This window comes from Passer domesticus, chromosome 4, assembly GCF_036417665.1.
Source record: "Passer domesticus isolate bPasDom1 chromosome 4, bPasDom1.hap1, whole genome shotgun sequence".
NCBI classification, from domain to species: Eukaryota; Metazoa; Chordata; class Aves; order Passeriformes; family Passeridae; genus Passer; species Passer domesticus.
Genome location: NC_087477.1, coordinates 57,291,770 through 57,342,387, shown reverse-complemented (window position 1 = coordinate 57,342,387; position 50,618 = coordinate 57,291,770). Strand labels below are relative to the sequence as shown.

At 42.8% G+C, this 50,618-nt stretch overlaps 1 protein-coding gene across 1 annotated transcript; it reads left to right on the top strand.

Moving 5' to 3' along the window:
• Positions 1-277: 277 nt before the first annotated feature.
• Positions 278-34,789, top strand: PDGFRA (platelet derived growth factor receptor alpha). Its single transcript, XM_064418146.1, has 23 exons — positions 278-486; positions 7,745-7,805; positions 9,116-9,430; positions 12,189-12,452; positions 13,146-13,276; positions 14,585-14,756; positions 14,844-15,033; positions 15,535-15,650; positions 16,128-16,254; positions 16,769-16,962; positions 17,432-17,526; positions 17,635-17,767; positions 21,794-21,898; positions 22,727-22,837; positions 23,591-23,744; positions 24,738-24,904; positions 26,062-26,177; positions 26,723-26,845; positions 27,427-27,538; positions 29,169-29,268; positions 29,388-29,493; positions 30,121-30,356; positions 31,402-34,789. The coding sequence occupies exons 2-23, from the start codon at positions 7,757-7,759 to the stop codon at positions 31,547-31,549; spliced, it is 3,264 nt and encodes a 1,087-aa protein (XP_064274216.1). The 5' UTR covers positions 278-486; positions 7,745-7,756; the 3' UTR covers positions 31,550-34,789.
• The last annotated feature ends 15,829 nt before the right edge of the window (positions 34,790-50,618 follow it).

The following is a 50,618-nucleotide window of genomic DNA, read 5'->3' as shown; positions in this document are numbered from 1 at the left end:
TTCTCCTTCTTTTTTTTTTTTATTTTTTTATTTTCTCCCCCTGCAGAGCAAAACTCCCCGCTTCCCCCTTTCCTCCCCCTCGCCCCTGCCATATGGCCAACCTCCCCCTCCCCTGCGAGGCTGCCGAAATCTGGAGGCAGAGGCTGGCCCCCCTGCCTGCGTAAGAGCCTCCCGCCGGCGCGCCCGCCTCCGGCCGCGGGGCTGGGGGCGCCGGGCGAGCCAGCAGCTCTTATTCTGAAGGGGCCTGAGGGGGGCTTCATTTCCTGACAGCTATTTACTTAAAGCAAATGATTAGTTTTGGAAGGATGGTCTATAACATTGAATCAATTACGGGACGCGGTTTGTGAGACCATTACAGTCGGATCGGGAGGGAGGGCGAGCGAGAGGGAAAGAGCGCGGCTGAGCAGGGAAAGTCACAAAAGACGTGGACATATTTTGGATGTTTTACAATCTGCAGGATTGGGGCTGCGGATTGTAAAGGAGAAGGTAAGAGGTGCGGGGCATTTTCCCCCACATTTTTTCCTTTTTTTACGCCTTTTCTCCCGCGGTTTTTTCTTCGTTTATTTTATCAGTTTATTTATTTGTTGAGGGGTTTCTTCTGTTTTTTTTTTCTTTTTTTTCTTCTTTTTTTTTTTTTTTTTCCTTTTTCTTCCCCCCGATGCTCTGAGCCGAGCGGAGGGCTTCTTCCCGCGGGGCGCAGGCGGCGGGCGCTGGTGACCCCGCGGCGGGAGTGGGGGTGCAGCGCTGCGCCGCGCCGGCCGTCGGGGTGCGGCGGCGAGCAGCGCGGGCAGCGCTAATGACAAACACATTGGGACGGCGGCGGCCACCGCGCCGCATTCCTGCCGCGGGGGCGGGAGCGACCCGCCGGGCTCCGCGGGCAGCGGCCGTGCCCGCCCCAGGGGGGAAAGCGGGGACGCGCACCGACCAAGTAAGCGGCTCCCTCTCTTCTCGCATCCCTCGCTCCCTTCACCGCGCTGCTCTCCCGTCCCTTCCCCCACCCTTTGTTTTTCACCACCTTCCCTCCTTTAGATCCCCTTTCTCACCTCGCTCCCCCTGACCCGGTAGCCTAAAATGCCCCGAGATCCCGAGCGGAGGCACGCACACAAGCCCCGAAGGGCGACCCGAGCTCCATCCCTGCGCGCCCCGTCTTTTCTTTTAAAGTGTCTCGGTGAAAGGGAAGATGCTGAATTTAGACAGGGCTGGTACCTGGAGCCTTTCCAGCCTGCAGCCCCTCTCTCAACGGGAATGCCAGCCCTGCCGTATGCCCTGCCGGACTGCTGGACCCCACTGCTTCCTACCCCGGGAAGGGAAAAGACTTCGCGGCCACCTTATGGATTTTGTCAAGCGGAGTTGCAAACTTGCCAGCCTCTGCCAGGCTGAAGTCCCCTGGAAAAGTCCTAGGAGCAAGTAGGAAATGGCTTTTTGGCTGTCCGCGGCATTGCTCAACATTTTTGGACGCGAATCCCATAGCTCAGGAACCGTTCCAGAGAACAGGACTTGGACAGCTTTTTCTGGAGCCAGCAGCGACAGATCTAGCAAGGCAGCAGCAACAGTCCCAGGGCACAGCCGGCAGCCCCCGGGGCTCGTCCGCATCCCGCCGGGGAGGCGGCTGCGGACCAGAGGCGGGAGCGATGCCCTGGCCCCCACCAGCGCCGGGGGCTGTTCCCAGCGCCCCTGGACGGGATTTTCGGCGCGCCTCTTGCCAATGCTCGAGCTCCCTAGCGCTCCTGCGGGGCCTAAGTCTGCACGCCCGGAGAAGGCAGCGCATCGCCTCGGCCCGATGGGACCCTACGAACCCGTTCCCGGGGCTGCGGGCGCATCGCTCCCTCTTGGACCCATAGCTCCCAGGGGGGCACAGCCTCTGTCCCCCGCCCCTCTCCAGACCCCGCGCCCCGGGGCTTCGTGCTTTTTCTGATGAAGAGGGCTGGAGAAGAAGCGTCGGGTCGTAGCACCGGCGCCGTAGGGAAACACGTCTGTGCTCTGCCCCTCTCCGTCTCCCCTATCCCGCTTTTTCTTTTCTCCGGCTGCCCCGCATTAAGGAAAAAAAAAAAAAAAAAGTCGTCTCTCCAGCTTGGCAAAGGGTTTCCTATTGTTTCCCAGACAAACAGTGAAGTGGGCTGGGAGCTGCCGTCTCTGCTAGGTTTGCTCGGTGTCCCGGGCAGCCTTTGATCTGCAGCGGCTCCAGCCGTCGGGCTGCGCCGAGGGTGGGCGGACCGAGGGCAGCCGCGGCAGCGCCGCTGTCCCGCTCCCCGGGGGCTGCCTCGGGCTCCCCACGGCCCGGCAGGGTCTGTCGAGCGCCTGATGGGGGCTGGAGGGTGTGAACGGAACTTCACCACCATCCACAGCCCAGTCCCGAGGGGCTGCAGGCGGCAGCTGCCTCCCCGACGGGACGCGCCGGGGGAAGCGGGATGGCTTGTTGCGCTCTCGGCATCTCCCAGGGCCGATGTAGAGCCCAGCTGGAGTCCCAGCTCGGCTGACTAAGCTCTGTGTCCTGAGATGGGACAAGACACAGGATCAAAGCAAAGAGACAGGAATCAAAGATTTCTCTGTCATCGTCTCATCAAAATCTGAACTGTGGAGATGCGACTTTTAACTGTGTGTGTAGAAACGCTAGGGAAGGATCTCCCAGCAAGGGACTTCGGGTTTAGCTTCCAGTTAACAATGAGTGTTTGAGCCCTCAGCTAAACAGTGGCTTAGCCAACCTTAAAGCTTGGGGAATAAAAGTTTGCAGAAAAATGAGACCTCACAAAACAGTGGGATTTAGGAGTCCACAAGCAAACCAGCTCTCTCAGCCTGCAGGCACTCTCCTGCTGCTTTTAAACGAGATCGCTTGTTCTGGTCCTCCTCTTCAGGCACTGAGGGGCAGGAGCTGTGCCAGTCCAGCTGCCATCGGGTACTGGGACCATCTTTGCTGTTACTAGTTTGTTGATGTATGGGGAATCTTCATGTGGCTCGGAGGGTAATACATAGGTATTAGGTTTCAAGAAAGCAGGAAGTAATAAATATTTTAATAAAATACCTCTCTGCTACAGCATTGGGCTAGGATTGAAGTAAAGTGTATATAGACAGAAAGTCTTGCATAGCACAGACCTCACAAATTATTTTCAGCTATACCAGTTGTCTAAAAAGGAGGCTGAAATGTATAACTTTATATAATCCTTGCCTTGCTTGCTTCTTTATTTCATCATGACTACAATCTTACCCACTTTTGTACGTGAGCTCTAAAATTTTTAATAGAAGATGTTTCCTTTTTCTGCCTTTGAAGGCTTAAAGACAAAGGAATGACTTCTGAGAGGTGATTTTTCCTGGTAGTGGTGAGAATTGCTGATAATTTAAAAAAAAAACAAACAAGAAAGCAAATGATCCTTTCTCTCCCTTATGCCTTGCTCTCCTGATTGACTCATCTCTTTTGAGCCTATGAAGCTTTGTGTGGGTACCCAAGGGAAAAGTTTGCAATAGCTAGGCTTCCTAGTTCTTGTGGTCAACAGACATGGATATTTTTTTCCGCACAAGCGCTTCTCAGCACTTGAGTTGGGATCTGAGCTGTTCTTTGATTTGATTCTGAGAACCTAAGGAAGATGTATTGCTTGGAAGTGCTAGCTGGTTTGGTTTTTTTTACTTCCCCCCCCTGTTTTCTGGGACAGTTTGGAAAACCCTCCTTGGATCAACTGAGAAAATCTAGGCTTTGCAATTCCCCCACCACCTTTAGCTCCTAGACTGAGAGACTCTGTCCTGCAGGGTTAGGCTGAAGAATTGGGACAGACTAGAAGGCTCCTTGGGAGGCAGCCTCACGGTGTCCTGCAGAGCACAAAGTACTCAGCAGGAGACCAGCAGTGGGCTCCTCTTGTTGCATGGCTATTCCTTGGGTTTTTCTTGATGCATAGTTTTTTCTATGCATGGATTCAAATATTTGTAAAGGGCCATGGAACAAGCCTCATTTTGGGAGAATATTTATGGCAGTCTTTTTCATTGAAGAGCTTTGAGCCTTTCCCCAGCAAAACCATCAGACCCACATGTTAGCGCTGCAGGGCAGCGCTGCTCTTGTGGAGAGTTGAGTTTGCAGTTTGGGAACTGAGGACTGAGAAATGTTTCAGAAGGTCCTGTCTGAACATTTACATTCAGCTGGTGACATGTACCACAAGAAAGAAATGTCTTTCCTTGGGCTGGCCTTAGCTCTTCCTGGAAAAGATCAGCTTTCCCAGAAGGACAGACTGCCACTCTGACAAAATCACGACTGAAATTACCCAGTCCTCTCATAACAACGATAATCATATCATTACGTGCCAAGATTTACAATCCAAATACTCTCCTATCACTTATGTAAATACAGAGAAAATGGGACCAGGGTTGGTGTGTTGTTGGGGTTTTTTTTTTTTTTGTTGTTTTTTTTTGGGGTTTTTTTTTGTTTGGTTGGGTTTTTTTTTTTTGTTTGTTGTTGATTTTGGTTTTTTGTTTTGTTGGTTTTGTTGTTGTTTTTGTTTTTGGGTTTTTTTTTTTGTTTATGTTTTAAATCACATGAAATTAAAAATGTAGGAATTTTGAATTTTAAGTTGATCCGGGAGACCCAGTTTAGGCTGCTAGGTTGGAGAGTAGCGCTGCCTTTTGCAGGACAAGAAATGTGGCTGCTTATTGTGGATCAACATTGCCATCCTGTGGCTGCGAGTGCGAACTCCAGCGACTGGGCGGCTGGCAGGAAATCAGCCCAGCAGCCTCCAGGGTTCGGGAGGTGGGCTGGTTTTCTGTCTTGACAGAGGTCTTCGGTTGATTCACACCAGTATGTAAACAACATATACCCTTGGCTCTTCTCGGTCCCCCGCCGCTCTTTAGGTCACATAGAACACTCACCTAGGAATGTCGTAATTTTCTAAGCATGTATTTCCGTTGAGTTTCTGAACATTGATTTTACCTTGTCTTTTGTGGCACGGTCAATGAAACCTTTCTTTATAGGAAGGCAATGCTTGGCAGTTAGTGTTTGGAAAATTGACTCCTGACAGATAACAGATCTTCAGAATTAGTTTTCTGATTTTTTTTTTTTAACAGTGAAAGTGCACCACACGATAAATACCAGAATTTCAGTCAGAACCTTTCAAATTCTATGTAAATTCAATGACTGTGCAACCTGGGGCAAGTCCCTGCAAAGAGTTTGGCAAATCTGTCAGTGCATTATGTTGCTTTTAATATATACACCCATGCTTCTATTTTAGCTAGCAATGTTCTGTGTATACAACAAAACAAGGTTTGCTCAAACTCACATCATATGTGTCATGCTGATACTGGGTTTCAGCTTGCATAAACCTGTGGGCTTCAGCAAGGCTACACCAAGTTATGGACTGATAGACCAGTGTCAGGAACTGAACCTGATGTGTTTATCCAGGGCTGAGATTTGGATAGCTGGGGACAAAGATGGCTGGTCTGCCATAAAGAAGGTAAAGCAGCTAAAAAGGTATATGTGATTGTAAATATAGAAAAACCAGGATAGGTGTACTTGCTTGGTGTTGTGGGAATGAGGAAACTCTCTTGCCCATAAGTGAGAAATGGCACCTGTGTTGAATCCTGAGTCGGGCATGGATGTGTGAGGATATGCTGGTGATGGCACCAGCATTCTTAAGTCAGATGTGTGATGTAACTGAATTTAAATAGGTTTGAGTAGGAGGGATGGTGAATCCTTACTACATTATTCTGTCTTTCACAGTGAAGAAGTGTTGCTCTGGGTCTTGATGAGATTAAGGGGTCATTGAGGAAAGATCAAAGCTCTGGGTTGCGAAAGAAGAGCCAGATGGAGAAAGCAAATTTAGTTAAGTCCTTGCGTTTTAAACTGCAATGCTACATTGAGACACTCATTGATTTCAGTGTCAGCCCAACCAAGACAGCAAGCTCAAAGCAGCACTTTGGAAATGCCATCACCTGTATTTGCATCATTGGGCTTCAGTCCTCACACACACAGCTCTGCAACAAGTCCACTTCAGCAGAGCTTCTGGTATGCAAGAGATGAACTAGCTCTGTTTTTTCCTCTCCTTTGCTGCACCACTTGCACTGAATAGTCTGGCAAAACAACACAGGATGGGGAGAGAGTTGCCTTTTCAGTCAGAAAAGGGAGGGAACTTGGCAGAAGTGGGGTAACACTGTCTTGTGGATCTTGGGAGATTGGGAGACAGAGCAATAAAGCAGACCATGGTAGGTCTTTAAAGAGTTACAGAGGATTACTTTATCAGAAAAAAATGCAGGGTATAAATGTGATAAAAATGAATAAAGAGGTTGAAAGTGAGGGAACTATTTGATATCCAAGAGTCTGTTATTGATGGGAGACAGATACATAAACACATGGCAATTATTGCTAATTGAAGAAGCAGGCAAGGTGCCTTGTCTCTGCTGGAACATTGTTAGCTGGATTTCTGAAGGTGTTTGTACATGTTTTTGAGGCAGGTAGTCTTCTAATCCTTCTTCTGAGACCTTTGTGTTTGAATGTAAAGTTCTTTTGCTCTGCTCCACCCATTGCAGGAGAAAAGCAGGACTAGATCAGAAACACTCCTTGGCATGTTGCAAGCATTTAGCTCCCATATGGCACTGCCACAGCTGGAATAACTAGATGCACCTACGTGCTTTCATATCTCAGCATCAGGAACTGAATACCAGAGGATGAGTAGAAACTCTCCAGAACCTTTGAAAAATAGTCCCTGTCTTGGCACATCATCCTTTATTTCACTCCTTGGTCAGTGTTTCAAATTAGGGGCTCTTCTGTGCAGTGTTTTTTAAATCTATATTGGATTTGGGCCAAATCCAGTTGCTGTTAGAAGTCACCAACAAAGCATCTGTTGGTTTCAATGGGAGGATTGCAGGATCTTCTCCTTTAGAAATTACCTAGTATGCTGCTTGAGGGTTTTATGTAGAAATGTCATTACATGGCACAAAAATTACATAGATGCTTACTGCTCTTGTTGCCTCCATAAGACAGATGCTTTAGGATTATATGTTTGAAAGCTGAAGTAATTGCATGTGATCTATGACTCTCTACACTGTTGGGGAGACTAGATGCTCTATGAATGGCACTGCTGGCCTACAGTCTGTAATGGATTTATTTCATTAGAACATTTCAGCATGTGTTTTAAATAGTGTGTCTCTTGATCAAGGGAATTCTTGTTAAATAAGCAATAAGAACTATTGTATTACATTGTATTCTGTAAGCTATATATACACATATGCACAATGGCAAAACAAAAATATCACTCAGGGTTGTACTATTTGTAATAAGAGTGGCTTTAAAATGTACTTTTTCTCCAATAAAAGCTGCTTGCAGCTGAAAGGTCAGAATTTACTGCATGAAGATGTTCCATCTTCATTGATGCTTGTGAGGGTGCTGCCTCTGTGCAGGGGCACAGTTTCTGTGGGCTCGGTCCCAGAGGCTACAGTGGGAGCAGAGCTGCCTGCAGGCTGTTGGAGAGGGGATGCACCAGGACTTGGTTCCTTACACCAGGACTTGGCTCCTCACACTGCCAGTGGAGAGAAGGGGCCGTGGTGTCTCCTCTGCGTGTGATCGGTCTGTGGCCACACACGCCTTGTGGCAGTAGGTGGCATGGGTCTCACCGGGCTGGGGCTGTGAACTGGGGTCCCTGGGCCACTCCTCTTGGTGGCACTGTATGGAGTGATGGGAAGCTGCACTTGGGCGCTGCAGAAGAGGGGTCCTGCTAAGTCTTATACAGTTGTCAGTCCATTAACTCTCTCTCTTGCCTTCTCCCTTCTGTTTCAGTTGTTGGCAGCTATGGGTACTTACCCACAGACGTTCCTGATACTGGGATGTTTTCTCACAGGTAATGTTCCTCCATCCTCTAAGCTTCCCCATCTCTAATTCTTCATAAATCTGTGTTTAAACTCGCTTTCATTCTGCCCACAATAACAAATGCCACATGGTTGCCAGCTGGTCACAGACCTGGTTTTTCTGCTGCCCCAACCCGGGTAGGCTATGACAAGACCTACTGAGCAGGCAGTACTTCCACTGGCCCATATTGGCCGCGTTGTCTCTCCTGTGCTGCTGTGGCCTCGCACCGGCTGGTCTGAGTGTGCAGGAGGGTGAGCTGCCCACCTGCAGCGGGGAGCTCCGGCCGGGCCGCCCGTGTGGGCTCCCTGCGCCTCCCGGGCCGCAGCGCCGGCCCAGCCTCGCCTGGCCTGCTGCTGGTGGGAGGGCAGGGCTGGCTGTGCCGCAGGGTGACAAATATAGAAAGGGCCTCTGCAGAAAGGTAACTCAGGGCAGGAGTGGAAAATGATTTCAAAGATAGTCTGGATTCCTGGTGCTGGTTTATTGCAGAGTGCCAGCTTCACTCAGCGGGCCTAGGTGCTCGTTTATTGTACAGGTCATTCGGCAAACTGAAACCACAAACATATTTCTTGGTGAGTTCCTCGTTTTGTAGGGTTTGGATCCTCTAATTTTCCTTCTGAGTGTTGGACCTTCACCAACCCACCTGCAAATTACCTAGACTTGCAAATCTGAGCCTGTAACTGGAGATTGCATCTGGAAACCAGTTCCATCTACAACAGCTAGTTCAGTGAATTACAGTTTTATCTGGCTACAAGCCTTCTGTACATTTGGGCTAGAGGTAGACCTGATGTACAAGCTCTTGCTCTGGCCCTTTGCAGAAACCAAAGTCAGATGTAAAATGCAGGTTTTAGTCTTCGGAAGTGGTTTCCAAATTTCAACTATGAGCTTGCTTGAAAGCCGACAGGACTGCTGGTTTCGTGACCAGGGCTGTAAGAAGGTGTGAAATGCCTGTGAGCCAGCAGCCAGGGTGTGGAATTCACGGTTGCAGTAGAGCTGTGTACAGTTTGGGGCTGGAAAGCTGTGGTGTGGATTGGGAGCTATCTCTAACTTCACCTCTGTCTGTCTTTCACCTCTTGATTTGACAAACAGAAGTCAGCAAGCAAACACTTAACATTTCAAAGGAAAGCCATTTGCTATTCCTCAGGCAAAGCTTTGGCTTTTAACAAGGGCAAATTTCCTGGGACATCAGCAGATCTGAAACAGTCAGAAAAGAAAGCTGCTCTGGACCCTCTCTGCTTCCTTTCACGTCCCTGTGCTGAAGCGGTTTTGTGTATTGACGTGCTATTTATTTGTGTCTTTTTGCAGGACCATTCCTAACATTTTGCCAGCTTCCTCTGCCAACTATTGTTCCCAATAGGAACGAAATGGTGGTACAGCTGTATTCCAATTTCACACTCAAATGCTCTGGAGACAGTGAAGTGAGCTGGCAGTACCCAGTGACCGAGGGAAACCACAGGATAGACATTAGACACGAAGAGAACAACAGCGGCCTCTTCGTGACAGTGCTGGAAGTGGGAAATGCCTCGGCCGCCCATACGGGCCTGTATGTTTGCTATTACAACCACACACAAGTGGAGGATGGGGAGGTGGAAGGCAAGGACATCTACATCTATGTGCCTGGTAAGTGGGGGTGCTACACTGGGTACCTGGAGCTTTGGGTGGGAGAGGTGAACCATGGATGTTCACAAGAGGTGTGTCGCTGGTGGCAATTTACAGTCTGAGGAAGAGAAATAACTCCAGGGTTAAATCACATAAATCAAGACCAGCCCCTGTAAATCTATGGATATGTTCTTCTTTCTTTCTACTGGTTTTCATTTTTTGATAAGAGCTTGAGTTCTCAAGAAGAGTGATGAACTCACAACTTTAGAGCTGAGGTCTTCTGACCACCAAGGGGCTGGAAAGCAGACCTTGGTGGCCAGGTCAGCTCATCTGTGGGAGTATGTCCAACCTTCAGGTTTGCCTGGCTCCCAGGTGGAGATTAACAGAAATTCCAGGCTTTTCAGGGGGTACTTGGGTGGATATCTTGGGATGTGTACTGACCAAATCAATGCTGTGTATGATACTAAAGCTGCTGCCTGATCAGGAAGGCCATATCCTGTTTGTAACCTGAATTAGGCTTTAACTGAGAGTTGGAAAAAGCTCATGTGTGGACAGGGAAGTGTAAAGCCTGGGAAGTGTAAAGCAATGGAGATGTCCTAGAGGTGACTGTCAGAGGGAGCGGAAAGAAGTGTTCTTGCTGGCCAGTCTGACACAAGATTAAACACATGGTGCTACTGTGCAGTGCCCTGTAATTTTCAAGGCAAACACAGCCTTCCCAGGCCCTGTGTTGCATTTCTCTTTACTGGTGGAAAACTGTTGGACCCAGAAGAAATGGCATCCCTTCTTTTTGGAAGTGCCTATTTCCAGCTTTGCCCTCCCACCCCCTTGTTCTGACTGGAAATGTGCTTAAAGGCTTTCCACAATCTCTATGGGATGAGAATCTTTATTGTCATAGCTGAGATAGGCACCAAAGGCTGAGCCACGACTGACTGCTTCTGTAAAGCCCTGTCTGGATGTTTCCCCAGCATTGGCTGGGCTTCAGGGGGTGAGGGTCACAACTGCAGGGCCAGAAGAGATCAAGCCACTGGATTTGCAGTAAACGTATTGAACGGGGAACAAAAGAGAGAAGAGATTACAAATCATCCTGCAAAACTGCAGCATGTTCTGAAGGAGTGATGTCTGCAATGGCAAGGAAGATTCTGGAAGGGCAAAAAGCCAGGAGGTAATAACAGGACTTGTTTTAAAGGCTATTTTGCAGTGGCATTAATTTTTGCTGTTGACAGTGTGTAATTCAAGGACTGGATTCTTCCAAGACTCTCTCCCCATTTGCCACAACAAATGTAAAGTGTTTCCATTTGTTCTTGAAGCAAGATGTTTCAGAAGAGCTGGATACTGCCAGCTTTGGCACATATATCTCAATATCCAAGCAGCTCTAACCAAATTACCAGAAGATGTTGTTTATGTTAAGCAGTCTTGCAACTCACCCAGTGGAGGATTATAAAGGCAAGAGCTGGAAGATTTCTTCAAGAGGACTTTTTGGTTTGTTTTTTGAAAGCCTCTAGACATCAGCCTACCAGATTTGCAGGGCAGAGACACCATGTAATTTTTTCCACTTGCTAACCATCAAGATGTTATAAATGCAGAAACATATCCTTTTCTCCAAATTATAGGGAATGTCTCCGTTTCCACTATAAACTTTGTCTTTACAATGGTTTTTCCTGCAATGAATTAGAAGGGCAATGGGTGGCAGCAACCCACTTTAGCCAGGGAGGATTACATTGGGACTTCACACAATATCCTATTTTCACTAACAGCACATAGAAAATCAAACTAGGTGAATCTTGTTTCTGTTTTAAATTACAGTGGGAAAATGAATACATGGAATTGGCAGCATTTTTGGGATGTAGCGCTGTGTTTGGAATATTGCTACAAAGAGCCTGCCAGTGCAGCAGAAAGTCTATTGTTGGAGGGATTTGGATTGCCATTTATTAAATTTTTTTATAAAGCTTTGCACAGAAGCTTCAGGCTAGCAGGGATTATTTGTTTATTCTGAATGGTGAAATGGAGACGATTTGAGGGCTGTGCTTTTTATGCATAATGTTATGCAATTATGTTTTAAACTCAGACTTTGGATTGGCTGGATAGGAAAGTTGGCATATATTTTGTTGACTTTAAAAGAAATAAAACTACCAGGTCCGTGTTTGCTTTTTTTCCTAGTTGAATACTGTATTTTGAAAACCACATGCTGTGACCATAATTAACTATGTCTCATAACTGTAATGTTGGACATGTTAGAAATACATGAAGATAAGTACCTTGAACTATTTTTGATGAAATGTGGCTTTAGTGGTGTTCAACATAAACAACATGAGACTGGCTTCTACTTTTTTTTTAAAATTTTTTTTCCCTTGGAAATGTTTGGATTTTTAATTTTATTTTATTTTTATTCTACCCCCTGCTTATATATTGGTTAGGAGACAGCTATTAATAAAAAAGGGGAAAAACATCTAACTTAAAGTCACGAGTGTTGTGAATAATAACACAACATTTTGGGGGGAGGATCTTTTGTCTTTTTCATTTTGCATCCTGAATTGCAACAAAGAAACCTGAGCCCTTTCCCGTTTTGTTCTTAGGAGAAATGTTTCACTACATGTCACATCAAGTAGCTAAAATGAGACACCACATGAAATTAGCAAACCTTACCTGCAATATCTGAATCACTGGGAGAATGAACTGTGCAAGTTTCACTTATGACCCATAAGTGGTCATTGATATGCAATTCTTGTACATGGACTTGCTGCAGACAAGACAGTGTAAGATTCCCTCTTGTTTTTTACAGACCCAGACATGCCTTTTGTTCCATCCATACCAGAAGACCAGTTCATCCTGGTAGAAGAAGGTGATCCTGCAGTTATCCCTTGTCGGACAAGTGACCCAGAAGCTCAAGTGACTTTAGTTAACAGTTTAGACAAGTCTGTGCACGCTTTGTATGACACCAAACAAGGCTTCATAGGGAATTTCCCTGCCGGCTCATACACGTGCAAAACAATGGTTAAAGGCGTGGAGTTCAAGTCTGATGAGTTCCTCATCTATATTATAAGAGGTATTTATTTCTATTCATTTAAAAAAAACCAAAAACAAACAGTGCTTGTGTTCTTTCTTCACACTGTAATAGCACCAGCATCTCTGGGTTATATCAGATATTTCTCCAATGATGAGCTCCTTGCTTCTCTGGCAGTACTGCCAGTTACTTAGTTGCAAGTTTACTTACAATTTTGAAGAGAAAGAGGTGTCCCTAACTTTATCTTCTCTCAAAATTATTGCAAGAAAAATGTTTTGTAGTCCATATATTTTCAATCTCCTTGCTGAAACACAAAAGCCTGGTGTTTCCCAGTGGCTTTGAACTGTAGAACTCTGGGTAGCCTGAAAAATATATTGATTTAATTATTTTGAAAATATTTTTCCTGGCCATCAAGGAATTCTCAAAGACAGTCACTGATTAGCAAAATGGGACATTGCTTTTATACCCAATGCCTTTTTACAGGGGGATTTGAGATAGGAACTTCTAATTGAAATTTTATTTGTGGATAATTTCTTTGTGGGATTGAACTGCCTGTGCAGTTCATGCTTTAAGTACAAATTGTTTATATTAGTATGGATCAGCAGTACTTTTAATGAATTTTCAAGGTGATTCCTCAGTACAGGAAGTGAAATGAAACTCTTCCTCTGAAATTGCACCATGTAAAAATAGTAATCTTTTAAAAATTAAATGAGATCTCCCTCTCTCTTCTCTTAGCTACTTCACAGCTGCCTGTTGAAATTGAAGCTCTCAAAACTGTCTACAAAACAGGCGAGACCATCGTAGTAACTTGTGTGGTCTTTGACAATGAGGTGGTTAATTTACAGTGGAATTATCCTGGGAAAGTGGTAAATATCTCTCTCTCTCTTTTGTTTTTTTTTTTTTTTTTCACAATGTTTGTAGTTACTTATTAGGCAAGTGAGTGAGGTTGTAAAATATTGTTCTCTTATCTGAATGAGGACTGCTGAGGAGAGAAAATCAAGTAAGTTTTTTTAATTTTAGGTTACCATAAAAGAAAGTCAGTCCCAAAAGGTAAATTTGCTGTTAGTAAGTAAGCAAAGCATGAGAAGAAAGTGAGGCATGGCTGAGGAAGTAATGCTGTCTCTCAGGTCTTGTGCTGCTGCAAAAAGAGAAATATTGTGAAAACTGAAAGATCTAGGTATGTTTGGCATCTGAGTAGAGCTCTGCTGCTGAAGGTCTGAACCTCTAAAATAGCTCTTTTAAATCCTGGTTCTTGTGGGTAATAAAGGACAATGAAGAATCAAGTCTATAATCTTAAGTGTTCTTCATTATTCAGATGTACACTGAAATTATTCTTACAGTCACTGATTTTAATATTGAGAAACATCTAGTAAGAAAATCATGTAGAATCCTGAAATTTTTAAAACTTGTTTAACATCCTTTTGCAGTGAAAACTTTTATTCACTGGAACTTAGCTAGAGCCAGTCCTGGGCAATTTCAGAGTATCCCATGTAAAAAGTCTGGTTGCTGAAGGAATGGTGTAATTGAAGTGCACCTAGTTGTTACTCCAAATCTCCTTTTATTTAAGTTAAGAACCCAAGAGGAAAAATTCTTTGAGCAGGTTTTGTCTCATTTTCCATCTTACACATCAATGTAGTTTCTGCTATATGGCACTTTTCAAAACTAGCCCCAGCATATTTTTGTACCAGCCCCTCATGATAACATGGTGTGTCATTTTCACCACCCCTTTACTCTCAGGAGTTTTCTCCTTGTCAATAAATTATTCTTGTTTTGAGAGTAGGCAGAACATATCTCTGGTGAATGGAATAAAAATTCATCTTACTTCATGGGCATTGAACAAAGGGGACTTAAGTGGCTTTTACATCTGACAAAAAGGTAGTGCCTAAAGAGTAAATTTGTCTGTCAAGTTGCCTACCCAAATTTTCAAAGGTATTTTGTTTTTTGTGAACAAAATATGAGCTCTCAACCTCCTGTGCCTACCCCCAAAAGGGTGTATTTTTATAGGCACAGCTTTTCTGTTGTGGCTGAAAAAGGCATCCTTCTCTGAGTAAACAGGTCTTCTGCCATACAGAATTTAGATGCTTGCTCTCCCTTCAGGAGTATCAAAGATCCTCAGTGATGTGCTTTCAACTCAGTTACTTAAGCAAGGTTTTTTTTCCTTCTCCAAACTACAGAAAGAAAAAGGTCTGATAAAACTTGATGATATCAAGGTGCCATCACAGAAGCTGGTTTACACCTTGACCATTCCTGAGGCATCAGTGAAAGACACAGGGGATTATGAATGTACTGCTCGGCATGCAACCAAGGAGGTTAAGGAAAATAAGAAAGTAGCCATTACAGTTCATGGTATGATCTGATTTTAGTGTCATTGGAAAATACCATTCTTGAAAAATGTTGCATAATGTTGTTTACACAAGGCTTTTTCATTTACAGACAAAGGCTTTGTTCACCTGGAGCCTCAGTTCAGCCCTCTGGAAGCTGTCAACCTGCATGAAGTAAAAAACTTTGTTGTTGATGTGCAGGCTTACCCAGCCCCAAAAATGTATTGGTTGAAGGATAATGTGACTCTGATTGAAAATCTTACAGAGATTGTTACTACTTCAGGAAGAGTCCAGGAAACGAGGTAAAAAACCTTCTGACCCTTATTTTGCCATGCTGACTTGAGTTCCTCCTCCAGGAAACTGGGCACTATTCCTGCTTGTTTTTTACACCTCTGTTTGCTAGTTGTTCTGCAGTGGCATTTAAACATAGTTCATTTGTTTTCTGTTCTAAAGGGCAATGCCTAATTTACTTCTTCTTACTACCTTCATAACATCAACCTCTTCAAGGTTCCTGAGCAAGAAATCTCTTTGCTCCCTATTACATGTCTCCACACAAATAACTTCTGGCTATTTCCAGTAAAATCAGGGTTTTGTCAGGTTTCTGCAGAAAGTAACTAAGGTCACTTCTTTCTCATTTCTATGTTGATAGTTATTTACCACTTGAGTAATGACTTAGTTAAAGACATGCTAGAAATGCTAAATGTCACTATGTTATAATCACAACATAGCCAGATTATGTGTTGCCCAAAATGATTTTTTTATGCCTGTTTGAAAAATACAAACACAAACTTGCATTTCTGCAGGTTTCAGAGCATTTTAAAATTGATACGGGCCAAGGAGGAAGACAGTGGATACTATACTTTGGTTGCTGAAAATGAGGATGAGATTAAAAGATACACCTTCTCATTGCTCATACAAGGTAAGCAGCCCCAAAGCCTTGCCCACCAGAACTCATGGCACACAGCAAAGACTTGTTTCACTTACACACTGCATTGCCTGGAGTATGGACACACGAAAGGCACGAACCAGGCTGAGCAGAGGAGTGCGTGCTAGTCTCTGGAGCTTTTCTAGCCTGATCCTGGCTTTCACTTCTGCACTGGCATTGAGCCAAAAAGAAACTTTATCCTCCCAGCTAAGTTATTCCAGCTGACAGTAGGATGATAGCTCATTTAACATGACATGGAGACGTGGCACAACTGCAGCACTTCCTTCTCATTGCTCTAGCCTAGAATCCACTCTGTGCTACAGGAGATCAGCACCTCCTGGTTGAGTCTGTGTCTGTAGCTCTTGCTAAGGTGTTGGCCAAACAACACCTGTCCTGCTTTGAAATTTGAAGCTGGTTTTTTTTTTTGTAAGCACTGACAAATATTTTAACAAACTCCTGACTCCTTCCCAGTTCCAGCTCTGATCTCAGCCCTCGTGGATGATCACCATGGCTCTGCAGGTGGGCAGACAGTGAGATGCTTGGCAGAGGGAACCCCACTTCCTGATGTGGAATGGCTGGTTTGCAAGGACATTAAAAAGTAAGAGGAGTTGGTGTTCTCTTACCTGAAATATGACCTGTATCCACAATTATCTTAACATAATTAATTACTGTACCATGTTTGCCTCTTCAAGAGCCAGTAAGTTTCAGATAGTTCTTATTTCTTTTTAGAGGCATGCTGTTTATATTTCAAGAGAGGTTGTCAGTGCCCTTCTTTTTACATCCTGTAGGACACAAAACAGTGCATCAATTCAGCTTTCTCTCATAAAAGCTTTCTGTTCAGTTAGCCAACTCCAAGGGTTTCACAGTCCTTGAGTCCTTCACAGGCTTGAGTAAGGATTTTGAGAAGCAGCTGTCTTTCCATTCAGGGAGTATTTTTTATTTTGAAGGAAGAAAGGTGCAGGTTTTTCAGAGATGCAATCTAAAGACCCTTCTGGCCCTTAGATGTGTTGTTGTCAGAAGAAATTTGAGGGAAAGGTAATTCTTGTTCTGTTCACTCTTATTTATCCATATGTACACCCAACACCCATTTCCCCCATTATTCTTTTCTGCAGGTGCAACAATGACACCTCATGGACCCTTTTGACTAACAACATCTCTGATATACACATGGAAGCCCACCTGGATGAGAAAAATATGGTGGAAAGCCAGGTGACTTTCCAGAAGGTAGAGGAAACCCTGGCTGTGCGATGTGTGGCAAGGAATGACCTCGGTGCCGTTACTCGAGAACTGAAGCTTGTGGCTCCCAGTGAGTTTGCTTTGTCCTTCTGTGCAATTAAAACAGCCAGTTTGATCCTGCTCTGACTCACCCCAGTTCAGTCCTAATGGATAAAAATATGAATTGTTGTAGATAATAAATTAGGGTGGATTTTTTTTTTTCACCCCAGTATTTTTGAGGAGGGGGCCTTTTGCAGGTCTTTATGGTGCATCTGCTTTTTCTTATTATGTGGCTCCATAGTTCATTTTATCATTTTATTAGTACTGGCTATGGGACATTCTTCTAGACAATATGCATTTGGTTTTGAAACACAATGGCAGAGCAGCCCTGGGCTTGGAAAGGCTTTATAGTCACCAGCCTCAGGAACTGCTGCTGCGACTTCTTTAGGATACGGGAACTGCAATGATAGGGGAGATGGGTGCCTTATGTCTGTGATGTCCCTCATGTTCCTCTTCATGTCCCTCATGAAGAAAATATGGTCTATCTTTTTACTCCACAGCCTTGAGATCAGAGCTAACTGTAGCTGCTGCTGTCTTAGTGCTGTTAGTGATTGTGATAATTTCACTGATTGTCCTGGTCATCATATGGAAACAGGTATGTAGAAAAGTATTTTGGTTTGGGTGCTGAGCCTTGCTGGGTTTTGGTCTGCTTTAAAGTCAGGTCCAGGACTAATGCTTGGTTTGCATTCAATGTGCTCTGCAGAAGCCCAGGTATGAGATTAGATGGAGAGTCATCGAGTCTATCAGCCCTGATGGCCACGAGTACATTTATGTGGACCCAATGCAGCTGCCTTATGACTCCAGATGGGAGTTTCCTCGAGATGGGTTAGTGCTTGGTAAGTTTTGTGTAAGGGACTAGCCCCACACTTCTTTTGGGAGAAAGACATTCAATAACCATTCAGAGGCCTCTGCAGGATTTGCAGTGGAAGTTACAGTCACAAAGTCCAGAGTCTCTGTCTGTTCTCATCAGTTCTCTTCCTGATCCTCTTCTACAGTGGCCCTGAGGTCCTGGTGTTAGTGTCTCCTGTGCCTGCATTCCATGCCTCCATTCTCCTCCTATGTGCAGTGTCCCCCGCTACGTGGCTTAGGGGAGTCTCTCAGTGTTAAACACCCTTTTCACCCTGCATTTCTGCTAAGGCATCCACAAGAAGGACATAATTATTTTTTGTTTGCAAGACATTTATATACTTATATGCAGAGACCAAGAAAATCTGCAACTAGTTATGCAGTTTTATTAAAAATATTTTTAAAATTATTAATCCATGCCATGCACATATCAGTGCTGAGTAACAGCATATTTTTGTGGCTACTGTCCTTCTTTCTTCTTCCTTCCCCTTCTGCTTTCTTGCTTTGCTATTCCTCAGTCATAATTATTTCCTCAAGGCTGGCCCAACCTCTCATTTATATAAATTAAAAGTGTAATGATTATAGAAAATTCTAATGCTCTATCAAGATAGTGCTTTAAACATACAAGGCTTCCCTCTCATGGAGATATCTGTGAATCAAATTGTATTGCAAAACACAGGAGAAGAAGATGAAACGTGTCTTTTTTTTTGATGTATTTCAAGAAAAATACTCCCCTGGTGTATTTCTTCACCATCACAGAGAAAGAGTTAATTCTTGAAAGAAGCAAGAGAAAAATTTCCAGTTCAGGAACAATATCCTTTAATTAAATTCATGTTGCTAATTGAAGACTAGAGGAGGGTGAATGTTTTATGGAATTATTTTATTACAACCCAGACTTTAATTATATGCCTAAATAGGATTTGTCAGATCTGAGTTTTTAAAGACCACCACTGTGACTTTGTCTCCCTCTGACTCATGAGCACCAGCCTGCTTCAATGCCTTCTTGTTTACAAGTGTATTCAGAATAGTCAGTAACTTTCAATCCTAGTGCTCCATATCCTTCTGTCAATCTGGGTTGCACAACTGCTCTTGACACACTCACCTGCCAGCACTTTTGCCGTGTTAAATGCTTGCTGGTGAGGGGGGACCCTCTTTTGTTTCTGGGGCTGACAATTCTGATTTGTGTGGATTTTCTCTTATCTAAGTGGGAGATGACAGCAAAGCAATTACACCTTTAGTTCAGGGAGGCTCTGAAGCAGGTTACAAACCCATTTTGGCTCTGCCAGATGAGTATTTCCCATCCTGTGTAAGCCAGCTGGCATTTATTTGTTTTTTCTAGCCAGTAGTGCCTGGAGTGCAGTGCTGTGTTAAATGCCAACTCTGAACATTGGCTGGATGGAGCTTCAATTGACAAATTTGGGTTACACTGCAAATTTCCATTTGCAATCACTGATCCACAGTATGTGCAGTGCACTGCTCTTTAAAGGGCTCCTGAACCAGTGCAAGTCCAGGCGATGCGTATCAGAAGGAACAATGCAGTAATGCCATGAGCTGTTTGAACACCACTCCTGCCTCTGCTGAGAATTAACATCCAGCAGGACCTGGACCTCCTCATCTGGCTGACAGAGCTGAGAGCAGTGACTTTTGAGGCGTGGGGTCTGAGTGCTGCTGCTCTGGATACCAGGGTGGCTGTACAGAGACAGCAGAATTGCTCTCATCACTTTCCAGCAAGCCACTTATATGTCCTGGTGACCTTAATAAAATGAAATGCTGGTCTGAGATAGAATCTGACCCATGCCTATTTGAAAAAGGCTAGTTAAGATTCAGGTCACAGAACAGTCAGAGATGTGGTATCTAATTTCATGAGTCTAGAAACTGGGTGTAGATTATAAAGCTTGACACTTGTTTGGCTTTTAATATAGTCCAAGAGACTTATGGTTTCATTTGGGGTGGGTTGATTATCCCAGGCCAATTTTAGAAAAAGAAACATCCAGCTGAGATGGTGGCATCTGGAACAAATTCACACACCCCACCCTTGTATCCTCTGAGCAGAAAAGCAGCACCTCTCTGGCAGGCACAGCAGATGAGCTCTGTGGATGGGTACAGAGGTTGAATTAGCTGCTGTCTGTCCCCTAGTCTGAGGAATCTTGAGCTGCTGCTGTGTCTGCACAGTCCCTCTGTGGTAGTGAAGCAGCACTGCTCCTCAGTGAGCAGATCACAGCAGTGCCTTTATACTGAAAAATAAACTTGCACTGTAATTTTGAGCTTCAGTGAAGCACTCATCAAGAATATGATGGCATTACAGATGCTTTCAGTTCTTGGGCAGTTAGCTCCCACCTGGCTCCAAATTTCAAATGCAAAAGACGTGGGGCTTGGGCTACATCTGCAGAGAGAGTTGAAAAGGGGAAATAGCAGTGGTGGCTCCCTGCCATTCCGGAACTGCTCTCACTGTCTCCACATGCACCCCAGCCCAGCAGAGGTGATGGAGAGGGAGATGTGTGCCTCGTGCTCAGCTGACAATATGGTTTTGGGGAGGAATTGGCTTGTGAAGACAAGAAGATCAAGGAGCATCAGCAAATGCCATCACATTCTGAAGGGCTGCATCCTGCCATATGGCTCCCAGACCTTCAGCCTGAAAAGTTTCAGGGGCCAAATTTCAAACTCAGGTTGTTTGAATTAGTCTAAAATTTAGTGTGAAGCTTTCTCACATCCTGATTGGGAAGGATAACCTTTGGAGCACGGGAATCTTGAAAAGAAATCACATGGCTTCTGTGTGCATGACAAACTATGCTGTCATAATCTTGGAGAGGTTCGCCAGTGTTAACTCAGCTAAGCATTCTTTAACCATTTCTTGTGCTTGTTAATGATGTAGATATTGTTTGGTTGGAAATTTTCTTTCAAAAGCATGTGTAAAATAAAAGTGGGGGCAGTAGCTAGAGGATAACAGAAACATATGGCATTGCATGCCAGATAACACCTTCAGAAGTGTAAAAGGTGACAAGTTCAAACTGCAAATGAACGTCAAAGACAAAATGCTGTGTATCTCCATAGTAAAAGTTACTACTTATTCTTTCTGTGCTTCAAGTTAAAAAGTAACATAAAACGACAGCAAAAGCTTGTCAGGCATGTGATTATATTCAGGCATCTGGACCTTATATACAGGTTTGTTCACTAAGTGTTCCCTTGATGAACTTGATTTTCAATGCAGAAACTATGAAATTCAGCATTTTGGAGTATGTTTATGCAGTTCATATTTTTCTAAAATCTCATTCAATCTGTACAAAATTCTTCTGGAGACTGTATCCATATTAGAAGACAGGATATATTAATCCCAAATTTTTGTCTAAATTGATTTGTGGAAAGAGTAAAGGGTTTATAAACATTAGCTGTTTCATTACAGCACTTGGAAATTTGCAATACAATTTATTCCAGCAGATGAAACACACTTGTACATTAGACTTCAGAGAAATTTCCCCTCATATGTGATCAACATGTATCTCAGCTTCTTGCAGATCTGAAATGGTTCTGCCTGTCTGTTTCTGAATGTGCTTTAGTCCATTTTACTGCTGGATGTATTCAGCATTATATAAAAGACCAAAACTACAGCTGAGGGACCCAATTAAGATTTGAAAGTCAGGAGGACACCTGTATTTTAATCAGGTGTTGACTGAGGCAAAGAGGTCAGCTTAAGCCTAGGACAATCCATGATGTGAGAAGATAAAATGAAGATGGCAGAGCACAGGAAGGGATGAATTTGAATGAGCTGAGCTTCCAGGTGCAGGTGTGTGATATTTACTTGCACCTTTTTGAGAATTGTACTTAATGATAGCACTTCTATCATTAAGATAGAAGTGCTTTTACTTTTTCTGCCTAAAAACAATAGCAACAATACTGGTGGTCTGGCTAAGGGAATGTGCCCTTTCCATACAAGAATCAACTTGTAGAGGAATGGAGGTAGGAAAGGAGCTGAATTGCTGTTACTTTCTGAAATAAACAATGCTCTCCCTTGTGTTCAGGTCGGATCCTTGGTTCGGGTGCCTTTGGAAAAGTAGTTGAAGGAACTGCATATGGATTGAGTCGCTCTCAACCGGTGATGAAAGTAGCTGTGAAAATGCTGAAACGTAAGTTTTCATGGTTCCACTTCCCAAGCCAGGTAGAGCAGGTTCTGTTGTTTAGACAGGGACCCCTTGTGTGAGGACACGAGGCTTGACTCCATTTTCATCAGAAGGCTGATTTATTATGTTATATATTATATTAAAATGCTACATTAAAACTATACTAAAAAGAACAGAGAGAAGAAGATCAGAAGGCTACAAAGACAAGAATAAAAATGGAATGAATAACAAAAATCCTGTGACTGCTCACAGCCTTGACACAGGTGGCTGTGATTGGTCACTGATTGAAAACAATCCACATGGACCAATGGAAGATGCACCTGTGGCATTCCACAGCAGCAGATAGTTATTGTTTACATTTCTTTCCTGAGGCTCTCAGCTCCTCAGGACAGGAAAAATCCCAGCAGAGGACTTTTCACTAAAATATCATAGCTACAAGGTTCATACAGGATTATTCAAATGTTGCTTGTTATAAATTAATTCTTTGTATCTGATGTTGAAAATGAATGGTTAAATGAGCAGCTTTTAAAATTATGTTAGATTGCTTGATGGCATTTCAAGCCTGAAGGTACCCAGGCTTTTGAAAACATCCAAAGTTTAGGTTTAGCTGAACAGCTACAATAACTCAGCAAATACTGAGAAAGTAACAATGAATGCGTGTGAACAAATGTGGGCTATACAACAAGGGGAAAGAGGCAGGTCTTGTATAAGCTCACTGAAGATTTCCTGCTTCATGAGAACTGAGGCAAGCAATGAGGCAAGCAAGGAGAAATTTTTTGTTAATGTGAAAAAGGCGACTGTTCCCACCAGGTGGCTAATGTGCTTTTTCTACAGCTACAGCTAGATCCAGTGAAAAACAGGCACTCATGTCTGAACTGAAGATAATGACACATCTTGGCCCTCACCTGAATATTGTGAATCTGCTTGGAGCTTGTACAAAATCAGGTGAGTTTGGCTATCAAAATAAAGGTTGGCTGTGGGATCATAATTCAGTATTTAACAAGCACATTGGTGCCTGAAGATTTTTAGCTGTTTACATAATCTTCATGTATTTGTAGCTTTGTAGACTGTTAAATGCCTAGGAGTAACTTCTAGTACTTTTCCAGCTTTCTTTCCCACAATGAACAAATGTTTATTGATGTAGTCCTTAAATTTTATCTAGTCTTGCCTCAGTTAGTTTACTGAGGACCTTTTATTTTGTACCATGTAATCATAGACACAATAAAGATAGGGTAGGAGATTGGGGGGAGAGCTCCAATGGGGAAGAACCCAGAGTGGAGGTTACCTAACCAACTGCTCCTCAAATTGGGCAATATTGGCTAGTTATTCTGATTGCCCTACTTTATAAAACTGTACAAATTTAATTTGGAACACTTTTTTTTTTCTATACTGTGTATCTGAAGGCTTTTATATTACAATTCTGATGTTGTTTGGAAAAGTTTATGTTCTATTTCCAGGCATTGACACAGGTTTCAAGTAGAGGACTTACCAGTAAATATAAACAAACATAGGTTTTCAGAAAACTTCCTGATATTTGGTGATAATTGCAGTCATAACTTAGTTGATAGAAATGCATTAACTCACAACTCTATTTTCTACTACTTTTGGAATCTTTTTGTATTTGTTTCTATCTTTCAAAAATCCCACTATCTTTCAAAAATCTCACTCACAATGCAAAATTTTGCTTTATTTTAACAGGTCCTATTTACATCATTACTGAATACTGTTTTTATGGTGATTTGGTGAACTACCTGCATAAGAACAGGGACAATTTCCTGAACCGACACCCTGAAAAGCCTAAAAAGGATTTGGATATCTTTGGGATGAACCCCGCTGATGAAAGCACAAGAAGGTGGGAAAAAAAGAAAAAAATAAATCAGTGGCCTGTGACTTAAGGACATTATAAACCCTTATTGCATTACTCTCATTCATTGACTTAAACTCCTCCCTCATTTTTCTCGTTAGACTTTTATTGGTCACGTCTCATAGGTCTGGGAAGTATTCAACAGTTTTTATTCAATCTCCCTGACATGTGTCCTAGATTTGTGTTTCCTGCATGTAGACATGCCTGCAGTCTGAGGACCCCTGTGGTTTCTCCCCAAGTGCATCTGCCTGTGTCCTTGTTTCAATGCTTGGGGAATTTCCAGTGTCTAAAACTCCTTCCCCTCAAACAACCTGGCAGAGCTTGTTCTCCAAGCTCAAGTTCTCTCCTTTATCTGCCAATGTCTTAGCCAGTCTCAACAGTGTCCTAACTGTTTATGTTCATCCCAGAACTTTTTCCAGATGATGGTTGAGGAAGGTTGTCATTATATATTCAGCAATAATATAATGCCATAAAATGAGCCAGAATTTAAAAGGTGAACAGAGATTCATTCAAGAAACCACTCAGAGAAATAGATCAACTGTCTTGGTAGCTGAGTAAAGCCAGTACTATTCATCTGGGAATGGACTGGATTCAGCAGGACTGGATTTGATGCAAACTGTCTGGGTGAATAAATTATACCTTTCATTTGGAAAACCCTGAGCTAAAAGCCCTAGGTAGTGATATTTGAGTTCAGTGGGATTTTGGGAAATAAGGCATGGTTACATACCTGACTGTTGGCAAAAGCCTAAGTTTGAAATGCTTGAGTACAGTAATGCACAGTAACATGTATTAATAAGTGATGGTTATGTTATACATTTGATATATGGTAATGATCTTTTTATATATATATTTCCTAACAAGAAGCCAGCTGTTGAATTTCACATCAATACAATGGTACACCTTAAGTGAATGGTTAGATTTGCACATGCTCTGACAGGGAAGCCACTACCTGATACACTCATAATTTTCTTCCAATTCCAGTTATGTGATACTGTCATTTGAAAACACTGGAGAATACATGGACATGAAACAAGCTGATACCACTCAGTATGTGCCAATGCTGGAAAGGAAGGAGGGCTCTAAATACTCTGATATTCAGAGATCTGTGTATGATCGGCCTGCTTCATACAAGAAGAAATCCATGTCAGGTAATGTGGAACTGTCCCTTCTGTATATATCATTAATACAAATTACTCTTGTTTAAATATGTATCTGATTTTTGTCCTCTAAATGCACACAAACTGTTTAGCTCTGTTCAGCAAGAGTGTGAGCATAAGCTGTAAGCTAAAAACTTGTGCTTGTGTTCTTCCATTCTGCTCTGGGGGTAGGAGAGCATGTTGCTGGAGCAGAAGGGGTCCCATTGTGTGTTTGTTTCTGTGCTGAAGCACTGGGTAGTTGTGCAGTGCCATGGGGCTGTAGGCACTCTTTGGAGGCAGTGATTTTATCAGTCCTGTAGTTTGAAGGATTTTGAGCTATAGCAATGACCAATAATAATAGTAGTTTATATTGTACTGTTTCCACTTACATTTCACATTAACTGACACTTACCAAATGCAGAACACTCCCAAATACTTTCCTGGATTATGTAATGAAGATAATGAATGCATCCTATTCCCTGTCCCTGTTCTCAGAGACCAAATATGCTTTTGTTTAAAAGCAGACACTGTCACTTCTGCCTCCGGGCCTCAGAAACAGAGCTATATCCAGTCCCAGATTTACATGACAAACTTATGTACTCATGTTCTAGGACAGTCAGGGAAAATGAATCACTGAATTTTGACTGTGTTTTTTCCGGAATTTTTCATAAAATAAATAAGAACTGTTGCCATGAATTCCTGACCTTTTTTGCTGGTATTGGATTAGTCCCAGTGAATACTTCCTGGGAAACAACAGTGTTCAGCAAAAGTAAACTGATAAGAATGTACATGCATGCACAAAACCCTAATGAAGGCATCGCCTCTAAATAAATATTTTTGTACCACACAGTGAGTAAACCACCTGTGTGACAGTCCAGTAATGTCCAGTAACACTCCTTTCTCACTTTACTTTTTCCTACTGTTCCCAGGGGGAAAAGTTACAAGTAAGAGAAAACTCAAACCTGTTATTTAACACTGGCTGTATTTAAAAATGCAGTATGTGTCAGTTACTGATGCAGACATTAAAAGTGGTAATAGTTACTATGAAAAGACTGTTTGGTCCTGGTACTCTGCTAAAATTATCAGCTTGGAATCATGATAAATAGGGGAAGATGGATGCTACTTTCACACTCCACAGCAAAACTGTACTTTTCTTATTTTTTCAATAGAATCCGAAGTCAAAAACCTTCTTTCAGATGACAGTTCAGAGGGCCTCAGCCTACTGGATTTGCTGAGCTTCACCTACCAGGTTGCACGAGGAATGGAATTCTTGGCTTCTAAAAATGTAAGTAAATAAAAAAGTAAGCAAAATAATGGAATAAGGTGTAAAAATGTCTTCTGCAGCTATGGTTTTAAATTTAGATTTGAGCATGTGACACAATATAGTATTATTTTTGGAGATATAGACAGCTTTCTCACTTACCTGGAAATTGAGATCACCATGATGGAAAAAAAACAAAGCAGCAGTCACTTGTCTTCCCCTGCTTCATCCTTTGATATTGCTGGAGTCAGGGTTCTGGAGATGGTGGAGCATCAAAGCAGGGTCTGGGTGAACAGTCCATGCAGTCACAAACCAGCGTGGTCAGAAGCACAGGCATATCATTAGTACATGAGGGGTAGAATGGGAAAGGGTGACCTGACTTTTCCCTCCTCCCCCTAAAATGCATCCATGGTCCTGAGACCTGGTGCCTCCGTGCCCCTGCTAGCAGGTGCTTCCTTGTTCAGTAACAGGTCTTGTTAGGACTGTACCTAGGAAGCCAACCCTTTGTAAGGGCAGTGGCTCTCATGGAAAAAGCATGTCCTTGAACAACTTCATTTTTCTCCATACAGTGTGTGCACCGTGACTTGGCTGCTCGTAATGTCCTCCTGGCTCAAGGAAAAATTGTGAAGATCTGTGACTTCGGGCTGGCTAGAGACATCATGCATGATTCCAACTATGTCTCCAAGGGCAGTGTATGTACTTAATCTCTGTAGCTCTGCTTTAACTGAAAAAAAAATTGTCAATTTTAAATGCTATTTCATGTTCTTGCCATTCAGTGTTGGTTACAGTAATTGACCATTGGGATGAATGCGCCTCAGAACAATTTATCTTCAGATCATTAATCTCTGTAACTTTTCTAACTCTGTTTTAAAGTGAAAAAGTACACATTCAGTACTTCGCAGTCTGACATTTTTAACTGGCAGGTTTTGTGACTGGATAAATTATTAAGGAACTGTCAAACAATGACATATCAGACCTAGTTCAGCAGTGCCAGATTTTGCATCATACCTTCAATCATTTACTGCCTGGTCATCTGCCAGTAATGAAATGAACATAGCTATGGTTTAACTAGTTTTTGTGGGGAGAAACAAGTAGCATTGCTTATAATCCTGGTACCTCTGTATTAAATTGAATTAAAAATAAACACTAGCAAGGTTAACATAACTTTTCTTACAGAGAGATGTTATTCCTGGCTATCAAACAAGAATTGCAATAGTAATAATTTATTTAATGACTAATCTGTCTGTTTGGGCTTTCTTTCTTTTTATTACAGACTTTCCTCCCAGTAAAATGGATGGCACCTGAAAGTATTTTTGACAATCTGTACACAACATTAAGTGATGTCTGGTCTTATGGCATTCTGCTGTGGGAAATATTTTCCCTTGGTATGTACTGTGAATATTTTCCTATGTGTAGTGGTTAAGTTTTTTCAATTCAAACTGTTCTACATTAAGTATTTCAAATTCTACATATAAAAATATGTGCACAAAGTCCACTGTTACTGTTAGTTGTTCTTCTGTATGGAACTTAAGAGTCTAGTGTTAGGTGTGAAGTGAAATGTCCATACTCTCCCAAATTCCTCTTTAGTTTTGGTACGGATTTTTTTGTTCGTTTGTTTAAGGCTTTTGCTTTTTTAAAATTTTTTTGTTTGTTTTGTTTTTGGTTTTTTTTTGGTTTGTTTGTTTGTTTGTTTTTGCAATATATTATTTTTCCTGTAAAACTAAAAGAACCATGTGAAAATCTTTTGTAGAAAAGTATTGATGTACTACAACAGGATTGATTTTCTGTCTAATATGAGAAGGGCCATGTTTCTCCCTTGCAATGGGGTGCCTGGGGCTTCAGCCCAGCTCCGCAGCTGCTTTGGAACAGTTTCTTCATACACGTTTCAAAAGAGCCTGTCTGAGTCCCATTACAGAATGAAAATAAATGTCAATCTTCTGGGACACAGATTTCTCATTTCCAGGTCAACACTGCTCCTGCAGTTGGTTTATGGCAGCGTAAAGCGGTTATGACAATATATAGCAGTTTCAGACAATGTACAGCTCCCAGCTGGGAGCAGCCTGGCTCTCTCCTCAGCCTCATTAATTAGCCTCCTGGACGGGTGGATGGCCCGCTTCAGTGAGCCTGCATTGCCCACATTTACTGCCAGCAGAATTACTCATGCCTGTGTGGTGTCTACTGCTGCCCCACGGCAGCCCCAGGCCTAATGGTATTTGCTAGAATAAGTTGTCACATAACTGCTTCTCAGAAAACAGTTGTGCCACTATTTATGGTATTGATTCCTGTAATCTCTGGGCATCATAGGCTCCTGTAAAGAGCCATTCCCCGATATCCCTAGGAGGCATTGGGCATCTCAGGAACTGAAGTACTACACTTCACTGCTCTACCTGTAAAGAAGGTTCTGAAGCTCAATTTTAGGTGAAAATTCTGCTTTTGAAAGGGCAGAGGTTTCTGAAGTAATATTATAGTATGCCTCCTCCATCTGAGAAAATTGTTCCTTTTTGGAAAGCAAAACATATCCTCAACAGCATTTGCTAAAAAGGTCAATTATAACATCTTGCTACCATGTTGACTTCAGCCTGAATTACTCTTTTACACATCAGCAACAACTGAGCATGAGTGCAATGATGTCTCTGTGCTGCAGCCCCAAATATCAGTTAAGTGTGTTAGCTTGGGCCACGTACAAACTTTTTGACAACCCATGCCAAATGCAGGCTGATGACCTGATCCAGGTTTCATCTAATCTCTGTCCCCAGTACATTCTATAAACACTGTAAAGGTATTTTTTTCTAACTAGTACCTACTTCAAACTTTCCTAACCAGTGTTTCACATTAGGGCTTAATGTCATCAAGACAATAGTTCTGATGTGAAACACTGGCTAGGAAAGAATAATTCTGATGTCATGTTAAATTATAGTGTTAACACTTCATGACATCAACAAGAAGACAGTATTTGGGAACTCTGCATGGATAGTTAAGTACAGAGTAGTACTTTTGCTTCTCTTTTATCTGCAGGTGGCACACCATACCCTGGCATGATGGTTGATTCTACTTTCTACAATAAGATCAAGAGTGGATACCGAATGGCCAAACCTGATCATGCCACCAATGAAGTGTATGTGCATTTGGCTTCTCCACACCTGCCCAGATTCCAGAGAATTTTGGCTTTAAATTCTGTTTGATCAGTTATGTTCCTTTACCAGGTGGTTAAACTGATTCCCTTCTTATCTGCAGGTATGAGATTATGGTGAAGTGCTGGAACAGTGAACCAGAGAAAAGACCTTCTTTTTACCATTTGAGTGAAATTGTGGAGAGCTTGTTGCCTGGGGAGTACAAAAAGGTTTGCTCTTTGTAATTTTCTCTGTGTTTTCTGTATACTGCTTCAGAGGGAATTATAAGCATTGTTCCAGCCATTAGAGCCATGAGCACTGAACTGGCACATTCTAATCTGTGTGAATTATGTGATTAGCACTGGGACATTGCATGTTTGGTTTCTTCAGTCAAACTTGCTGAGAGAAGCAGTTCTGCAGTATTAACTGGGAAGCAGAACCCTTTATGTCTAATTAAATCCTAACAACTCAATTTTTCTACTGGAGAACTAATTCTATATATTTTCATGGGATTTTGTAGGCTGTGAAATAATTATATAAAAGGGACTTCTTGGCCCATGTGTATAATCTCCCTGTCTCCTTCTTTGGCTCTTGACACCAGCAAGTTTTCCCCTCACACTTCTGATAGCTCTTGACTTGTCTGCTTTGTGCTGCAACAAAGCTTTGCTCCTGCATCATCTAAAACTTACATGTCACTTCTCCCTTCAAAGCGATTGAAGATTCTGGACTTCTCTATCCAGTATTGCTGGCTCATAGGGCAGAATATTTGCTAGGCTAATGAATCACAGCTGCCCATCTGAAGAAAAGCAGCCTTAATGAGCACCATCTAATGAGGGCATTAAAATGATTTTTTTCAGAGCTATGAGAAGATTCATCTGGACTTCCTGAAAAGTGATCACCCAGCTGTCACACGCATGAGGGGGGACTGTGACAATGCTTACATTGGTGTAACTTACAAGAATGAAGACAAGCTAAAGGACAGGGAGAGTGGATTTGATGAGCAGAGGCTGAGTGCTGACAGTGGATACATCATTCCCCTGCCTGACATTGACCCTGTTTCTGAAGATGAGCTTGGCAAAAGAAACAGACACAGGTAGGTGCAGTTTACAGGTCCCTTAGCCCATGGTCACCATTTGGGGTCATGTTTGACAATGTCCATTACACTTTCCAGCATCATACTCTGCAAATGGTTTCCTTAGCTCTGTTGAAACTACTTATTGGGAGAGTCACATATAAATATGGTAGCATGACTCCCCACAGTGTTTTCAATGGGAAAAAGTTTTTTGCCTGTTTTGTGGTTGCCAGGGTAAGGCAACTGCTGGTAGAGTGCTTCTGTGTGTTTTTGGGACTCCTTTAATATCTTGTCAGAGTAGTTGTCTTGTGGATCTGTGGGCACATTTTGCAACATATCTTTCCTCCTCCATACAAGATCTCAAAGGATTGGTTTGTTTGTATGAGACAAATTCTAAAATCCGGGAGAAGTTGTTGATAATATCTTCTACGTTCTATGTCTATATAGCTTCTAGTTTTCTATGAAAGCAGGGTGTCCAGAACTTTTTACTTCTTTCTTGTCAATTTGCATGACCAATGCCACTACAACACAGCACTGCCTGACCCTAGTTGTGAATGGTGCAAGTTTAATTCAGCCCTTAATTCATAGTGTATAGATTCAGCAACCTAGAAATGCCTTTTTTTTTTTGGGGGGGTATATTTTTGTGCTTTATTCAAGTGAGGGAAGAAATAAGTTCCTAAAAGAACTATCAAAATTAAGACATATTATCTCTCTCTGTTATTCTTATCTTACTGTGTTATTGCTATCTTATTTTCACCTGACCTCCCAGATTTACCTAAGTGACTTATTGTCACAGTAGTGTCATAAAACTATTTCTGCAACAAGTACTTGGCTGAGAGTGCTTGGAGGAGCATAAGAACAGGGTGCTCCTTTGAATTCCAGGGTGGATTGCTACTTTTGATATACAAGATAGATGTCCTAAGAAACTGGTAGTCATAGTCCCCTAAGATTGCATGGTGGGTCAGAAAGCATCTGGGGAGGTAGCGTTCAGTTCTGCTAGAGGCTGTAGTGTTTACCCAGCCACAGTCGCCACGTACCTTGTCTCTGAGACATCTGTCTCTTCCAGTTCACAGACATCTGAAGAAAGTGCCATTGAGACTGGTTCCAGTAGCTCTACCTTCATCAAGAGAGAGGACGAGACCATTGAGGACATTGACATGATGGACGACATTGGGATCGACTCCTCAGACCTGGTGGAGGACAGCTTCCTGTAACCCCCGGGACACCTGCCAGCTCTGCACACAGGGAGGCTTCCCGAGCTGTCTACAGACTTCTGCTCCACAGAGAAAACCACTTTATTGCAACGTCAAGGATGTGAAGAGGAGGTGGATTTGTAGAAAGGAACTCCCAGAAATGGGCAGAGGACTCAGCCCGAGTATAAATGAAAGAGACATGTTGAAGATGGATTTTTTTAGTGTTGCTTCTTGCAGTACTTCAGTAGCATCTCAGTGTTGTTTGCCATTCCAACTGGTAGGAGGATGGAGGGAAAGCCACAAACAGACCAGTTTTGTGTTTCAAGGGCATTCATATGACTTTGATGGATCAATTTTCCACTGCAGCAATACTTCTCCATTGTAATTATGTAAATAACTGTCTACTCAAGGATCTTTTGAGGTGCACATTGAACATATGCCACGGATTTTAGAAGAGGTCATTCATGAATTCTGTGTACTTGCTCCCTCAATCTCAATGTCAGCTGCTGTTGAACTATCATGTGAATCGAAGAACATGCAAAAACCACTTGGGGACCAAAAAGGTCTAAAACCACAAGGGACTGACCGGTACTATAAAACATGTTACTTTCTACCATTAATGCAAGTAAAGGGGAATAATAATGATAATAATAATGATAATTAAAATTCAGTCTATAATAGGTGTTAGAAGCCTAGTAAGTCTTTATTAACTATAGAAGGTAGCTGTTTTCAAGATAATACTACTACTGTTTTCAGTAACACTAAATGTATATTTTACAATCCATTGTCCTTCAGTAAAAGCACAGCATCAAAACACTTTTTTAAGTGCAGGGGAGAAATTTCCAGCCCAAAAATTTGTATAAATTTTTTTCTTTTTTTTGATCTACACAGAATGGTAATTGGTCTGGTTAGCTAAAACTACTTTAACATGGAGAAAAAATTTAAGATTTATTTCTTTCATGAGCTGAGTAGCTTTTCTAATCAGATATACTCCAAGTAATTAGTTTTCCTCTGATTACGTGAGGTCCTAAAAATTTCAATTAAAAAAAAATTATACCAGATTTCCAAGATGCTGGAGAATGGAAGATTATGATAAACCACCAGCAATACCCCATTATTAGTGCTTCATGGGTACTCAAAAGAAATCTTGTCCTGAGGTTAGCTGCAAAGAATTGATTTGATATTTAAACTGTTCAAGAAACAAAGACATTTCTCCTAGCCTGAAATGCAAGGTCAAATAAGCAGAAATAAACATACAGAAAATATTCCTGTCTCAGTTTTCCAGTTTAAACAGGAGCAGAAATCTCTACTATCTTTGCAGACTCTAACTACAAAAGGCAAATGCTTCTAGGAGTGTTTTTTGGAAGAAGGTGCATGAAAATGAGTCTGCTCTCAGTCTGCAATTGTTGATTTTTTGACACCACTTATATGAACAAAGTATTTTGATTACTGCTATCACTGTACAATGTGTAATTGAGATATGATGCTTTGGAAGACTTACATGTGAAAAAAATTACATCACAGCCAAGGGCTCCATCCTTTCTGGTACTCAGCTTTCAAACTTAGCCTTAATTCAGTGCAATGAGCACCTCGTAGGATATGCCCAGCCTCTGTTATGATACAACCAATGCAAATGCTGTGCAAACTCATTCCTGTGTTGCAGTATTTTCCTAGGGAGTGTGAAAGAGTGACTGACAGAACATGCTGCCTTGTTAAACTACAGCTTACCTTCAAAAGACCCTACAAAAATCTTCCTAGGTCCCCTTGACTTCACTTGTGGACAGATACAGATCATATAAAAGCAAATGCAATATTGGCAGTGTTACAGTGTGGGATGTGGCACAGGCAAATGATTCTGGGTCTGGGTTTCAAGCTGTCGCCTGGCTGAGGCCACACACAAGATCACAGCAAATGTGAAAACAGACCTGAAGTGAGCCCCCACATTTTCAACCCCGATGGAAGCTGACAATCAGAAGGAATGGTGGATGATGGTGCATTCTATACTTCTCTACTTCTTGCATTTGACAGATCAAGAACGAGTGTCTTCCTGGGACCATGCTTTTGTCAAACACGTCACTGAGCTCTGTACAGGACAGCTGTGAAACACAGACTCGTGATATAGCCAGGACAGATGAGACGGTGTGAAATCTCCCTCCAGTTACGAACTATGAATTGAGGAAATGCAAATTGTCTATGGATAGCCCAGATATCTGAATGGCCACTTGATATGACATGTGCCTTAATTTGCATGTGTAGTCTTTACAATTACACATTCAAATTAGGCAAGCAATTTCACCTGCATTTTTGCACATGGCCTGGTGTTCTTCAGGGTTTGTAAATCAGCCCCAGAGTGTTTTATTATATCAGTTACTGGAATCTAAGAACATTTTCATGCAGCTTTGCCTTCCCTTCACCATGCACTGTATCTCACAGTGCATCTCAGGCTAGACTCAACTGGTGAACCAGAGCTGGCTCACTTTCTGGTACATGGTAATGTTAATTCTCCATCTTGTCATGAGTATTGTACAGATCAACTGCATCCATGGCAGGGGTCTAGCCAAACCCAGCTCACTGCAGGCTTGGAATCAGACAAGCTGGCCTGGAAACTGGAATGAAAAGGAGAGGAAGAGAGAGGTTTTATTAGAGAGGGAGAAGTGTGAAAGGATGAATTGTTTAGTTTCACAATATTATCAGTATTACAGACTTTTTTTTTATGGCTTACTTTTTGAGAAGCCACTGGAAGAGATATTCCCAAACCTTTTTCTACAGTAATTGTATAACGACAATCAGTGTTTTCCTACGAAATGCAGCTTTTGATTTGGAATGGCCAACCAATTCCTTACAGCGTGGTCTGCAACTTGTACAAAATGGTCCTATTCCATGATGAAGGACGTGAGATATGATGATGTTATACATCAATATGTATATAAGTATTTTTATATAGACTTCTAGAATACTGCAAAAACATTTATGACAGCTATATCACTGCCTTTGTTTATATTTTTTTTTACTGTGATGTATTCCACAGGCACGTTAACTGTTGCACTTTGAATGTCCAAAAGTTATATTTTAGAATAATAAAAAAGGAAGTGTTTCCAAAATGATGGCTGTTGTGAAATGTTTGAAGAAGGGCAAACTGGCCTGAGTGATGGTAGGCACAAAATGTATTTCAAAAATGCCCCTGTTGATATTTTGTCTTTGAAAAAAATCTTGTAAATTAAGATCTCTATATTTCAATAAATGATATATAATTTAAGGATATGTGAGGGGTCTATACTCACTTATTGAAAGGTGGTTATAAAAAATCAGTCTTGCTCAGGGATTTTTTCCCTCAAGAGGTCTTTGAGCTTTCTGCGAAGTTCAGTAATGACAACCATGTCTCTGAGTCCTTCCACTGGGCATGGTGAGGGAGTGCTGGCAGCAAATGACCAGGACACAAAGTGACATCTGTGAGGAGTCATATTATCTCCCAAAACACAGCAGGTGTGGTGCTCCAGTACTGGGTGGGTGGGTGGGCACTGGGCTCCCTGCACGAGATGAAACCCTTGGCCTTGGCACCATGTGTGCTGGGGGGTTGATGCCTGCTGCTCTGCACACACTCAGGAGAGGCCCCTGGCTACAGGGTTTTTGAACTTGTGCTGAACTCCCCAGCACTGTGAATCACACCAAATTTTTAGTATGGTTCTGTGCTCCCACAGTAATCAATTTTACACAGCACGTGTAACTGAGTGTGATTCGAGAAGATTTGCAAGATTTCAACCTGGAATCAGAGTTAAACTTGGCAGCTGCACTTGGCAGCTGTCTTGGTTTTCCAGTGGGAGCCAGGCAAGGCTGGCTGTGGAAATGCCCTGTGAATGGGTAGGTTAGAAACCTTCTGTCCTTGGGCTGGTCACTGTTCTTGCTGGGAACTTGCTGGGAGATGAACTCTCCATCTAACATCTCCCCCTCATCACTCCAGTGGGGTGCAGCATCCTGGGCCCTCGCCTTAGCTAAGAGTTACAGGAGGTTGTCTCTCCTTTGTGTGTCCTCGCTGAAAGGAGTCTTTATCCTGTAATCCCGCACAGACACACACCACTTCCTGTCATCACAGGGGGACAGGAAGGAGCCCTGGAAGTGCTTGTGCCCTTGCATCCTGCTGGGCTGTGCACCTGCTCCTCTGGCAGCTCAGCAGCTGTGTGAGGCATAAGGACCAATGGACTCGTAATTTCTGCTGTGGGGGTAAAGGGTGGGGGCACTGAAACATCTCTGTATGCAAGATCCTGGCTGCAGAGCATCCTCCCAAGCACAGGGCATGGCTGTGTGTGCCTGTGAGCATCTGTCCATGCTGGGGAGCATGGATAGTGAGTTTCTCACCTTGCTGAAGTAGACCCATTCTGGGCAAAATTCTAGCTCCTTGCTCCACCATGCTGGGGGTCTGACATGAGTTCCATACATCATCTTGCTCCATGTCTCAAGGCCTCAGCAAGTATTTGGCTGGAAATGTGCTGAGGGCATGCAATGGCACAAGGCAGAGGCAGTCTGCCCAGGAAACAGGAGCTGTGAGAGAGCAGCACCGAGCCAGGAGCCAAGAAGGGCAGGCTTCTGGCCAGGAGGATAGGAAGAGAATTACTTTATGTTATGCAGGTAAAAAAAAAATTTGGCTATGCTGTGTTGCTATGAGTGGAAAAAGCATCAGGTTCAGAAGCCAAGAAGAAGTTACCCAGCCCCCTTGAGATGCCCCCCATGGCTCTGGAAACCTGAGGTGTGGTGCCTTTGCAACTGTCTGAGCAAGATCGCTGTGTCCCATCCACTTATCCCTGTTGTTAGAGGCTGTGTGTATGGGAGCTGTGTGCTGGCATAATCCCCAGGAAAAATGAAAGGGAAACAAAGAAAAGACTTTGTAGGCTCAAAAACAAAGAGAGAAAGTCACCTCATGGATCTGAGCTAGCTCATGCAGCCAGCAGCTGAAGCAGAGTCCATACTCTGCCGGAGTCCCAGCACTGCTGCCTACGGCGAGGTGAGGGTGGGGCTCAGCTCATGGGCTTGTCCTCCTGACCCCATCCCTCTCCTGCACCCCCTGGCACAGCAGCTAATATGAGACTGAAACAGAGTGTGCGGCAGAGGAGGCACCAGCCCCTTCCTCTGATGGCACTGGTGTTCAATGCTTTTCAAAGGGAAAACCTAGCTTCCAACCCCAATTCATTCTCATCCAAACAACTGGTGGTAAGGATTAGAACCGCCTCTAAAAATTCCAGTGTTTCCTTTCATTTGCTAATAATAACTTTACTGAAATAAAACCTCAATTTTTTCTTTTCCAAGTTGGCCACAAGATGGAAGCAACAGACAAAAATATGTGAAATTGTTCTTTTCCTCATCCTTTCTCTTTTTTTGCTTGCACAGCAACACAGATGTACTGCCACTGCAGAGGCAGAGCAGCTGGTGCTCTTAAAGCAATAGAAGGAACACAGAGCTCAGCTCCAGCTGTTTTGTTTGGAAGAACTTTGAACCTATTGTGATTGATAACTGTAGTTTTTTACAGGATGAGACTGGCAAATGCCTTGCTATCCCTGATAGCGTTGAAGGGCACTCTGCCTTTTGCCTCAAAAAACTTACCTCTTGTGGAAAGAGATGGAGGAATTTAAAATAAAATATGATTTAAAATGAGGCAAGAAGTGATACTTTAGATTTCCTAATATCACTTGAGGTGATGTCTTTTTCTCTGCATTCATTTTTTGTTGCTTTATTGCTGTGCTGGTGCTAGATGGGGAGTTAATGAACTGCTGAGCTGAGGGCCAGGTTCATGTGCCCATATGAGACTCAAAAAAATAGTTGGGACCAGCCTAATGTAAGTAGCAAGACCCCCAAAATGTAAGCCCCAGAAAGCATGGGGGCTGGAGGTCAGCTCGAGTTTGCAAGCTATTCCCTGCAGCAATCTGGTGTATCTGACTTTGCTGTATCCATCCTGCCATCAGCTCTGCTGGCCTCTGCCAGCAGGAGCACTGCCTGCTTCAGCATTTCTCCATAAAAGTGATGCAAGCTTTGTAAGAAGGGGGGTGTAATTTATTAGACCACCTGATAAATCTGAAAAAAGGGAGAGGAAACTCACATCAGGTCCTTGAGCCCTTGGGGTAGGACTTGGGTCGCTAAACCTGGGTGGTGTTTTCCAGCTCTACTAATTTCCAGCTCATAAAAGCTGTCTGTTGCATATTTCCTCTGGGTGGTTGAGACAACAGCCCTTGTGTTGCCAGCAGAAGCATGTGCCAGCTGATACCCAAGTCTAAGAAAAGCCATTTAAAGGCAGCTCTAGGCTTTGAAATTGCAGCCGCCTTGTCTAAGGTAAGCCAAGCTCCCAGAGACAGCTCTGCAAAAAAGCATATATAGGTGTAATTATATTTATACCAAGTGCATTTGTGATCTTGTTGATTGAGTGCTTTTAAAGGTAGAGTTCTACTTTTTTCACAATCTATTTGACATTCAAAATGATGGGTGCTTTGGTAGGCAAAAATGCTATTATATTGATATGGGAATGATGTCAATACCCAAAAGCTAATCTTCAATTTTATAAAAAATAGAGTCTATTCTAGTCATTTAACCTGGCATGATGTATGATACAAACCAGAGGGTTTTCCCAAATTAATTCCCATTTGAATCAGAGCCTGCCATCTAGAAAAAAAATATACAGGCTTTTCTCATCTCTGTGAATCCTTGTGTAAATATCAGGTTTTGCAGCTGCTTACATATGAGACAAGTGTTCTTAGTTCAACACTCTGGGCATGCACCAAACCAAGACTTATATTTTCACACTGTTTGCTCAGAGGAGCTCAGAAACCCTATCATTTATAGTCTGATGGGCTGGATGAGCAGGGAAGTGGGATTTCATCAGCATATTTTAGTTGTTTTTAGTGTAGTTCCTGGTGTCTGCCTGCAGCAGTCCTGGTTACGTGTGTGCAACACTGATGCCCTGTGTATGAAGCAGGAACTCCTTTGGCTACAAGTTAGTGGCCTGAAGGAGAAAAGATGCCTGTAGGAAAAAAAAAATAGCATAATACTTCTATTCAGTAAAAATATGCAGGTGAATTTAATTAAATGTGTTTTCCCACTCTCTCACAAGACCTTCCCATGCCTCTTTGAGCTGTGTCTCCCTGTTGGCTGGCTCAGGGAGATTGCTCTCTCTGAAGATAAGGAGGGGTGCCACTGCCAGCCCCTCCTGGGCTGGGTCAGAGCTGCTTGCACTTGGTTTTTACGAATGCAAAAGCAGGAATGTATAGAGGACCCTCCACAGCATTTCCTACTACACTGTAATGTAGCAACATGGAGGCTTTGACACTGCCTTTGGTTGCAAGTACAGGGCACAGCTGTGGGCTGGTCAGGAGATGCTCTCTCTTGACTGCAAGACTTGGCCCAAGTAGTGAAACAATTCTGGGCCATAACCCAGTCTGTTTTTTCTCCTGTCTTGCTAAGACTGCACCACTTGATCAAAGGTGCATTTGACTTGGCCCTTTTCTCCTGTGCCTACCCTTTTCAGCTTCCCCCTAGAGAAGGGCTGGGAGCTCTGTTGCATCTCTGCCCCACTTCAATCTTGGACAGCACCAGCTGCTGCCAAGAGCCAGAATTGAAGGGGTCCAGTGCCACTTCAAGCTGCTCTTGAGAGCTGGCATTGCTAATGCATTTCCACGGCTCCTCCCTGGATCCTCGGCTGTTCTCCTGGCAGTGAGAAATCCTGAGAATTAAATACCGTGAAAAAGCGTTGTTGAAAATGTTCAGGAGAAACTGCATTTCAAGAGAAAATGCATTTGAAAATGTCAGCATACTGTAAAAGAAGATGAAAAAAATGGTGCGAATATATGTTGCTTTACTGTCAAAAACTGAGCAGCCCAAACCTGTCCTGAGCTGCCAAAAATTAAAAACTTTATTTTTTGGCTTGAATGTTTTGATATTCAGATTTTTTTCCTGAAAATTCCATTTTTGCTGTGGACTAAAAAGCAAGATATTGGGTTTTTTTGACCCTGTTGAAATCCACTTTTACCTCCTCTCTCCTGAGATTCCAAATAAATGCTGGAAGAGGATAGGGGCACGAGAGCTGTGTCTGCTGGGTTGCTGCTCAGAGTGTGGATAAGGAATACCCAGGCATGAAAGATGCATTTTGTTCCCCTGTCCTGCCCTGTGGCAGTCAGCTCTGGGAGCCTGTGGGAGCCTCCTTTTCCAAGAGGGTCCCTGACACAAGGGCTCAAACGTGCAAGCAGAATGCAGTGGTGCCTGTATGTGGGCACATGTCCGCCTGCTGGCTGCTCCCTGCCCACGGGCACCTCACCTTTATGGCTCAGGAGCAATGGGAAAGAGGCCTCTGAGCCCCACCACAGCCTTACAACTTCACACGGGTCAGAGATGCCGCCGGTGCTGCCTGGGTTTTGCCAACTGTGTGGATGAGGCTCATAAAAGATGTTGCCAACCTGCCAACATATTAATCCTGAGACCATATCAGCCAGGGAGCTCTGCTGTGCCAGCACTGAATTTTGTCACGATACTGCTCAAGTTATCTTACCCCTCACCAGGGAGAGAGCAGGAGGCTCATGAGAGTACTGAGTCAGTAGAAAAGAACAATTTTCGTACACGTCTGCTGAGCAGTGGTGATGGAGCTCATGGCAAACCTGCCTCTCTGTCTTCTCCTCTCTCCAATACTATATATCTGATTCCAGCAGCCTTCTATCATGCTGTTCCCAGGCTCCTGATGAGGTCCCTCAGCCACACACACACTGCTGTCCCTACTGCTGAGACCTGTCTGACTCATGGTGTGGGAGGAACAGCAGCTCTGCTCCCAGAGACCTCTTCAATAACAGCATCTGCTGCTGATGAGGGAGGTAGAAGGACCCCTGTACAGTTGTAGATGGTAGGAGAGGGAGCCATGCCATGTAAGCACTAGACAGGAAAAACACAATAATATGGCGCATCCTAGAGTGCTAACAGGGATTAAACCCTGTCACCTTGCCCAGGACAAAGCACCTCTGCTCTCACTCCCACAGGAGCATTGGGCAAGACTCTGGTCAAGAGCAGTAAGTCAAAAATGTGACACTCCTAGATCACCAAGAGGGACAATTAAGGATTTAGCCTCGAGGTTATCACCAGGACACCTTCACAAAACCTTAAAAGAAGCTACTGCATTGAAGGAGGCTCCTTTAGGGCTCAGAGAATGTTGTGATTCTGGCTTGAAGTTTCTTACTTCTAGATGTGCTTACCATCACTCGAGACATCCTTGTTGAGTTTTGTGCATTGACATCTCTCTTCTAGGGAGTAGTCTGAGAGCTTTTTTGGCACTGCCTAGAGAACAGAGGCCTGGGTAACCTAAAACAGAGGGAGTAGGCCACTGTTTCATCTTACTGCAACCAAACAGCTGCCAGAAGGCAATGGCAGTGATAGTTCCATTATTCCCTACTGCTGTCGGCAGCCTGGGCTGGATTTGAACAGCTGACAACTGATCCTCCTGTCAACTCCCCAAATCACCCATTCTTCATTTTACCTAGAGTTTTACATCCAGTAGCCATGCAGCAACTAAAATACTGTCCGATCATTATTTTTATGTAATTATATTGTTGAGCCTGACACGATGTCATGAGATTGGATTGTTTATATTTCTATATATTTAACTGTACTTTTCTCTCTTTGAATAGAGAAGCACTCCAAGTATTGGGAATGTTTGCAAGTTCCTAATGTTTTAATGAATCTGGAAAAAAAAGTAAAAAATAGTTTTAAAGTAGAAACAATTCAAAAAATAGCAATAAATAAAATAAACAAAAAATCAATTGTTATCTGTCTCACATGACCCACAGCCAAGGCTGAGATAAAATCTTTTTAGTACAGCAGGCACGTCTCGAAGACACACCATTTTTGCTAACCATCTCAATTCTTCTGGCTTTAGTAGCTCTGTGATTAGAAGCACTCAAAGTCTAGACAAAGTACTAATACTTCAGAATGAAAGTGAATATTCATTTATTACAGAAACTGTACATCTTTCAAACTTTTCATTACATTGTCATGACTACATCAAAAACGGCTTGTTGAAATGCAGTTTTAGCTTATCAACCTTTGCATGCGATCTTACTTGTCAGTAATTCTGTATAATAAATTCTGCTAATTGTGTGAATGTACAGCTATATATCTGCACAAAAGGGCCACAGTTTCTCAGCAGAGAACATTTTGCATGAACATGCAGTTATTGTTTTGGATGCAGTAATGAAAGCAAAGGATTTTAGGTAATGAACAGGTTCTGGGAGAGCTGGAGGAGCAGGGGCTGCCTGGGCAGAGGCTGTGCTTGCTTATGTCCTAGTCCAATATAATTCCTTCAATTTAGGTTTCAGCAAGCTCGGCTCTTTTAGCAAAGAAATTGGCAGAAATATTCCTTTGGATGTGACAAACAGAAAGTGGCAGCTGGTAAATACTTGTATTTCCTGTTTCCCTCCCTTCTAATTCTGCAAACATACAATTATGGAAGTCACAAACTAACAACACTGTTGTCCTTTCCTGTCTTTCCTCTCCCTTAAGGCCACATCACCCCCATGATATGTCTGTGGTCAGTACTTTGGAAAATCAGTTTGACTCCTTCTTCCCTCCCTGCAGGTGCTGTGAGTCATTTGCCTGAGCCTTGCTCTGGAGGACACAAATACTTTGCTCAGTGCTCACTGAGGTACTTTGCTCCACGCTCACTGCAATACTTTGAATCACATATTGGCCTTGGGTTTAAAAACTTACAGGTCTTGAAGGGCCAGACATGTGAGTAACTGTGCAGGAACTCAGTGGAATTGTATCTTAAAAAATATGTATTTTGATGTAAGACGTGCCAAATGGAGAAGAGACAAAGCAGAGAGACCGTATTATCAAAATGATAAATGGACAATATGCACCAGTGCCCCAATATCCTCTCCAGTTCCTCAATCCATGACTCTTCATTCCTTTGTAAATTAAGGCACGTTTTCATCTCTGGTTTCAAAATGTTATCAAAGGGTTATTTAAAATGTCCTCATATGCTGTTTTACCCCTATTCATCTTCTAGTACAAGTCTGGAAATATTCTTACTGGCATAGAAAGATTCTGACTCAAAGTCTGTCTGGATTACATAGTGGGCAATCTGCTCTTTTCTGGCTGACCTTATTAACCCTGATTGGCGCCTAGGAGGCAAAATGATTATGGTGTTCAAGAAAAAAACAGAAGCACTGCTGTACCAAATAACAGGAGTCATAAGCTGATACTCCAAGGCAGGATTTAAAATCAAGACAAAACATGCTGGGTTCTTTCAGTTCCACTTGATGGACTTTCAGGTTTGTGCTTGTTTCACATGATGTTGCTTAACTTCAGTAATGAGAGTTAGCAATGCACAAATGAAAGTGAAAAATCTGTGATTCCAGTAGGTGGGACTTCACCATCCATCACAAAGACATGGCATCAATCACAAAGACAAAGGAATCTGGTACAGCCCATCACCAGTCCCACTCTTCTGCCAGAAGCCCACAGGAGATCACAGATTACAGGGTTTCTCCAGAAATTCTCTCTGTGGGAAAACCACCAGCATTCAGCTGATTAAGTGGAGTTGTATACTCAGTTAAATGGTTTGTCAAGGAAAAAAATAGTTTCTCTTGTCTTTTTCAATTTACAAGTAACTTTTAAAATTGAGAATCCCAGAATCTGTTGCTCAATAGTTCTAGAATTTGCCTGTTGAGTTTTAATAACTAGCAGCAGTCTGAATAAAACTGAAAGAAAGTTCAGGAGCTATACTGAATAGAATATTCAGGCACTTCCTTCAGTCTCAGATATTCACAGCCATGAAGCAGAACTGTAAGAAAGCCATGATTAATTTCTATTTATCTCTCCCATTTCCAAAAAGTCAGGTTTATACTCTGTCCTGTGTGCAGTCATTAGCATGCAATAACATAGATAGCTATATTCCCTTATCAAACAGAGCTGTTAGTCTGCTTTTCATCTCCTGCAGGTTGAGATGGCTGTGTGTACACAGTCACAGGTGTACGTGCACGCTCTGCTTTGGATCTGACACCTCCTCTTTCATCCCAAGCAAGGCAGTGATGAGTGTTTTGTATCTCTGAAGTCCATTTCCCTTAGCTGCTCCTTGTCATTTCCTCGCAGGATTTGTCTGTGTATGTGAAGGCACAGCTGGAGAGGGGTGATGTTTGTCCTTTTTTTTCCTCCAGCTGCTCTGTGTGTGTTGAAGCTGTCAAGGAGGCTTCTTGGTCACAATGAGGAACAGTAGAGGACTGTGACCTTGGAGTCTTCTCAGGACACAAATCAGCTCCCTGGTTTTAATTTGGTACTTCCTGGGGTTTTCGATGTATAATTATTTTCACTTTTTGCTTCTTGGAAATAAATTAATGAGAAATGGGGAACTGAAAACAAAAGCTGAATGTCTTGGGTTAATGAGAAGAGGCAGGAAAAGAGCACAGACAAGTCCACAGCTAGGGAAGGTGCTAGAGATTAAATGAACCAAAGTTAAAGCTGGCTCAAAGTTTGTAGCAAATGATGAGGAAAGGCCAATATCAGAGGCAAAGGTGGTGTTTATACAGAGGCTGTGAAATCAAGGGCAGGTACTTATAGACTTCCTTCAATCTATATTACACCATAGCTGTCATTCAACAACAGCATTAAAAAGTACTGAAAGCTGAATTTAAAATGTCCTTTTCTAGACTGATTTCACAAAAACATTCCATCTATGACTGGTAGTCAATTTACCAACAGATGAGGGTTAGGTCCTCTAATAAGAGCACATCTTACCATGTAAATCTCTACCTTTTTTTGTTAAAAGTGTGCTGTCAAAATGATACCTGCGTATTTCCTAAAATGAGCTAAATGTAGCTTGAGGATTACACCTGTCTTTGCCAATTTCTATCATTAAACAATTTCCTGTCTCCAGTTTTGTGCTTTATTTCCTGCTGATGTCTAAAGGATGCACACTGACAGCTGAAGAAAGCGACTGTTGTGAAACACTGGCACTGCCTGTGGGGCCGTGATCAGCAGCAAGACTGACTGGTGAGCCTGGGTGAGATGTTTTCTTTTGTTTTGATCAATCGTTTAGCGTGAGAAAAATGTGGCTTTGGCAGATCTGGCACTATTCACTAATTGGGCTGAATGTACAGATTGACTAAAGCACATGCTTATGGTTTGGGTGATCCAAGTTCAACTCTGCCATCTGCTCCAAGCCTCGTCTTCCTGCAGCCCTTGCTGAGCAGGCTCTGGGCTGAGCAGAGCTGGCAGGTGCAGCGTCTCTCTCAATGAAGCTGTTACACTTTGCATGCAAAGATTAAATATTTATTAGTGCTGATGATCCTCTGTGTCCCAGCTCCCACCTGGGTGCCCCAATCACTGCACTGTAACGCTCCCTCTGGAGCAATTCGTGTTCAATGTAAGGTGCAAAATGAGGCCACAGCAAGGGGAGAGGTGCTAAAGCCTTTCAGTGCTGTGTAACAGTTTGCAAGGATAAGACAGTCTCCTGGGGAAGGGATGCAGTGGTGAATCTCCTTGTGCAGAGGAAAGCAGGGCAGAACTGGGTTTTCCTTCACCCTGAATATGTGCCAAGATTGAGGCTCTGTGGAGTCCCCCTTTGGATATGGAAACTTCTCCAGTCTCTGAGCTGTGCAAAGGACCATGAAAAGTGCTCAAGAAGCCTGAGCCTGCAGGCGACATTTTGAATCCTTTGTACTAGCATCCTCACCTGGCAACTTTGGGGAAATTCAGCTAATCAGAAGAGCTGGAAAAAAGTGGAGAGATGCTGGGGTAAAGGGCTGCAACACTCTGTAGAATAATTAAAACTAAGACTAGCATTCTCTTTTGGCTTTTATCAGTTCAGGTGAGATGCATTCAAATGTTGCCGAGGTCTAAAAATTGCCCCAGTCAACAACACAACTGCAGAACTGATTCTTTCCTTCAAAATTTCACAGGCTGTAGTAGGTAAATATAGTTCAGACACAAATATGTTTTTAGATGAAGAGTGTTCTTTCAAATAATTTTTTCTCTCTTCTGAGAGTGCCAAGTAGCACCAGTTTGGAAGTAATTTCTGAAATGTGGACATCTGTCTTCTAGGATCTATACTGAAAACACCATCCTTTTTCATATGGCTTACCAAACAAGTCATTCATTAGTAACTAGCTTCAATTTTAATGACTTTGGGTCTGATTATTGGTTGTAACTCCTGAACTTTGTGCCACTGTCAGTGAGGTTTGCATGAGCATACATCTGGGTGTAGAATTTAATCTGTCCCTATTTCTGGTCAGACTAATTATTTTCATGTCATGTTTCACAGGTCTTCATTGATCTCCAGAGCACTTCTAATGTCTGAGAAAGAAAAAGTTGCAGAAGAACAAGTATGCCATAAAATGACTCTAAAAGTAACAGTTAATCTCCTGTTTGAGATGTTAATTTATAGAAGGAAATATTTTGGAATATACTCTGAATCTTGTAATTAAGTGACTTGCTGTTTTCTTGAGGTGCTTAAGAAATCTTCTTAGCTGAGAAAGCTTGTGTTCTACCCCAGGTCTTTCAGCAGTAGTTGAAAGGTATTTCACATCAGTCCACACGTAAGAAAAAGTATTTCATCAGTCTGAAGTAAGGTATAAACAACCTCAGGAAGTTTGGAATATGTTATTAAAACTGTTCTCTTGTATCCTTATTACAGGGTGTTTTGGCATCTCATCCTTTAATGTAAACTTATTATGTAAGTCACTTGTTGGCTCGCCTCTGGTCCGTCCCATGATCTCTCATTAGAAAATCACATTGTTTGTAAGTGGGGTATGGAGAGAGGGACTGCTGTGTGCTGCTATTCATTTAATGATTCATCTGACTTGCTTTCCTCCTCTTCTAGACCCCTTCTATATCTGAATTTCAATCTATCTGTGTCTCAGGCATTTCTTCTGGCTTTCTCTTTCCCATGTTTTGGGCACATCTGCACTCAAAGACGTCCAGCTTGTCTTTGATCACTGCCCTGAGCATGGTGTCAGGGATGTGCTGGCCCTGCTGCTGCTGGGGAGAGGTCATGGCACCCAGGGCACACAAAAGCCAGCACTGGAATGTAAAGGACGCTGAAGAGGAGCCCCTTTGCTCCCCTGCTGTAGGGCTTGAGCTGAGCCTCCCCAGAAGATGCTCTCTCTAAGGCCTGTACACCATCCCAGAGCAGGCACGCTGCCACATTCAGGCTTTGCAAAGAGAGGTGATGTGGTCCCTAAACCTCTGCAGAAACCAAGAGGTGTTTAAACCTCTTTAAAAAGGGAAATGAGGCACCCAAATATTTGTGTTTCCAGTTTCCACTCAGTGCCTTTGCCTCTTACCTCACATTTGATGTACTAAATTAAGGATGCCACAGACAGATCCTGTATCTAGAGGATTTTGAAGATCAACCAAAATATCACTCTTTGAAAAAACTTTGAGGCCCTGTAGCTGTGGATGCAACAAGAGCTGTTCATTAGTGGTAAGGAGGTATAAGTACATGTGGTCACAGGAAAATATGAAACATGAATATGAAATATTTACAGGACTGAACAAGGAAAAGCATTAGGTAGTTGATTTTCTTTGACAGCATCTCTTGAAATGAGTAGGTCAATGTGTTCCTAGGATGACATCTGATACCTCAGTCTTCAAAAGTCTTCAGGGCTGTAATCAGCTGTCTCTTTAAAAGACCCTTGACCCCATCCTTTTATTGGTCATGCTTGTCATGCTGAATAAAGTTCATAAATCACCCTGAAGTCAAGTAACAGACCTGAAAACAGCTGAGCAATGGGGGCTGCTGAGCACCACCACCACCACCAAAGAAAAGTCAGCTCAAGCTTGTGGTGAGGTTATCTGACCTGCCCAGAAGCCCCAGAACCAGTATGAACTCAGCCCCCTCAGGGCTTCCTGCACTGCCTACTGGACCATCAGGAACCGCTGGCACCGGGGCCGCAGGTGCCACAGGGCACCGGGGGTGGCTGCAGGAGCAAGAGCATGAAGGCAGGGCTGAAGTGAACCTTCAGAAATATTCCTGCAGTTTCTAAGGCATTACCAAAATTTGATTCCATGCTCATGCAGAAGTAACTGGAAGAAATACTTTGGTGGCAACGAGTCCAAAGAGAAACCCATTAAGTGGACATTGCCAGGGTTTGCAGATACTTTGTCCAAAATTGTTTGGGGGTGGAACCAACCTTGAATGCTCTTCTTTATACTAAGGTATGTTTAAGACACCATTTTGAAAAGGTTATCAAGTGGCTGCAAGGTGATATTTGGGACTTTTTAAATAGAGCTGTGAGGTGAGGGGTGAGCAGCAGGATCAGAGAAACTCAAACCTTGTGGTGGCAGGGATGGTGTGGCTGGGGAGGAGAGTGGGTGGCTGCAGTGACAGGAGGGAGGGCAGCAGCCTTCCTGTGGGAAGTGGAGAAAGCCTAGGAGAATGTGCTTGCAGAGGGAGAGAATACACAGCAGCTGGTTACCTAGTCTGTCCTTGTGGCAAGCTGAAGCCCATCAGTAGAAGCTGCTATGGTTGTTACGCACTATAGTTATGATATATAACAATATAACAATAGTTACACACTATTGTCCCTCAGGAATTAATAATGTGTTAATGATACCTTACCTATTAATAAGTACTATAATTTAGGTAACACAGAATTCTTCTGTTCTTTCTCTGTCTCTACATTTTACTCCCTCTGAAAAAGGCAGGTCTGTATCTACTTATTTGCTTATCTGAATTGCTTTTGCTGCTTTTGCTACCACTGCTATAAATTTCCTAGGAAACCACCCTGCAAAGCCACGGTAGGAATTCAAAATTTCTTCAAGGTCACTCACATCAGAGGTTTTGTTCAAAGCTTTTAAAATAGCTAGCCTGGTGCTGAGTCAAACATATTTTTCTTGACTTGGTTTGTATTAAAGTCCTGAGCTACAAACCTTACTCAGGCAAAACTTTATTTTCACCAGGACTTTGGCTCCTGCTGTGTCCTGGCTTGGCTTGCTTTAGTAGAAATCAACTTGCATGACACCCTGACCTACACATACAGTTGGACACTAACCTTCTTTGACCAAGGCTCCTTGCTCACCCTGTGCAGGCAGATATGGTTATCACAACAGATATGGACGTAACAGTGAGGAAGGGTGTGGACAAACCACTTGGACACAGCCATGTCCTGAACCTCAGCCACGGCTGGGTGAGGCCATCGTGAAGTCCCCTCCATTCTTCTGGGACAGCAGTCAGATCTTTGCAAAGTATTCCCCCTTAACTCCAGCACCATTGTCCAGCTACCTTGTTTGGTGCTAATAAATCTTCCAAGGCCCCAGTTTTTCTCACTAGAGCAGAAGTAGATTTATTATCTTGAAATGTTCTTTCAGGGAACAGGAGAATGAGGTGAGGCAGTAGTAAGTGAGTTTTCAGTAAGGGAGCAGAAAACAAAGGTGACCTGTTCATGAGGCACAGATGTTCCCAGGAGGTCCACTAGCTCCTGGAACTGCTCTGGATGTGGGGCTGGGCTCTGCGACTGCAGGGAAAGAGCAGAGTATCTGGCTTGACTCTCAGATTGGTGTTTACAAGGCAGGCAGAGGAAAAATGGATGTTTTACTTGAAATGTTATGGAAATCGTTCAGAAATAATGCCTGCAGAAGGCAGTTCTCAGAGTCTATTTCTGTTCATGAAGGGCGTGCACCAGAATAAGAAATTCTGCAAATCCATTTCCTTTTGTTTTATCACTGCTAAGTTCATGAACTAAAAGAGGAGTCTGAGCAATTTGACTCAGTTTCCAAGGGGAATTATTAGGTTTAACTTTAAAAAAACTTAAAAAATATATATACTCAAAACTATTGTTTTTTTAAGATAAGCTGGGATTTTTCCCTCCATACAACAATAGTTAAATCTGATACTCAGTTGCTTGACTAAGAGACCGATAGGATTAAAACCTAAAAATACAAAAGATAGAAACCAGATTGTGTTATCTAAAATATACATCCTCCTCTGTCGTGCTGGTAACTTAAGTTCACACAGTGTAAACAGAGAACTAACAAGCTCTGGTATTGTCATTTGGGCTAGGGATTTTTTTCTTTTTTTAACATAAACTGGCTCCAAGCAGCTCACAGAGCTCTCTCAGAGAGCAGGTACATAGGTTTCAATGTGTCTTCAGTCCACAAATATTTGATTGATATAGTACAGTACTCCTGTTCGTATAAATATTTGAAGTTTGAAAAACCTTCTGGTTTTAATTCTGTCAGAAAAACCCAAGAGTTTAAGCTAATTTCCCAAGGCAGAATGGTACTTTCACACACACACATGCGTGTGTGCAGCTCTGTTTTTTGTGTGTAGATCCCCAGCAAGAACAATGGGCTTCATGTAACCCCTTGGCCCTCATTTCTTGCACACCAGCAGGAAGGTACCAGGGGCCTGATCCAATACCAGTGGATTTTTCATATTCCTCATTGACTTTGGAGGACATTGGACTAAAGAGAGTTGTAGTGCTACTTGTTTTCTGGGTTTCACGTGTTTCTAGGGATCACAGTGGTTCTCCTCACTCCTCATGCAAGCTGCAGTCCCAGCACAGCAGTTGCAGAGGTAACTGTCCTCACAATAAAAGGCTTGGAGACCTCACGGAATCTACTAGTCTGGATGTTCAATTCATATGGAAGCCTTTCTGTTGCAGTCACAGCTTTCTGAAAACATAATGCTATATTTTTATCTTGCTGTTATGAGAAAAAATGTTACCAACTAGATAGATCCCTCATAAATGAGTATCTGAGAGAAGGGAAATGAGAACATTGTAGATTCTTGTCATCCTGGGGCATGGGCAAAAGCCATGAGTAAGGGAACCTGGAAGAGAATGGTCAACAAAGAAGAAATTGCAACTGACATTAAAAAAGATTTCTGAGATGTTTTGCTTGACAGGTTCAGAACTGGAAACCATGTGTAAGAAGCCTCAAACAAGGAAAATAATAACTGTCAGAAAAATCAAGAGGCTGATTCCATAATCAATGAAGGCAAAAGACACAGGAAAGTCAAAGGTATGAGACAAAACCAGACTCCTGTGCTTCGGGATTTGCCTGTTCTCAAGTTGTTTTTTTTTTCTTCTAGCTTCTCCTTTCTCTGCTAGGACTTCTCCTTGCCTACAGTCTAACA

Coding starts and splice junctions, on each gene's coding strand:
- PDGFRA (XM_064418146.1), top strand. CDS start 7,757: ATGGGTACTTACCCACAGACGTTCCTGATACTGGGATGTTTTCTCACA. Junction 15,034..15,534: donor GGAAGAGTCCAGGAAACGAG/GTAAAAAACCTT, acceptor GCATTTCTGCAG/GTTTCAGAGCATTTTAAAAT. Junction 22,838..23,590: donor TGGAGCTTGTACAAAATCAG/GTGAGTTTGGCT, acceptor TTATTTTAACAG/GTCCTATTTACATCATTACT.